This window comes from Miscanthus floridulus, chromosome 6 (assembly GCF_019320115.1).
Source record: "Miscanthus floridulus cultivar M001 chromosome 6, ASM1932011v1, whole genome shotgun sequence".
NCBI lineage: Eukaryota > Viridiplantae > Streptophyta > Magnoliopsida > Poales > Poaceae > Miscanthus > Miscanthus floridulus.
Window position 1 is genome coordinate 85,079,992 of NC_089585.1, and position 72,089 is coordinate 85,152,080.

General features: G+C 49.0%; 4 protein-coding genes and 1 pseudogene across 4 annotated transcripts; 3 read left to right on the top strand and 2 right to left on the bottom strand.

The window, feature by feature from the left end:
- Window positions 1-15,849: 15,849 nt before the first annotated feature.
- On the bottom strand, window positions 15,850-17,957 carry LOC136460769 (zinc finger CCCH domain-containing protein 53-like; annotated as a pseudogene).
- Window positions 17,958-18,318: 361 nt separating this feature from the next.
- LOC136458516 (hydroquinone glucosyltransferase-like) lies at window positions 18,319-20,353 on the bottom strand. Its single transcript, XM_066458458.1, has 3 exons — window positions 18,801-20,353; window positions 18,541-18,695; window positions 18,319-18,435 (listed from the first exon to the last, which is right to left on the bottom strand). Exon 1 carries the CDS (start codon window positions 20,279-20,281, stop codon window positions 18,824-18,826), a length of 1,458 nt encoding a protein of 485 aa, XP_066314555.1. The 5' UTR covers window positions 20,282-20,353; the 3' UTR covers window positions 18,319-18,435; window positions 18,541-18,695; window positions 18,801-18,823.
- An 8,410-nt stretch (window positions 20,354-28,763) lies between these two features.
- Window positions 28,764-30,606, top strand: LOC136458517 (hydroquinone glucosyltransferase-like). The gene has a single exon (XM_066458459.1). It carries the CDS (start codon window positions 28,922-28,924, stop codon window positions 30,419-30,421), a length of 1,500 nt encoding a protein of 499 aa, XP_066314556.1. The 5' UTR covers window positions 28,764-28,921; the 3' UTR covers window positions 30,422-30,606.
- An 11,591-nt stretch (window positions 30,607-42,197) lies between these two features.
- On the top strand, window positions 42,198-42,611 carry LOC136460770 (uncharacterized). Its single transcript, XM_066460347.1, has 2 exons — window positions 42,198-42,299; window positions 42,381-42,611. Exons 1-2 carry the CDS (start codon window positions 42,198-42,200, stop codon window positions 42,609-42,611), a joined length of 333 nt encoding a protein of 110 aa, XP_066316444.1.
- Window positions 42,612-48,910: 6,299 nt separating this feature from the next.
- Window positions 48,911-49,300, top strand: LOC136460771 (uncharacterized). The gene has a single exon (XM_066460348.1). The coding sequence runs from the start codon at window positions 48,911-48,913 to the stop codon at window positions 49,298-49,300; it is 390 nt and encodes a 129-aa protein (XP_066316445.1).
- Window positions 49,301-72,089: the final 22,789 nt, after the last annotated feature.

The following is a 72,089-nucleotide window of genomic DNA, read 5'->3' on the forward strand; positions in this document are numbered from 1 at the left end:
CCCTCAAACTCCAGCAGCGTCACTCCCTCTGGCACACCTATTGCATGAATGCGCAAGATAAATATCATGGATGCACATGAACGAAGTCAGGGATGCTCGGGGAATGCACATGCTCACTGCAGTCCGCATATTCCAACTTAAGCTCTATTCAAATCACTTTAACTTACCAAGTTTATGCAACCTAATGTATAATTGCTCATCTTTAGTTAAGGACCTAGCACCTGCACCTAAGCATGTTCTCAAGTTAGGCTAGCCCCTAAACAATCAACAAGAACATTGCAACAAAGCATACACACAAGCATCTATATTTTAGCAAAATAGGAACTATATAGCGGTACAGTAAACTGGTAATAACTAGAGATTTAGAGATCCAAATGACATGCAACAAGACAATTTGGAAAGCTTATGAAATTGTATACAATTCATTTTCAGACCTCAAAGCATGATTCCAACCTTTACCAGGTCGACTTCTTTAATCAACAGAAATCTGTCTTCACAAGACAGAGAGCAGGCAAAGTTGTGACCCAACTTTAAACGACTATAACTCCTAAACTACTAGGCCAAATGCCACCAAATTTTGACAGGAGCCTAGATACATAAGTTATCTACAACTTTTATATTCACCACATTCACATCAAACCAAACTATCATAGGAAACTTTGTAAAGTCCCCAGAACTGTCCAGAAAGACATAATGCAAGCAAAATAATTATTAACTTATGTTGCAAACACATAATTGGACAAAACTAACTTTGCTCACCCAATACACATATCACAAGAACACCAGAAAGTAAGGTGTTCATCACCAAATCATTTCTTTTAATACCTTTCTTAATTTATTTAATTAATTAGGGGAAATGGTAAACATATATGAAAACTACATCATTAAATCTACAAAAATTACAGTAGGTACTACATGCTCTAAGTAGACCACTATAAAAATTTCACACCATTGGAGCAAGTATAACAGCCTACACAAAAATGATAAGGCATAATGCTTAAAATGACATAATTAGGAAACCTTAGTGAAAAGTGTCGAGAAATAGATTTCATATTTTTCCTAGCATTCTTAAGGTACTAGATACTCCCCACAAAATTTCATGGTTATAGGATGCTAGGATAATTTACAAAAATTCACACAAGTATCAATCAATGATAAAAGGAAAATCTATAACTCAAAAATCATGCATGCAATGACTCTCAAATTTTTATCAGAGCTTCTACTAAGCAAGAATAGCTTACCCACAAAATTTCATAATTTTTGGAGCACAGAAACTTAAGATATAATTTAAACAAGTTTGCATGCATTTAAAAACACATTTCAAATTCCTATTTAATTCATCCAAAATTTCCACTTCAAGTGTTCATGTCATATTTTTCATAAATACTAGACTTCACTGTGATTCTACCAAAATTAGAATCACTCCATTTGGATCTACCAATTTGGAGATACAAAATTCACAAAATAGCATTCAAATCTACAAATTTGAACTATCCTACAGCTAAACGGTCACTGACGCGTGAGACGCGCATGTCAGCCGACACCACTTGTCATCGACACTAGAACAGGGGAGGCGGCTTGCGACGGCGTGGCAGTGGCCTAGCTCATCGACGGTGAGGATTCCAGCTGACACCGAGGGCACCTACATGATCTATGTGACGAGCCACGTCGGATGATGCTACCGGCAAGACCTAGAGCTAACCGAAGGTAGCTCGTTGCCGGCTAAGGCGGCACGGCGGAGCTCCGGTGCGGGGTACTGATGATGGCGAGCCCCCAATGCCCCTTCTGAGCTCGGTACTGAGCTTCATGGGGTCACCACAGAGCTAACCAAGCAGAGAAAGGAGGATGAGAGGGTCCCGGTGGTGGTTGGCCGTGGTGAGCTCCGCTCCGGTGAGGTACGGCCATGGAGACAGCATCGGAAAAACTGGCCAATGGCCCTCACCTACGGTTCGGCTGGCTCGGCTAGAAGGGCGACGAGGTAGAGGAGGACATGATAGAGCTATGGGCTAGCTGGAGGTCATGTTTTTGTGGTGGCGAGTGAGCTAGGCGACTGGCGGAGCTCGCTCGGCAATGGCGGAGTGGTGGTGCGCTGCTGCTGTGAGCGGGGAAGGCGAAGGAAAATGAGAAATGGAATGGCGAGCATGTCGGGCAGATGGGCGTGGGTTCAAGCAGTGGCCTAGCAGCGCCAGGATAGCCGTGGCGCATGGCCTACGCAATCAGGCAGCCAGCGACAGGGTGGCCTCCACGCGACGTTCGTTTTCTGAAATCGGTCAGGCACTGTACCTGCGTTTCAGCGTTGCCGGTCGAGCCTGACAGCAAAGATTGATAGAGCTTGATCTCCTAAACCATGAAGAATCAGTGGAAATAATATACATGAAAGTTGTAGAGCTATGATAGGGCTACAACAATATTTTAGAAATCATCAGCTAATTCTTAACGGATCATGAGTTATATCAAGCCAAAGTCAGCTCAATCAAACTGGAATTGCAATTCAGACTTAGGAAAATTTTCTAAGTGTTGAATCAACCCTCAACACTGACTTGTGGGCCCTTTTTGAGCATGTTGTGCACATTTTCATGACTTAGCTTCTAAACAAAGTTTGTTCCTGATAAAATTTGCTACAACTTTGCTTTAGATTGCTTAGACATGCAAACACTCTAAGTTGTACTTTTTAAATAGTCAAACAAAAGAGTTTAGGGGTCAAAACAAGTCAAACCACTATTTGAAATCATAATTAGACAACATGGTCAATATGAACAATGTTCCAAATGAAATTCTAAGTATAACTAAGTTACTTAAGAGGATTATTAGCCACACCACACATTGGTCACACAAAAATCAAGCATTGCATGTACTAAAACAAGGAAAAACCAAAGAAATGTTACCTTTGTTTCATAGGTGATGTTTCACATGTTTCATGATTTTGTTGCATAGTCTAACTAACCATGTTTCACTAAAGTGAGTTGCACATGTTGCACTTGGGTGTTGCACACTATTTATTTCATAAAAACAACACACATGAAATATAACAATATGTTGCAATGTTTCGAAAACATGTTTCAAGCAATATAGGCTCATGAATGGATGAATGATGCTCATGTTCATGAAATGCAAGTGCAAATGTGGAAGCCAAACACCTGGGGTGTTACATTCCACGCCAAAGCTCGGCCCGAGCAGACAGCACGCAACTTATGGGCTGGCCCAAGAGTCTAAAACAAAAGGCCGAAAGGGCGATCTAGTTACCAACCGGGAGGTCTAGACAAAGAGGAACATCGCCCGCTCATTGACTACTTTGGCCCACATCTCTGGCCGGAGCGCTCACTTTAGACTCCTGCCGCCTCCAGGACGGCCTCTTCGATCGAAAGGCCTGGCCCGAGCACTACTTCTGACTCCAACCCCGTGTCTTCGACCGGGGGTTCATAGAAACCCTGCTCACCGCTCTTCTCCGACCGGCGCACTCAGAGCCGACTAGAGCCATTCGACCGGGGATGCCTTGCTTTGTAGGGACCAGGAGATGTGCAGAGAAAAGCAAGGCAAGGCTCACAAGTCAAAACCACCATACTAGGGACCATACCCTGCACTAGAATAGTACTTCGTAACTGCCCTGACATGAACAGTATTGTAGGTGCCGACATTTCCCTCTATAGTGTTGTGGGTGCCATTGACTCTGATACAGTAAGGCCCCCCACATGCCCCTGGGCATCGATAGTGTTGTGGGCGCCGGAATTACCGTACCGAGTAAACATGGTGAAAACCCCTCACATGCCTCTGGGCATCAATAGTATAGCAGATGCCGATATCTGCCATACCCGAACAAGACGATGTAACCGCCCACATACATCTGACTTTCTACAGTGACATCAACAGTATTGTGGGCGCCTACTATTATCCTACACCCGTTGGCGTGGGCAACAAGGCTTAGAAGCATTCGTACTCTCTCCCTCTCACTTTTAAGGCCATCATCTTCATCTATAAATGGGGATGTTCTATCTCCCAATAGATGAAGTTAACCCAAGTTGATTCAAGATCAGTCCCATCAGATTCATTAGATTGATCAAGTTCACTAGATCACAACCATAGAACCGCCAGGTTCAGATCTCAAGCACATATTTGAACACTTAGCTCATAGCGGAGCTCCTGTCGCTCTTGGCCCTTTTGACTGGACCTCTCGTACACCCCATCTTTCTCCTTCTCGTTTGTAACCCCACTGCAGACTTTGAGCACCTAGGCTCAGGAATAAAGTCACTAACTGACTCAAACTAGACGTAGGGCATGTTGCCTAAACTAGTATAAACCCTGTGTCATTGAGTGCTAGGCCACCTCCGATCACAACATACAGCAAAACTATAAATATTCACTAGTTGGTCACTTTCTGTACCGACAGTTGGCGCCGTCCATGGGGAAGACGTTGTACGTTCAACACTTTTTGGTCATCGGATGGCCCACTTTTTTGCCACCCTCGCCGTGGCGGGCTCGGGCGATACGATTCGCTTTGGCTCGCTAGAGTTTCCCACACTCTCACCTATTGAGATGTGGGTTCCACCCGTCTTTGAGCCATCCCAAGCCTTCCTCTTTGGAAGCCTAGACTTCATCGCCGACCGGCTCGGATGTACTACACCTCCGCGAGAAGGCTCACATCCCGACACCCATCGGAGGGGCGCCCTCCATCGACTTCGAGATGCACGACTTCAACAACTGCGGCATCTACGCTTCATTCCGAGCAAACTCTCTGCTCAAACCCACTGTAAGTAATACGCATACTATTATTTACTCTTTATTTACTATCTCCCACCGATCATCTGGAGGGACCATATCGCCCATGCCACAAACACCATATGATTGGTTCCCCTATGGCCTCGCATCCTATGCGGATGCATATGCTCGAGGGCTCTGAAGGATGCTGACGCCATCCCCCCTTGCATCTAAATTTGTGGGAATGGCAGGCTACGCTCCTACCGCTTTCCACGAACCCTGGGGAGACTAGGGCAAGAGCGACAGTTCAAACATCAGCGACGTGGCACCCCACCACCGTCCGTCCCAGGAGTGCGCTATGGCGGATGCTCTAGGACAGCCACCAGTGGTTGTGGAGTCTGTGTAGACTCACACCCCTCTAGACCTGCATGTGGGGCCCTCGTGTCTGTGCAAGTGGACGCCGAGGAATTATGACAACGAAGGCAGAACCAGCCACCACCTACGCTAGCGTAGTTGGTACAGCACATTGCGCCCCTTGCGCATCGCCCGGCCGGTGGCGCCCGGGGTCATGCTTGTTAGGTCCAACACAACATCATGAATGAGGGGAATAAGCTCCCACAATTCACTTGGGCTGGCCAGAACATCGCTGCTACAGCAATACTTCTACGCGGCGTTCCCAAGCCTGTCAACCCCTAGGAGCGGGTAGTCTATCGAAATCTCTGGGTTCTAGTAGAAGTCACCGCCGTTCAACAGGCGGAAAGCTCCACGTCTCAACTCTGACATGCGCCCTCTCTCTCCACTGGGGGAACAAGGACACGCCAGATGGATCGCTCCATTTGCTTGCTGCTACAGCCGTCAGGCTCGGCTCGAGGAGCAGCAGTCGTGCCACCATCCGACCTAGTGCCTGCTCCACACCGACTGTCGGTACACGAGTGGCCTGATCTGCACCAGGATGCTCATAGCAGCATCAGCAACTGACATCAGGCCTGACGTGATCATGATGTCCACCATGCGGCGGCAGGCGACATGGATCCTGACCGAACCATTGAGGGGAGCGGTGAAACGTGCCCCAGGCATGGTTGCCAACCAGACGATCGGAGTCCTAGCCCTGAGGGCCTAGGACCAAGGGCCTTCAGCCGGCATATCCGGAAAGCACCGTTCCCACAGTGTTTCTGACCACCCACCAATATCACCAAATACACCAAGGAGACAAACCCAGGCATTTGGCTCGAAGGCTTTTGGCTCGCCTGCCGGGCTAGAGGAGTGGATGATGACTATGTCATCATTCAGTATCTTCCCATTTGCATGGGGGAACATGTTTGGGCATGGCTTGAATTCCTCCTACACGACAGCATCCGCAACTGGGCGGACCTCAAGAGGAACTTCGTCGAAAATTTTTAGGGGACATATGTCCATCCTGGAAACTCCTAGGACCTCAAGAGCTACCAGCAGGAGCCCAGCGAGTCCCTGCAAGATTACATCCGTAGGTTCTCCCAATGATGCAACTCCCTCCCTGATGTCATTGACGCTGACATCATCAGCGCATTCCTCTCTGGGACAAACTACTGAGTCCCTAATACACAAGCTTGGCTGCCTAAAACTCCGTACCACCCTGTGACCTGCTCAACGTCGCCACTAACCATGCCTCTAGCGAGGAGGCAGGTCAGAGCAGTCTTTAGCGAAGGTCAGGCCAAAGGTAGGGCCAAGCACGTGGACTAAGACAAGGGCCCCTCCACACATAGGGGCAAGAAGAACAAAAAGGATTGACGCCGATCGGACAACACCGCGATGGTCACCGCGGCTGATCGCATAGGCATGTAGCCCCAATAGGGGACTGCCTGACCACTTCAACAAACTCATGGATAGTCCATGCACCAACCATGCCTACCCCATCAAACACCTCTACAAGGACTGTGAGCTCCTCAAATGTTTCCTCCGACAGGCCAGCGGGCCAAAGGAGGGAGACGACAAAGAGGCAGCAGCCAAGAAAGGAGGCGCAGCAGGTAAGGATGGAGATGGCTTCCCCGAACCTAAGGAGTGCATCATGATCTTCGGTGGGTCTGATGCCATCTAGACGAAATGCCAACACAAGGTGCACTACAGGGAGGCATGCGCCATCGAGACGGCCGTCCCCTCCTTCCTTAGCTGGTTGGAATCTCTGATCACCTTTGATCAGAGGGACCATCCCTCACATGTCACAAGACTAGGATGCTACCTGCTCGTTGTCGACCCTATCATCTGCAAGAAGCACCTCACTAAGGTGCTGATGGACGGAGGCAGTGGCCTCAACATACTTTACATCGATACCCTCGACGCCATGTGCATTCCTCGGTCAGAACTTTGCCTAGCGAGTTATCCCTTCCACGGGGTGATCCTAGGAGCATTAGCGTACCCACTTGGGCAGATCGATCTGCCCATCACGTTTGGCAAATGAGCCAACTTCTGCTCAGAGGTCCTCACCTTCGAGGTGGTAAACTTTCTAGGGTCCTACCACGCTATCTTGGGGCGACCATGCTATGCCAAATTCATGGTGATCCCCAACTACACCTACCTCAAACTGAAGATGTTAGGACCAAATGTCATCATCAATGTAAGTAGTGCCTTCTCGCACGCCTTCACGTGTGACCACGAGCATTTCGAGCTCGCCACCGTGGCCGTCAACTCGTCTGAGCTCCCACGGCTCGGGGAGTCATCAACCCAAGTAGTCCTGGACTACAACAAACCAACCTCCTCGATGGCCTTCTATTCACTCGAGGAAACCAAGGCAGTGGGTATCGACCCCACTGACCCAACCAAGACGATGCGGATCGGGACCCAACTCCCGGCCAAATAGGAATGCGAGCTCGTTGACTTCCTGCACGCCAATCGCGATGTCTTCGCATGGTAGCCTTCTGACATGCCAGGCATACCATGGGAAGTTGTCGAGCACGCACTGCACCTCATCCTAGGCTCGAAGCCCACCAAGCAGTGCCTACATCACTTCAACAACGAGAGACACAGGGCAATAGGCGAAGAGATCGCCAAACTCCTCGTGATCCGATTCATCAGAGAGGTATTCCACTCCGATTGGTTTGCCAATCTCGTTCTTGTTAAAAAGAAGACCGAGAAGTAGAGAATGTGTGTTGATTACAATGGCCTCAATAAAGCGTGTCCAAAGGATCACTTTCCTTTGCCTCGCATAGACCAAATAGTTGACTCCACCTCGGGTTGTGAGATCCTCTCCTTTTGGATGCCTACTCAGGCTATCACCAGATCACAATGAAAGAATCCGATCAGCTCGCAACCTCATTCATCACCCTGTATGGTTCGTACTGCTATGTGACCATGCCTTTCGGCCTGAAGAACACTGGTGCCACCTACCAAAGGTGCATGTAGCAATGCTTCATCGACCAAATCGACCCGCTCGATAAGCCTAATCAAGCCTGAATGGCCGAAACCAACAATCGCTGTCTATGTTGATGACATAGTGGTCAAAACAGCTCAAGCTTGCGACCTGATCGCAAACTTGGCCACGACATTCATGAACCTCTGAAGGTTCAACATCAAACTGAATCCCAAAAAATGTGTTTTCGGGGTTCCGAAGGGGAAGCTACTTGGATACATCATGTCCGAGCGTGGCAACGAGGCCAACCCCAAAAAGATCATGGCCATATCCAACATGGGCCCCATATGCAACACCAAGGGTGTACAAAGGCTCACCAGCTGTCTGGCTGCCCTGAGCCGCTTCATCTCCTGGCTCGATGAATGGGGGATGCCACTCTACAAGCTCCTCAAAAGGACGGATGCCTTTGTCTAGACTGAGGTAGCCTAGCAGGCTCTCGAAAGCCTAAAAGCATCTCTAGCATTGGCCCCAATCCTTGTCACTCCCGAACAGGGAGAACCCCTCCTCCTTTACATCAGTGGCAAGCAACCATGTGGTGAGCGCCGCCCTAGTCATCGAAAGGGAGGAGTCGGGACACCAGCTCAAGGTACAGTGACCCATGTACTTCATCAGAGAGCTCCTACACTACTTCACTGACCATGAAGTTGCGGTTGTCACTTCGTACCCGCTCAGAGACATCATCCATAACCATGATGCTGTAGGGCGAATCTCCAAGTGGGCACTCGAACTCATGGGTCACGACATCAGGTATACCCCTTGTACCGCTATTAAGTCTCAGGCTCTTATGGATTTTGTCACAAAATGGACAGAGGTCCAGCTACCGACCCTGGACGTCACCCACGGGTACTAGACAATGTACTTCGATGGGTCCATAATGGTGCTCGACTTGGGGGCTGGAGTGGTTCTAATCTCCCTAGATGGGAGTAGACTCTGCTATGCCACAAGCCTCCATTTTTTGGCCTCAAACAACGCTACGGAATACGAGGCCCTCATCAACGGATTGCGCATCGCCATCGAGCTTGGCGCTACATGACTCTACGTTCACGACAACTCGGAGTTGGTCATTGATCAAGTCATGAAGGAATCCTCCTGCAAAAGCCCCCTCATGGCAGCATACTGCTAGGAGGTGCGTAAGCTCAAGGACAAATTCCAGGGGATTGAGCTGCACCATGTCCCCCGAAAGGACAACGAGGCCACCAATTTTCTTGCAAAATTGGCCACTAGGAGAGACTTGTCCCCAAGTGGGATCTTCATCAAAGCCCTCCATGAGCCATATGCCCATGTCCTGGAAGGTCCGATCTAGACTCACCCCAATGCCAGGCCAGCACCCGGGGGCTCCGATCCCAGTGCCAAGCCAGTGCTCAGGGGGCTCCAATCCCAGTACTTCCATGACGGCGTCACCCACCGACGTCGTTGTATTAGCATTCGATCAAACCGATTGGCGAGCGCCGCTACTCGCCTACCTCCTTGAGGAGGTTCTCCCACCCAAAAGGACCAAAGCCCGATGAATCGCTCGACTGTGCCAAAACCTTCATCGTGCTCTATGACGAGCTCTACAAATAGAGTCCATCAGGAGTGCTCATGAAGTGCGTCCCCACCGACCAGGGGAAGCAGCTCCTCCTCGAGGTCCACGCTGGGATTTGCGGACATCACGCGTCCCCAAGGTTGCTGGTCGAAAAAGCCTTTCGTCAAGGTTTTTATTGGCCCACCGCGCTATGAGATGCAGAGGAGGTCGTCCACAGATGTGAAGGATGCCAGTTCTATGCTCGGCAAACACATTTGCCGACACAGGAGCTCCAAACCATCCCCATCACCTGGCCATTCATGGTCTGGGGCCTCGACATGGTGGGACCCCTCAAAAAGGGCCCAAGCAGGTTTCACTCACCTACTCATAGCAATCGACAAGTTCACCAAGTGGATAGAGGCCAAGCCCATCACCAACATCTACTCGGAAGAGGCGGTCAAATTCTTCCTCGACATTATCTACCGGATTCGACGTTCCTAACTGTATCACCACTAACCACAAAACCAACTTCACCAGAAAGAAGTTCCTAGACTTCAGTGATGGATACGGCATCAGGATCGACTGAGCCTCGGTCGGACATCCACGAACCAATGGTCAGGTCAAGAGCGCCAATGTCATGGTCCTCCAAAGACTCAAGTCACTCATCTTTGACAGACTCAACAAATACGTCGGATGATGGGTGGTAGAGGTCCCAGCAATCCTCTAGAGCCTGAGAACAACCCTGAACCGATCCATAGGGTTCACACCTTTCTTCCTGGCTTACGGAGCTGAGACAGTGTTGCCCTCCGACCTCAACCACGGTGCCCCAAGAGTGAAGGCTTTCGACCATGACCAAGCCATAGAGGCTCAGCAAGACGCAGTCAACCTGCTTGAGGAAGCCCACGAGACGATCGTCATCCGCTCCGCTCGCTATCAGCAAACTCTCCGTAGGTACCACGAAAGAAAGATCAGGGGGAGAATCCTCGAAGTCGGCGACCTCGTACTCCAGAGGACCCAATCAACAAAGGAAAAATACAAACTCTCTCCACCATGGGAAGGACCCTATATGGTGACCAAAGTAATCTAACCGAGCACCTACCGACTGGAGGACGACAACGGCAATGCTCTCACCAACACTTGAAACATTGAACAGCTACGTCGTTTTTCCCTAAAATTTGGTATTACCGCTTTTTAGTCAACACTTACTCCTGTAAAGCACCCTGACCTGAACAGTTTTAGCCTAGGTCGCTCGGGGGCTACATAAGGGTATAATACCGAATATTACCTCTGTTTTTATTGTCACGTGGTAAACAAATTTGTCCCCAAATGGAAGCGCATTCCTTTTCCTTTGACTGTCCTACATAACTTTGTTCTCACTCCTAACAAAATGCACCCCACCACGACCTACGGTTACGAGCAGCCGAGCCCGGCGGGCCATGCCTAGGTTCTTAAAAAAGCTGCAGCCTACAGAACTAACAGGTAGGTGCGAAAAAGAAAGGACAAGAACAATAGCTACACCAGGATAAAAACAAGGAACAGATAGTGATTCTATCACAAAGAACAAGACTGATGTGTTCATTGATACAAAAACTGTTCACACAGGGGCTCACCCACTGAACTCAACTATTACATTTTTTGCTAAAAACTACTTCCACTCCAAATACTACTACGGCCATCGCCCGGTTCTGTTCCCTCGACTTCGGCGAGCGCAACGGGTACCTCAAAGATGCCACACCCATAGATGCTCAGCAGAAGAGCATGGGGCACCGGACCTTCTCATGAAGTTGAGGTAGCTCCTAGGCAGGGATGCCGCCACCAAAGTATGGCCACCATGGCTGGAAGAAATCTCATCAAACTTTATGAACTGGCAACCTGAGCAGCTGTAGGTGTGGAACCCTCCACCAGCATGAACCTAGGCAACTTCCCCTCTGCATGCGGCTCCTTACTAAAGAAGGCCTCACAAACGAATCCAGCATGCCACCCCCTTTAGCAGAAGCCGCCCCTTCTCAAGCAACGATGGCCAGCACTGCCCCGGGCAGCCTTCAGCTCGACATCATGCTCTGGATTCACAAAAAGGATCTATAAGTCCTCCCCCTCGCTTACTATCCCTCTCACTTAGGAACCATGGTGGTATACAGGCACTCTCGGTGAGGAGGAAGAAGGAGGAGAGACAATAGTTGAAGAACAAGCAAAGGACTACGATGGAGAGCCCTCTCCCTCCCCCTATTTAAGGAAGAAATGCGGTAGCCGAATAGGGGCAAAAGATCAGAGCAAAAAAACTCTCTCCCTTTTCCCATTCAATGCGGATGGGAAATGATGGGACACACCCTGACCGATGGGACACACGCTGGCCAACAGAACGACGTCGGGTCAGACGGAACAGCCGCCTAGTGAGACGAAACATGGCCTAGGTATGGCCCGCCACTATCGCATGACCGGGCGCGAAAACTGAAAATGTCACCACACGTGGGCAGCTCTCTGCACCCCCAGGTAGGACTTGGAAAAACCCAAGGTGGGATCTCCGCCGGGAGAGACCATTGGGCTTCCTAAGTCGATCAAATGGCTCAGAAAAACACACCGAGAGACTGGTAGGAAGCAAAGGGACACCCCATATAGGCCAGGCCGACTCCATCATGAACGACAAGCATAGGTCTCGGTCGGACATTTCCAACTGGAGCTCTCCAAACCCCAGTCACTCGAGTCATCAAGGTAAAAACTACCAACCCCCTCTATTTCTTTATAAATCATCTCATACATCCATACGTGCATTCATTCCATATGCCCGTGCCCCCCAAACGATTTAGGCCCTGAACCGCCCAGGGGCTCGGGAACCAAGCATCGCACGTGCAGCAAAATGCATCACAACGCTCCATGTTGCGTCACGAAGTGGCGGTTGCCTCATTTGACATGAGCAACCAATAGAGCCAGGGGAGAAAAATGCAGATGAGCCCCGTGCGACCCTTGCCTAGTTTGGCAGATAGGGTCATCTCAACCTTCTCGTTCGATCCTGAACCTCTCACCAAGCCCATAGAATCTCCATTGAGGGGAGGTCGTTAGGCCACCTGGGTCGGTCTCTGGAATGACCTAGGCATCTACCGGGTTATAGGTAAAGGAGCAATGGAATGTCACAAGAGGGCTATGCTAACCTCGTCATGAACGACGGACCCGGATTCCGCTTGATCAAACCCATTAGCGAACTCACCGAGCATGTCACTAGAGCCCGAGCGATCAGGACAAGCGACAAAACTCAGCCCCTCGGGTTGTGAGGAACTGAGGATGGGGTAACGCACACAACTCACACCAACCCCTACTAAGGCCCAGCAAGGCTCGGGGGCTCAAGACACAAAAAGCCCGAGTCTATGACCCCAAACTCGCCCCCTTCGACTACGCTCCAAACGCCCGGGTCTACGACCCTGATCTTGCCCCATCCGGCTATGCTCCGACTGTGCTCCAAACGCCCGGGTCTGTGACCCCGATCTTGCCCCATCCAGCTATGCTCTAACTGCGCTCCAAATGCCTAGGTCTGTGACCCCAATCTCGCCCCATCCGGCTACACTTTGATTGCGCTCCAAAAACAAACCTAGGGTCTGCGACCCCGATCTTGCCCCATCAGGATCTACGAGCTCTGGCTTACCCGATCCCAAACTAACTAAACTAACTGCCTCACCCGATCCCATAAGCGCACATCGACGCCAAGATCCATAGACTCCATCTCACCCAAATCTCTAAAACGAATAAAACCACGCCTGCAGTAACGACGCCCTGGTTGACAAACACCATCTCAACTAAAAACAGGCACACATGCCCGCTACCAAACACCCCCAGATGGTTCTACCCGAACCGCCTAGGGGCTCGAGGGCTACACCCGCGGGTGCGCTCGCTGCGCACCCACCGACGAAATAAAAAAACCTCCCCCGCTGATGACACAGAAAACCCCTAGACGGTTCTACCCAAACCACCCGGGGCTCGGGGGCTACACCCACGGGTGCGCTCGTGTGCACCCGCCGATGAAATAAAAAAACCTCCCCCACTGACGACACGGAAAACCCCTAGACGGTTCTACCCAAACCGCCCAGGGGGCTCGAGGGCTACACCCGCGGGTGCTGCTCGCATGCACCCGCCGTCAAAATAAAAATCTCCTGGACGATTCTACCCGAATAGCCCGAGGGCTCAGGGGCTCGGGGGCTCCTGTCGGGTTCATAAACCTGGGGTCCCTCGGGGACCGGCTTCCACACCAAAACTTGGCCCAAGCAGACAGTACGTAACTCATGGGCCGACCCAAGAGTCTAAAACAAAAGGCCAAAAGGGCAATCCAGTCACCAATCGGAAGGTCTGGCCAAAGAGGAACAACGCCCGCTCGTTGACTACTTCGGCCCACCTCTTCGACCGGAGCGCTCACTTTGGACTCTAGCCGCCTTCGGACGGCCTCTCCGATCGGATGGCCTAGCCCAAGCACTACTTCTGACTCCGACCCCGCGTCTCCGACTGGTGCACTCAGAGTCGACTGGAGCCATCCGACCGGAGACGCCCGCTCTGTAGGGACCAGGAGACGTGTGGAGAAAAGCAAGGCAAGGCTCACATGTTAAAACCACTGTACCAGGGAACCATACCCTGCACGGAACAGTACTTCGTAACTGCCCTGACACGAATAGTATTGTAGGCGTCGACATTTCCCTCTACAGTGTTGTGGGCGCCATTGACTCCCATACGATAAGGCCCCCCCACATGCCCCTAGGCATCTACAGTGTTGTGGGCGTTGGAATTACCGTACGAAGTAAACATGGTAAAAACCCTCACATGTCTCTAGGCATCAACAGTATAGCAGATACCGATATCTGCCATACTCAAACAAGACGACATAATCTCCCACATATATCTGACATTCTACAGTGACATCAACAGTATTGTGGGTGCCTACCATTATCCTGCATCCGTCGGCGTGGGCAACAAGGCTTAGAAGCATTCGTACTCTCTCCCACTCACTTGTAAGGCCAACCTCTTCATCTATAAAAGAGGATGTGCTCTCTCCCAATAGACGAAGTTAACCCAAGTTGATTCAAGCTCAGACCCTTTAGATTCATTAGATCGATCAAGTTTACTAGCTCACAACCACAGAACCGACAGGTTCGGATCTCAAGCACATGCTTGAACACTTAGCTCATAGCGGAGCTCCTGTCACTCTTGGCCCTTCCGACCGGAGCCGATCAGACCTCTCGTACACCCTATCTTTTTCCTTCTCATTTGTAACCCCACTGCAGACTTCGAGCACCTGAGCTCAGGAATAAAGTCACTAACTGATTCAAACTGGACGTAGGGTACGTTGCCTGAACCAGTATAAACCCTGTGTCATTGAGTGCTACACCACCTCCTGATCACAACGTACGGCAAAACTATAAATATTTACTAGTTGGTCACTTTCTGTACCGACAAAGCTGTCCCTTTTACAAATACAAAGAGGGGAAGTAATTAAATGTGTAGGCAAATTTGGCAAGGTTCTCAGAAATGCAAAGAGGTTCCTTTTGTCTTAATTCTCTTTCCTTCTGTGTTAATTCTCTTTCCTTTTGCTCGTTGCCATGTATGCTGGTGCATGCAAACATGCAATGTGTATATGGATAGCACGGTAATTTTCTACTTCTATTTTACCGTGATTCCTCTATCACATGAGAGGCAATATTCAATCAAGGAGAATGACACACTTTCTATTTTAGCCATATCAAAGAGATGTCATGGGATCGCAGGCGTGGGTAGACGGACGGACCAAAACAAATGTCGTACCAAAAAATGTCAACACTTTGTTCTTTTTAGTCGTAGGATATTGTTATCTTATCGTGCGATCCGTGTATTTTTAGTACAAAATGTTAGCTATCACGTATCAACGCACGGACATGCTGCCTACTGCATAAACAAAGTGCAACATGCAGCGCGTGAGGTAGGCTCTTTCCGGTGGAAATACGTTCTAAGGGCTAAGGCTTAGCTCGTTATACGAACCATCACTCGTTGCACCCTGGGTGACGGTTCTACGATCCTCTTCTGGGATGGCAATTGGTCGGGGTTAATTGGTTAGATAGTTACCCAGCCTGCAACTCTTCGCAAGGGATGCAAGGATCTCGGTTAAAAATATTCTTCTGGCAGAAGACCTTGATTCCCTTTTCACGTTACCCTTGACACAGCAAGCTCTTGATGAGCTACTAGACCTACAGGACTATCTCCAGACTCTATATCATGATGTGGCCAACAATGGCAGATGGAGCCTAATCTGGGGAGCTAGCACCTACTCCTCAAGTAAGAAGTACAAGCTGGCTTTCCAGTACAGGCTCATCCAATCTATAGCTGGATGTGGAAAGCGAATTGCACCAATAGGATCAAATTTTTCGCTTGGTTGATTATGGTGGATAGGTTGAACACCAGATCCATGCTCAAAAGAAGAAATCTATTGGCAGACGAAGATGTTCATTGTGCCATGTGTGTAACGGGAGAGGAAGAGGGCATTGATCACCATTGTTGCACAACTCACAAGGTCTGCACGCCAGAGTTGCACTAGCCAGAAGTCAACATAGTCAGGTCTTTCTATATGCATGTTGTTCTCATTGCCGCGTGGGAGATCTGGAAGATGAGGAACCAGAGAATCTTCGAAAATGAGAATTTTAGCATCAATAGCTGGTTTGTCAATTTTAAGTCTGCAATGCCTTCTTTGTCTGTTCGTTTCAAGAAAGATGCTAGGTCTTCCTTACGTGTTTGGTTACATGCTTTTAGTGAACTTGTACCTATAACAATTTCAAGTATCTCTATATTTTCTAAAGAGTAAAATGCACCGGAGGTACATTAATTTTTGTTAGGGTGTCATATAGGTCCATCAAGTTTGAAACTGTATTTTTAGAGCCATAATTTTTTAAAATGGTTCACTGCATGTCCGTACCCATTTATTTAAGTACATTTGCAGAAAACCCTACGGAGTCCGAAGGTGACGAACTCGAACATGCGCTTCTGCCGGTACAGGATGCGCACGTCGTGGACGGGGCCGTATATGCTGCAGTAGTTCGCCGGAGCCGGTCAGAAGAGACCGCGCATGGTTCCCGGGGGACCGGAGCAACGCGCTGGTAGTAGAACATAGGAACAGTTAGTTACCTGAAGTAGTTGGAGACGTCCTCCTCGCGGAAGGTGCTGTCCGCCGGGAAGGTGAGGTAAATCTGGCGCGAGCCCAGGTTCATCATGCTCGCCAAGTCGGCGCGGTCCAGCCGCGGCCGCCCCATGAACTTGTGCGCGTCGTCGCCGCCCAGCATCAACGCCGCGGCGGCCGCTGCAGCTGCCACCCTGTAGGAATCGAGGAGATCGTGAGCACGAGCGAGAAGGAGGAGTGTCTACTGTCTGCGAGCTAGCTCCTCGAACATGCATGGCAGACCTCTGGTTCTCGTTCTGCTGCTGCTGCAAGAGCAAGCTAAGGCACTTGGTAGCCGTGGACGGGGAGCCGGTCGGGGAGTAGGGGAAGGCGGCGGTGGTGGCAAGGCGCGAGGACTTGGAGCGCAGCAGGATGTCCTGGCACTGCTGCTCCAAGGTGGCGGTGTCCATCTTAGCACCGGCGAGAGCGGTGGCGTCGTCGGGGAGGCCACCGTGCACGAACCGGCAAGCGCTACCGTTCTTGCAGTACCCGCGGGCGTAGTACAGGAAGGGCTTCCAGTCGAGTCCGTCGGCCCCGCCGAGGCAGAGCTCGCTGACCGACGAGCTCCGGCGGTGCCCTGGGCCGCCGCTGTTGGCCCAGCTGAGGCCGCCGTACGGGAAGAACCCGGCGGCATCGCCAGACCCGGGGCTCCGGCACTCGCCGGCGGCGTCTAACAAGGGCAGCTGGTGGCCGCCGCCAGTGTCGTTGAGGAACGCGAGCTGCTCCTGCAGCTGGAGCTCGTCGAGGAGCGGGTCCCCGGCAGCGAAGAAGGGCGACGGCGGGGCGTTCCCGCCTGCGGCCGGGCTCATGAGGTCCTCCCCGACGGCGGCCAACGCCTCCTCCACCGCCGTGCCATTGCTGACAACGTTGTTGCTCCGGGAGAACACGGGCGGCGGTGCCCACGACGAGGGCGACGACACCGAGAGCGGCGACGGCGCGGTGCCGGTGTCACCATCGTCACTGCGGCCGAAGTTCTGGTGCGAGAGGAGGAACGGCGAGTGCGCGGCGGAGGTGGGCGTGCCCGGGCCGGAGGCCGAGGTCCTTACGCGCCTTGGGCATGACGGTGTGGAGCAGTGCCTCGGGGCCGAAGGCGAGGCGTATCATCTCCTTCTCGCCGTGGTCCCGGATGAGGAGGAAGCCCATGATCTTGGCGGCGTGGTCCGGGTTCAGCGCCTGGATCCGCGAGAACACCACCTTGGTGGCCTCGTAGGCGTCCATGGATGGCCAGCTCTACTCTACCACCCGCAAGCAAGCACGCACGCACCGGCACCACCAGAGAGCTTCCTTTTTCCTTTTCTTGGACCTCTGTTCTCGCAACTGCGGTGTGCTAGTACAAGAAGAGTGAGCAAGCTGTGCTCTGCTCAAGCTCGAGGCTGGCTGCTAGCTTCACTTCACTAGAGTAGGAGCTCACTTGGAGCGGCGCTAGGCCACTGGGGCAGTGAGCGGCTGCTCCATTTCCCAAAGCCAACTTCCGGAGGTCGTAGTTCCTGTGTCCCTTGGAGATGGTCTCCCCTGCTTCTTCCCCTGGCCTCGGCGGCGTGCGCATGCACGACAACGTCCGCAGACCTGTCCGCGCACGCCTTCCTTGCTCTCGCCACCCTCGGCGGCGGCCCGCAGGATGTCCAGGTCCAGCGATCCTCCTGCTCACGCTGGACCTCCTCCCTTGGTCAAGGCTCACCTTGGGCGGCGGGCAGGGGGTTTCTGCAAATGTATGTTGAATTTAAGGTTAAATAAATGGGTATAGACCTGCAGTGAATTATTTTAAAAGTTCATGGACCCAAAAATATAGTTTCAAAGTTGATATACCTATATGACACCCAACGAAAGTTAATGGACCTTCTCCGATGTATTTTACTCTTTTTTAAATGAAAGTAACTGTGGGGATCTCCCCCAACTAGATGACTCTGTAGGTGAATCGCACGGTTTCAGTCCCAGCGCTCCTCTTTCAACACCGCACACCGCTGTGAATTACAGAATTAGCCAATTAGATTCCCCTAATCGTGGTTATTTTATTGTCATCGTTTCATTTATGGTTACTTACTACGTATATACAGCTTAAAACTTACAAGGGACGAGCAACACTACTCTTTCAGATTGCAGTCGCTCCGTTTGCTGTGCCACCGTGAGCGCCCTGCTTCCACTTGTTCACGATCGCCGCGAGCGCTCTGCGCGACGGACCCTCCAGCGCCAACGCTTCAGCGGCCGCCATCCGCATGTCCGTCGCTTTCTTCCTCGCGGCCTTCCCCTTCTCCCCCACCATCAGCTCCCTCGCGACTGCCGCCACCTCCTCGCGCGACACCACCTCGCCCCTTGGACTCGCTGGGCGCAGCGCCAGCCCGGCCTTCTCCAGCAGCACCGCGTTCATCCTCTGCTCCGCAAACAGCGGCCACGCCACCATCGGCACGCCCGCGTCCATGGCCTCCAGGGTCGAGTTCCAGCCGCAGTGCGACAGGAAGCCTCCAACGGAGCGGTGGTGCAGGACCTCCACCTGCGGCGCCCACATCGGCACGCAGAGCCCGACGCCCTTGGTCCTCTCGCTGAACCCCTCCGAAAGGAACCTCAGCGGGTCGTCGTCGCCGCCGCCATGGCTCGCCGCGCCGAAGTAGCTCGCGCTGCTGTCCTTGTCGCTGGGGAAGTTCACCACCCACAGGAACCTCTGCCCGCACGCCTCCAGCCCCGCGGCGAGCTCGGCGGTTTGCTCTACAGACAGCGCGCCGCCGCTGCCGAAGCAGACGTACAGGACCGAGCCGTCCGGCTGGTCGTCTAGCCACCGCAGGCAGCCGTGCACTTTTGCCGCGTCCTCGGAGCACGCTCGGAGAAACGGGCCGACAGGGTAGACAGGAGGATACACGCCTTCGTCGGACAACTCCTGGAACGCGGTTATGGTGTCGTGCTCCATCCCGTCGAAGGTGTTGACGACGAAGCCGTCGGCGAGGACTAGGTGCCGCGTCATCTCGACCAGCAGGGCGTACGCGGGGTTGGAGCGGTCCTTTACGGTGTCGAGGAGGTCATCGCCTCGCAGCGGCACGCAGCCAGGCAGCCGAACGGGCTCCGGGAGGTCACGGTACGCGCAGGTGGTAGCGCTGTCGAGCTCCGGCAGGCGGAGCATGAAGGCGAGCGTCGCGAGGCCGGACAGGAAGGCGATGTAGGGCGGCACGCCTTGCTCGGCGGCCAGCGGGAGCGCCTGCGCGCAGAACATGTCGGCCAGGAACGCCACGACGTCGTGGGCGCTGACGAGCTCGGCGAGGAGCGCGCGGAGGTGCGGCAGGACCCGGGTGACGACGGTGAGCATGCGGGTCTCGATGCGGGCGTCTGCGGGGAGGTCATCTAGTGGCACGGCGGGGAGCGCGGCCGTGGTGACGCATGCCGGGAGGGAGGCGAGCACCGAGGCGTTCCTGGGCGAGGAGATGCCGGAGGAGTATGTGATGATCGTGGTGGTGAAGCCGTGGTCCTCGGCGAGGCGCCTCGCGAGCTCGGCCATAGGGAGGACGTGCCCAATCCCGGGGCTTGTCAGCATGACGACGTGCGGCGCTTTGGTCGCGGACATCCTCCTCCTAGCTAGAGTCCTCCTGTAGAAATACAACCTAATGGTTTCTGATGATTTTGCATGGGTGCCTGGCGCGGGGTACCAAGCAATATTTTATAGTGGCAACGCAAGTTTGTTTGCCCTCCAATAGTGCCCAGGGAATTTGGTTCCATAGAACCTGTTCCATGCGCTTTTCCGTCCAGTTGTGCCACAGGAACCAAAAATCTTATCTCTTATTGGTCCACACAGCTAGTAAATCGTATCGATCTGACCTTAGGCTCTATATTGGGGACAGTTCTACAAGCTCCGGCTCTTTTTAAATTCGTTTTCGTGCAATTACCAGTCATGTACGATTGTGGTTCGTTGGTGTGGGTAATGCGTTTTCGCTTTCGCATTTCAGATGTTTCGTTTTTCAAATGTAAAAGTAGAAAACGGTTTAGACATTTTTCGACCATTTTCTACTTTTAATTTGAAATATTCCGAATTAAAAATTCGGTTTAAACCGAATTTGGCTAACTGCACAGGTCATACAGCCCAATTACAGGTTGTTCACCACGCAACTGCGTTCTTTCTACTGGTGGCCAGCTGCCCTCTCTTATAGACGACCCCAGCCTCATCTCTCTTTACCTCACGAGATGGTGCTAAATGTCAGGAAACCAGCAGCATCTACATGAAAGCCCACCTGGGCCATAGCCCATCAAGCTCATCGGTTTAACCCCCACCTGCAAAGTCAATCATTTGATAGTTTTTGCATCAGCCGAATAAATCTTTGTTACTCAAAAGAAAAATCTGAATAAATCTTTAAAATAAAATACTACATCTATTCTAAAAAGATTAATAAAATTATTCTGATTCAGTTCGAGTTCATGTTTCTATAATATGCACTTGTTAATTATTATATGCACTTGAACTTGATCATGTATGCACTTAGTCATGCACTTGGTCTACGGGTCGGTATTCCGTATTGAGTTTTCGTATATCGACCGTGTTCGACATAAATCCGCTCGAATTGGTTCGTTTTCGAAATTCTCGATAATTCGTAAGTTCGCGTTCGTTTTCGTGTCCGATTTTACCGTTTTCGCTTTCGTTTTCGTATTTTAAATGTAAAAGTAGAAAACAATTTATGAGTTTTTCGACCGTTTCCGACCGTTTTCATCCTTAGTAATGAGCCTGCGCTCAGGGGCGGATTCAGGGGATGGACTCCCCCTCCCCCTGGGCCAGAAATACAAGGAGCAGGTCAGCCCAACTCATCGTTAATTCAGCCCAAAAGCCCTATCGAAGCCTGCTTCTGTTATGTAGCCCTCCCCCTCCCCCTCCCCCACGAGGCCAATTCTGGATCCGCCCCTGAGCGCGCTTATCTATCAAGCACGGGAACCCCAAGCCTTTCAAGCTGACCGTAAGCTCTAGCGTTTTGTTCAAGACAACAAATCTGTTAGCATGCATTGATCGTGTCTTAATAATTTTAGAAAACCATATATACAAATTAATAGTTTTGGGACCTATGTGACACCATCAAAACAAGTTTAATGACTGTTGTATTCTTAATTTTCTAGTGAGGTCACTACTGCGGTTATAACTCCCCAAGTTTTTTCTTTGTTATACGAGAAAGCAAAGAAATAAGAGCGAAAATAGCATGCTAACAGATTGGCATTCTTCAGAAGTTCCTAGTACGGACTTCGCTGACTTTAATAAGAGTTCCTACTAAACATGACTTCAGCAGTTAGGGTCATAGATGACGACATCCAAGCACCTGAATGGGGGCAATACAAATTGTTCAAGCATCATCACAATGAGGCAACGATGATCCAATCGATTACTGTCATCTAACTCTTCAACTCCAACAATAAGGTCGTGACAAGTGGAGTGTCACGAACTGCAGTTTTTTTTACCTTAAGGGCACATGCCCTCACATTGTGGATCATAAGATTCGCACGGAGATTCGTGCCCTACAGGATAGAGACAATATTCGCATTGAGATTCATGCTCAGCAGGAGAGAGACAATACTCGCACTGAGATTCATGCCCAGCAGAAGAGAGACGATGGGCACGAATCTTAGTGCGAATCTTGTGGTCCACAACAGCAGAGCATGTGTCCTTAGGGGCAAAATTTACTTTACCGAGTGCCACTGCAATTTAGCAGCCAGCGATGACAGAGACGTGTGGGCGTGTGGGCCTGGGGGTGTGCCAACCCAAACTGAAAAGTCATGCAGCTAAAGTCTAAATGATCACAAAAACACCACTAAGATTGAAGTGATGAAAACCCCTAATTAAACCTGGTAATGGTTTGGTCCCAAGCCGGTATTTTTTGGTTTGGTTTCTTATTTGGGCCTGCATGGTTAGTGGGAATTAGCTGGAGAGTCTAATGGGCTGGTTCGGTTTGGGTAGTAGCTACAATGGGCTGGTTGGGTTTGGAATCGGTTTCTATTTTTGGACTTGGGAACGGTTTGGGACCGTGGTTGGGCTAACGGTGTGAGACCGAAAAGATAGGAACTGTTGTAAGCAGGAGATACGTATACTAGTATTCCTATTGTATTACTGGATTTGTTTTTATATAGGAAAGGGACATAAAGCGTAGCATGACGTCATGCCGACAAGATAGGAACGAAGCAGAGCACGCGCGGCGGCGCTCAGCCGGCTGCTCACTCCAAGCGCCCGTAGCAGTGTATGTTGTGCGCTCGGCTCGGCCACGCCCGAGGTCTTTGAGGTCGCCGGAGCTGCCGGCAGTGGCACATGGCGGACGAAGGAGAGGCTCCGATTCGAAGCTACGGAACGTGATTGAGGTGTCGGGAAGGAGCGTGGAGGTGCGTGTGTGCTCACCGTGGCTCACCTTGGTCGGGGAAGCAGCGGAGGCGGTCGCTCACCTGGACATGCTTAGCGTGGCTGCTGCAGCCTGCAGGCATAGGCGGTAGGCAGCAGGTTCAGCCTGCGCGCAGGCTTGGGTTTGATCAAATGCATTCGAACGGTGTGAAACCAAAGTTTATTTTTGGACTGATTTAGATTCAAGAGATCTCTAGATTCAAATAGTACAGGGGACTGGGTTGGCGTGGTTGGTAGAACCCAGTTGGTGGGCTGGATAGGTTTTCAGGTTGAGCTCGTAACGAACGGACAGGGGTGGGTTCAGATTGGTTTTCACACCATTACCAGTTCACCCCTAACCCCGTCAGGTTTGTAGCCAGAGCACTGCTTCGTAGCATCCTATCTCAGTTCAGCACCGGCCTGGCACCGGCTGTCCTCGAGACTCGAGAGGAAGGACGAAGGATCTGAACTCCTGGAGTCGTCACCTTCGAATCAGGTGCGACATCACCGTCGTCAAGCAGACTCGCGCAGAGAGTCCGGAATATCTGATGGTGACGTCACTAGACCAGCAGCGCCACCTCGGTGCAAGGTTGTAGGAGGGGACGTGACGTTCGGTGTTAGGTACGTGCTGGCCGCCGCCCGGTCATCCATGTTTATGGCACAGCCCGACAGCCGTTATATTTAGAGTGATCAGAGACAAGACTGCTGGCCGATTGTTGCTCGCGTACCAATCCGTGGCATAGATGCAAAGGTGTTGAAGGCCTTTCTCCAATTCAGCTACACCGACAAGTTTGCCTAAACTGGACGATAGCTCAGAGTTTGCTCATCGTGGCAGAAACATAGATATAAAATGTAGATGCTTAAGCTGATCTGCTATGAAATGATGTTGAGTCTCATCGACACGAGTACAGTGGCACACACACACACACACACACACACACACACACACACACACACACACACACACACACACACTCAAATGCCAGGGCAATCTCAAGGCAACCATAGCGAGTGATGGCGTACATTATTATCTGAAAACCAGGTACCCTCTCTTACGGAGAATTTGAGGGTAATGCTACAACCAAGATGGTACTACGAGTTAAAGCAATCCAAATAGCTACTAACAAACAAATAACAATAGATTCAACACCTAAGATTGTTACCTAAGGGTGTTGAATCTATTGTTATCTGGTCGTCGCCTTGTGCATTGGCACCTCGCCAGCTTGCGCAAGACGATTTGTAAAACTCTATTTTCCCCTTAATGAAACACGTGCTAAGCACATTCTAAAAAAAACCATGTGTAACTCATTTAAATATTTTCATTTAATGACACATGTCAATAGATATATTCTCATTACCATAAACCATGTATGTGTGTTGTTCTTTCCCATCGTTAAACTTGCAATCCAAATTACTTATATCGGAAGGGCTAGCGTCCGGATGTCCGACCGCAGGACTCGTCCTGACACTGCTCCCGTACCTACGCCTGCATCGCATCCCTCGCCCCCCACACCCCGCATCCCATCCCACGGCAGCGCCTGCGTCCAAACGCAGCACCCTCGATGACCCCCACCCCAACCCCAACGCCGAGGTGAAATGGAGGGGAGGGAAGGGAGGGGAGGGAGAGAAGAGGGCGAAGCACGCCGCACGAGATAGTAGCCGAAGCCCTGCGGCAAGCCGCTGTCCGCCAGCCACCGGCGCCATTGCAACGTGTGCAACACCCAATCCACTTTTGAAATATTCAGATGAAACACTTAAAACATGAGTCTGAAACACTTGCAAAAAGACCTAAAAACACATGAAAAGTCATTGTCAAACATATGCAACATTAAGATAAAACACTTGCAACATAAGTGTGAAACATATGTAACATCCAAACAAACACACTTGCAACATACGTATGAAAAAACAGAGGAAACATTTAGAACATATACTTGCAACATACGTGTATAGCCATTTGCAACATGTGCAACATCCCAATCTACTTTTGCATCATTCAGAACCACATGCAATATCCAGATGAAACATCTAAAACACTTGAAATATACGCTTGCAACATGCGCTTTCAACGCAGTGTCACCTTGCACCTTGGAGAAATGGAAGCTCGTCGGTGTAGGAGCTCGATGCCGGCGCGAAGGTCGGTGGCGGTGCATGGAGCTCGATGGTACGGTAGCGGCGTGACCAACTCGCCAGCGTGGCGGCGTCACACGAAGCTCCTCCATCAGCTAGGGGAACGGTGACGTCAGCAGCACCTCGACGTGGCGTGGGACGGGGCATGGCGTGCAGGGGCAGGGACGGGGCACGGCACGACGCAACGCGGGATGGAGGCGTCGCGTGGAGGCGATGCAGCTTGGGGCGGGCGGATGGCGCGGCCGTGACAAGCGAAGCGAGCGAGGAGTTAGGGATTTCTCGGCTGACCATGTGAACCTGCAGATTTCCGACCCGCCAATCAAATCAACGGTGGATGCCATGCATCTGAGGGTTAAAAAAAACCCATAGTCCCAAGGGACGATCGGCCCCGCCCATACTTCCAACGCCGCGAGAAAACAAGGCAGATCCGAGACTGCATCATCCGGATGTGAAACCAGATCAACAACGATTCTCAGATGATACTATAGGCACCGTCCAGCAGCGATCTCTCCAGGATTTCGCCACACGATCGCAGGATCTCCCTTCGTATTTTCCGCTTTAGGGCAACCCCCGAAGAGAAGTCTGTCCTGTTCTGTATGCCATAATGCTGCTTCGACGTTGATTTAGCCGAAAAGGTGGCTGTGTTGTGCCGTGTAGTAGCAGAAATTGTATTTTATCCTGCACGTGAACAATATTAAATCAATAACACACTTTCTTCTTGTCAGTTGTCACCTATGCAGCTTACATGAAACGCCTTCAACATTAATAAGCTCTGCCCCTCAGGCTTTCACGTGCTTAATTTAATAATAATCGACAGCGAGAGACATTATTAAGTGGTCTTATTTATTTATCTTATCTTTCCAATAAAGCAAGAGATAAATTATTTCTTACACAGAATATAGAGGCGAGAGACCAAGCTGAGATATGTGTCTAGATTTCATCCATGCGTTCTCATCCTTGGCTCTTTGATTTGAGTTTTTTATCACCCAAATTTTGAGATATGCCAGGAGTGGCTTGCAAACTTGCATCATGAAGTAATCCAAGTTTCAATTTCGTGCAAGTTTGTTCTCCTCCCTCTAAATCTGAAATTTTATTTTTTATGCTTATATTTTCGAAGCTATTTTTGATAATTTTTTTATCTTCGGATTTAGCTGTGATTTGGGGCAAAAATCAGTGATAGGACATGTGTGAATAGGGCCAGAATGATCCTAGATTAAATTACTTATTTGAGCACCACAAATTTCAAGTTTCCCAAAATTTCCCTATTTTTTCTAGGTTATTTGGATCTTATGAAATTGAAGTTAAAGACTCGGTCTTTTTAGTTTTTTCGGTTGGAGTAGACTCCACATGATCTAATGAAGCCACTATTCAAATCTGTGTCGATCTGAGATTATTTGGTTCAGAAATGCTAATATTACACCGGTGCGCTTTTTGTTAGATCGGCACCTGATTTTCTTTTCGCCGGATCCGTGGTGGGGACATGGTGGAGCCATCCGATTCGGTGACCCCCTTGCCCACGGCACCTTCCTCCCTCCCCTCCGGCGGCGGCGACAGCAGCGGGTTCCGGCGGATTTGTGCCGACCGGAGACGACGGCGATGGCGGTTCCAGCGAGCCTCTCCCTCAAATTTTGTCAATGTCCTTCCATAGAAAAAAAATTATTTTTTGTGATTTGTAACTTATGATATGTAATCTGTGATTTGTAATTTGCGCAAAGGAAGAAGATGAACAGCCAGTTGGTGGCAGAAGTGCTAGGGCTGGAGATAGGAGATGAACAGTGCCACCAAAAAATCGGGTGTTGGTTGGGGGCAAAACACCCGGACGTGGGGTAGACAGACTCTGGTTTGTTTTTGATGATTTTTAATTGAGCTTGGTCTTTTGTTCTGGTCCGGGAACAGCCGTGCTAGCTTCGGTGGTTGACTGAACTCTCTAAGACTGGCTGAAAAACACTGTTTTGGCTAAATTATTGTGAGAGAAAAGCACTGTTCTAGCTAAAAAAAAAAGTCGAATAAACTGAATATAGGGATCAGCCAAACAGGGCCATTAAAAGGCTGCCACAGCGTAACAGCAACAATTCAGTCTACTCCAAGACATTGCCCTTAATTTCTAGTGCAGCTAGCTTTGGCGCCTGTGTTCTGTCAGTTCAGTCTCCGGTTTTGCTCGAATCAATTTTCATTCGCTGCCACAGCTTTCGGCTTCCTGTTTTCTCTATGTTTTAGTGAACAGCAGGTCATCCTGGCCTTAAACATTTTGGACAGGAGAGCTCCTGCATGTCTGTAGCAGCATGGTAACAGTTGCTTTTGCACTTGGTGCCTGACAGGTTGGAGCGAGACGTCATTTGCAACAGTGAAGTAATAATTTCCTTTTTACTTGTAGACTTAATTATTTCAGCTTATTTATTGTGTCTTGTGTCGTTTGCTTGTGTTGGCTAATGACTATTAGTAGTATATCAGAATACTAGCTCCAGGGATGGGCTGGCTCTGTTTTCAGATCGGCAAGTGCGGTACTGTAGGCAAGAGCTGAGCACTTCTCACATTGGGTGTCCCTTTCATGCTACAGGAAATGGCAATAATTAGAATTCTATTTAGTTGCTTTAATCTCAACAGCTTGTTTATTTATTTAGAGCTCTTGTTTACTGGTTAATTAGTAACTTAATTAATTCATGCATTGCCGCTTCGTGTTCGATGCTTTGAGAAATATCCAATCGTTCCTAGTATAGAATATCACAATTGATTTCTAAGCAATTTTTTAAGCGGCTCTCGTCCTCTCCTGTGATCGCTGTTTCGGTTCTTCAAGATAATTACTCCCTCCACTCCAAGTTATAAGCTCTATTCATTTGAGCTTGTTTGGCTTGTTTTCAGTCAACAAATAGTATTTTTTTTCACACTAAATCAGCCAACAGTATTTTCAGTTAACAGTACTTTTAGCCGTGGCTTATAAGCCAAACACGACCAAGCGAACATACTGAGTTATTTTGACTTTTCTAGATACATAACTTTTGCTATTTCGAACGAAGAGAGTACAATAGAAAGTATATTATTCTCTCTATTTAACGGCTACTTGGCTGACAATTACTACCCCTTTGTTCTAAATTGTAAGAAAAAAAAACTCGACTCGCGGTGGCTAGATAGCCGCTGGGATTTTCGATTTAAGGTAGAGATCTCTCACACAGGTCGTGAAAACCCCAAACCCCGTACCTTGCCCGTACACAGGGGCCCGTAACCCTGTGAGTGGTCCAGTGCCTACAAACCTGTGCTTTGGGACGCGGGGCAGACGGTTTTTTTTCCCACCTCCGGCGCTATAAATTCGCCCCCGTGGAGGATCGAACTCAGGCCGCGAGGGTGTCAACCGGAGTGCTTAATCAACCGGTCTAGCATCCTTTAGAACAATTCACAATTTGGAAAGGAGAGAGTACTTCATTTGTTTTAAAAAAATGGACAACATATATACGTCGTGCAGTGGTCAGGGTTTGAGTGAACATGTCCTCCTACCTCATTGTGGGCTGTTAGGCTCCCAGGAGCAGTTGGCATCAGTCGTACCAATCACTACAACACACGTAGTGATTGCCTCGCAGTCTCGGCGTCTCGCAGAGCATCCATCCTCGCACTCTACTTATACACATCCACTGCTGCGACCCTATGCATTGCGTGTGCACTTGTGCAGTGTAGCAGGCTACCTGAGCTGCAGCAACCCAAACTGTGGTAACACTTCACCCGTTAGACCTGTCGAGCGCTTCCATGGGGAAGGAGGCCGCGACGACGACCAAAAAAAGAGCTGCTCACGTCGTGCTTCTCGCGAGCCCCGGCACGGGCCACCTCCTGCCCGTGGCCGAGCTCGCGCGCCGCATCGTCGCTCACGGCGGCGGTGCCGAGTCCACGGCCACGCTCGTCACGTACACCAACTTCTCGTCGGCCGACCTCTACTCCACGCTGGCCTCCCTCCCGCCGTCCGTCTCCACCGCCGTGCTCCCCGAGGTGCCGCTGGGTGACCTCCCCGCGGACGCCCGCGTGGAGACCCGCATCTTCACCGTCGTCAAGCGCGCACTCCCACAGCTCCGGGACCTACTCCGCTCCCTGCTCGAGTCGCCGTCCGGCGTGGCCGCGTTCGTCGCGGACCTCCTCAGCCCATGGGCGCTCCAGGTCGCCGTGGAGCTGGGCGTCCCGCGCTACCTGTTCTGCACGACCAACCTCATGGCTCTGTCCTGCATGCTCCACGTCCCCGAACTCGACAGGACCACCACCTGCGAGTTCCGCGACCTCCCGGAGCCCGTCCACCTGCCGGGGTGCGTGCCGCTGCGCGGCGCCGACCTCCTGGACCCCATCAAAAACCGCAGCGACCCTGCGTACCGCCTCATGGTCGAGCTTGGGGAGAATCAGCGTCTAGCCCAGGGCTTCATCGTCAACACCTTCGACGCCATGGAGCACGAGACTCTGGTGGCGTTCAAGGAGCTTTCCGACAAGGGCGTGTACCCTCCGGCGTACGCGGTGGGCCCCTTCGTCCGGCCGTGTTCCGGTTCCGGCGGAGAGGCCGACAAGCACGGCTGCGTACGGTGGCTGGACGAGCAGCCGGACGCGTCCGTCTTGTACGTGTGCCTTGGCAGCGGCGGCACTCTGTCCAACAAGCAGACGACCGAGCTGGCCGCCGGTCTCGAGGCGAGCGGGCAGAGGTTTCTGATGGTGGTGCGGTTCCCAAGCGACAAGGACTGCAGCGCGAGCTACTTTGGGACGGCGGAACACGGCGACGACCCGCTGAGGTACCTGCCGGAGGGGTTCGTCGAGAGGACCAGAGGCGTCGGGTTCTGTGTGCCGCTGTGGGCGCCGCAGGTGGAGATCCTGAACCATCGCGCCGTCGGCGGGTTCCTGTCCCACTGCGGGTGGAACTCGACGCTTGAGGCCGTGACCGCGGGCGTGCCGACGCTCGCGTGGCCGCTGTATGCCGAGCAGAGGATGAACGACGTGATGCTGTCGGAGCGTGTGGGGCTGGCGCTGCGGCCGAGCAAGGGCAGCATCAGGGACGACGGGATAGTGCCGCGGGAGGAGGTAGCGGCCGTGGCAAGGGAGCTGATTGCGGGGCACAAGGGCGCCGCGGCGCGGGAGAAGGCGCGTGAGCTCCAGAAGACCGCCGCGAAGGCCTGGGCGCCGGACGGGCCGTCGCGCAGGGCGTTCAAGGCCGTCGTCGCTAAGTGGAAAGAACATGAGCTGCCATTAGCTTGCTCAGCTGAGGCTGCTGAACGCTGATTGCGAACATGCACGGTTTGCGCTTATCAGCTTGTTGTATGTGTGTCTGTGTCATACGGTGGCGACGTGTCGGGATATTATTAGTTTGTACGCTTATCAGCTTGTTGTATGTGTTTGCCATTATTTGCGCTTATCATGCTTCGGCTCTATGGCCGTATATTACTAGACCTGGGTGTCTTTGGTACGATTCCTGCTGCTCCGGATCCTCTGACATAAACACTGTGTATATACTGTTGCTTGAATCTGTTTTTCTTTCCCTTCTCCGTATCTCTCACTGACACGCATGGAGCTGTAGGAGCAAAAAAAATTTTAGCTTCACTGACTCCTACCTGGGCTGAGAGGGTGAGAGGAGAGAGAGAGTTTTGGATTCCATAAACAGTACGCTAGAGTTTTGGATTCCATAAACAGTACGCTACAGTGTTTTTGCAGCAGAGCCGGAGCCGCCGGATTCGTGCCAAACGGGCCGAATTTTTTTATGTTTAGCCTTTTTTTTTTTAAAAAAATTCATAAATATAAAATCTGGACCTTTAGCTCGGCACCATCGCTTACACGTTGCTGGCGCTGAGATCTTAGGCTCGAAACAGATGTGGCGGTGACATGACAGGCAGCTCGGCGCCATAGATCTTGACGTCGAGCTCGGCGCCAGAGTTACTGGCGCCGAGCTGCTGTTTTAACCCCAGCCCCAACCTTCTTGCCCGAGCATTCTTTCTCTTCTTTCTCCCCCCTCTCGGGTTTTTTCTCTCCCCAATTCGCTCTACCTCACGAATCGGCATATTGGACCTTGTAAACTTTGATTTGATCCGTAGATCTTCGAGAGCAAGGTATCCTCACTCTCCTCCTAGTTTTTTTTTGTATCGATTCGGTATATATTAGTCGAATTTTTTAACCTAAGAATCAGTCATTACTTAGGGTTTCATTCTATCTCTCAATATTTTGTATTATACAACTGTAGGATGATGACAAGGAGTGGAAAAGCTAGCAAACCTAGGTAACCGCAGCACGTGTAGTTATGTTATGGGTTGATTGTTGTGCATCAAATGGGAAACCCTAGGTTTAGGGTTTAATGTTAATTGCTTTCGGTTCTTAGAACGAAATTGGTTGTATTGTAGTTATGGTTCTCATTGACATTAATTTATGATGTTTTGATTTTTGTTTGTTAAATTACATCCGTTTTGTTAGATGCAAGAAATGTATCGGCAGGAGTTTTGGTAAAAATGGGGTCGTCCTCGAGAATTATACCCCGACGCGTCTAGCAAAGATGCCTCCATCCCTCCTGTCCTCCCTGTCCCTAACTGTGACTGTGGTTTCCCTGGCCCACATGTTTTAATTGAAACATCCAGACATAGCGGCGTGTTGCTTCTACACATGCAGTCGTTTTAATGTAAGAAATTATTTCCACTATCTTTTTTCTTCATTTGTAGTAAGTATGCTACTAATATTTTATTGGAATCTTGTTGTGTATGACCATGAGAGGTGCCTTTTCTTTTAGTGGATCGACTGGTGCAGACAAGTTTGACCCTAGCTACCTCCTTTTCGACGATTGGTTTAGAGGGAGACATCCACGTGAGCACTTCAAGCGGTGAGTTTCCACCCCCTAACCCTCCACCAATGACAGCTAAGGAGAAGCACCTAGCCGCAGTTATACGACTCGAGGAACCTCCTCTGTGCGATTGCGGAGATCGAGCTGTGATAAACCCTAAGAATACGTTGAAGTTTATGTGTCCAAACAAGCATGAAGTAAGTGCAAAGTGTACGTGTTGAAATGTTGAGCTATATGTGTTCATGTACTAATGTCACCTTATTTAGGTGTTTTCAATGGCGAAATGTCGTTTCAAGGAGTGGTTGTATGGTCCTAAGAACCAATGGCCGGAAAAACCGTGAAAGGTTAAGGAAAAGAAGAAAGAAAGGATAATTTATAAAGCACCTCCTGTCATGTGCGAATGTGGTGTTAAATCCAACTATGGCCTAGTCTCTTCGGAGCTTAATTAGAATAGGCCATTATTACGGCCATATGGTTTACTATGATGAGGTTGGTTATTTTTATGGTAAACATGAAATCATATTTTATTTCTTTTGCTAAGACATATATGATATAATTTTTCGTTTGAACAGAGCACTAGGAAATGCAGGTAGGAATGTTATGATGGTCAAACTAAGTTCTTGGATGAACTGAAGGGGAGGCAAGTAATTGCAGGGAAGAGGGGATATGGACCTGACTACGTCAACCTATTCGTTAAACATCACAAAGAAAAGATGCATGAGTTTGCTAGACAGCGCGGTATTTGTAACTCGATCGATGTTGGGCTTGACAAATAGGGATTGGAGAGATGGATGACGTTAGAGGAGGAGAGGGCAAGGAAGGAGGCAAGGGAGGAGACAAGAGTACAAATGCAGGTCTTGAATGAGCATGTTGTTGCATTATGTGCCAGTAAGTGCTTGAAAGCCTTTTTTTCGTTGCCTGATTTTAAATGTAATATAATTGCGTTGCTACCTGATTGCATTTTATACATGAAGGGATTGGATGCAGCGAGGAACATGCCATAGAGGTGGCTCATGCAAGGTATGAGGAAAAGAAGTGAGATGGGCACAAATCGTGAGCTGGTCGCACCATTCAATCACCGATTGTGTTATCTGATGAGAGGGACGAGGATGAGGACGACACTGGCAGACTGAGTGAGCTCATCGCTCTAGCAGAGGCGGGCTTGCAGGCTAAGAAGGCTGAGGATGACACTGGCTAGACTGAGCGAGCTCATCGCTCTAGCAGAGGTGGGCTTGTAGGCTGAGGAGGCTAAAGACAACACTGGCAGACTAAGCGAGCTCATCGCTCTAGCAGAGGCGGGCTTGCAGGCGGAGGAGGATGACGACGTGTTCTTCACTCAGGCCGTTGAGGCCACAGATGAAGCAGAGGCCGCTTACTATAGGTGATAGGAAGGTCAGAGCAATGCAGGTGAGCCTAGCCACAACAACTAGGTTGTGGTTGAGGACTGGTATTCGGATGATGAGTTGCTTACTCAGTATGTTTTCATCCTGAGGATTTGAAAGTGCATTTGCCCCCTATGTCTAGTGTCGGCAACTACTTCTAGTATTATTATGTTGTTTAATGTGGCATAGTATTGGACTTTTCATTATATGATTGTTTTTATTATTTGTGGTCATAATATTCAGCTTAATATTATGGACTTATTGAAATGTGATCACGTGCTGTAAATAAAACCTAACAAAGTAGGGCATTATATAATTCAACACACAAAACACATGAAATAGCATGTGAGAACATGTACCGAACTAGGGTATAAAGTTTCTTCGACTAAACCTAACATGCCTTAGGTAATTAAACCAAACAACAAACACATAGATGTGGCATGTGAAATAAGATAAAGTCGTCCTACTAGTGTGGTCACATAGCAAATTGTGTTGCACCTTCTCCATAGTAGCCTTCCATTGTTGTTGGTGGTGGTGGCGGGGGTGACAGGGGAGGCCTCTTGTTCTTATGGTTAGGGCAGGTGCAATATGTATCATTGCAGAGTGCCTCCTGTGAATTGGCACCATTGTTATCGTCCTGTCTGTCGTCCTTGTAATCACTGCTAACTTCCCTTTCTAGATCGAAGATACGGCTCTGCAGGTAGTAGATGTACTCTGCATGCAGATAAATAGGTTGAGGATCGACCGACCTAGTGAATCCATAGTTTTCTTCGGCCAAGGAAGACTACAATAAGTATGTCATGTAAGTTATATAGAAGAGGAACATATTGAAGAAATAAATAGTAATAGCAATTACCCATGCTCGTGGGTATTTGAAGAAACGACGACCTCCATCTATTCCCTCGGTGAACATATGCACTAGGCAGTCCTCACCATGCATGCATTTTGGCCACTCTTCTTTCCATTCATCGTATCCTCTCAGTGGTGCCTCTTTGGTGAAATCGCTTTTGCTCTCAACTAGGAACCTCTTATAAAGAGCTTCCTCAAAGAAATCAGGACCAAGAGAACCCTCCCACACAATGGTAGTTCCCTTTCCCTTTCCTCTACCTCTGGACGAGCCTCCAGACATTGGTACTACAATGGAAGAAAATACTGAGGAGTGCTCTTCTTCCTTGTGTGTGTGTGAATGAGAGGGAGTGATGGGTTATTTATAGGTTGAGAGGAGGAATGGAGGCCTCTCAATGTGCCATGTCAGCGATCCATGTGCCTCTTCACCTCAGCCCTTGGATCAAACAGTCATCAGATGGATGGTGGAGATGGAGTGGAGTTGTGCTTCCTTGCATGCTAGTACTATGTCAGTGAAGTGATAAATCGCTGCTGTCTTTGTAACTGAAAAGTCTATTTTAATTGTCTAAAAAGCCTAGATTCGTTCACTGTTACTTAAAAAGCCTAGATTCATCTGCAAAGCGTCTGTACGATACGATTAGGACTATATACGTTCTAATAAATCTGCATTTAATATATGTACTACATTTATACCTTTTTAGCAGTGTAGTATGATTAATGATTCACAGGAAAAAATCAGTAAGAGTTTCCCTTATTTCAGGAGCATCCATAGTTACAAACAGAGACATCATTATATAATCTAGACATTTAATGCATCTAAAGAGCACAATGCAACCACAATGAACATCATAATCAACATAACATGTCCTGCACTAGTTCAAATAGTCCATAATATCCATACAGTCCCAAATAGTTATGGGAAAGTAAATACAAAATCCATAATAGTGCATACTAACATCTACCATAACCCTCATAGCCTCCTAGTCTTATCCTTATCCTTGTGACCGAGAGCGCTCGTACCTGGAGTGTAAGGGTCAGGTGGACGACGTTGCCTAGTGCCTAGAGGTTGTGTAGGCTAAGTCGAGGGAGCGTCATGGAGCTGAGAGGGGCAAAGCTCCTCATGCCTCTGGTCCACGTTGTCCTTAGTCGTTGTCCTTGTGCTCATCCCTGTCCCCTGTAGCTACTTGGCTAGAGGAACCTAAGCCTCCTCTGCCTACAGAAGGAATGTACATGTCTTGCATTGTGTCTATCCTACAACCACAACTGAGCAGCCGCACGACGTAGCCAACGTGGCAGCCTCTATTGTACAAAATTATGTTAACTGAAAGAATCTAACGTATTAATAATATGTTTGAAAGAATATTTTGAATCTTACGTCTAGGAAGCTACGCATGTCATCGTCCCTGACTCTCGATCGAAAGCGCTCAATGTCTTCAATGGAGCATTTGAGTGTATTGCCCTACAACAAAGTTCTCAGTAATAATACTTCTAGACAGATAGCAATAGGTTTTGTTTTCTTTTGTACAAGAATCTAACGTATTATAAGGATGATACGACTTGAAGGTGGCACTAACTAAAATAGATAACTCTAACGCCTAATGTATTGGTATGCAACTTAACGTAAAAAAATAAGGCAATTGACTTACCACTTTGTCCAAGATCGGTCCTGCCTCCACCTGCCTTCCCGCACGAGTAGATTGGTCGTACACCGTGTCTTTATCATCGGAGGACTTGATGTCAGCGTAGTCATCTTCTGTCCACTGTACCCTCAGCCTACAACGTGTCGCATGTTGGTACCAAGCTTGGTACCGCCTAAACTCATGGTTCGTGTGTGGATCGTTGTTCTCATCCACGTTGTTGTGCATATCCTCCCATTGGTCAATGTAGAACTGGTGGTGCTTCTCCTAGTAAAAATCTTTCTATTCTTCTGACGATCCAACCTGCATGTGTGTCATCATTACTTGAATCCATATACATGTCACCATATTAATAGAAATGGACCATCACAAGACATTTGAAATAGCAAAACACTTACTTGTGTAAGTCAACGCTAGTCGAGAACGAAGCCGTTGGCCAAAGCTGTCTCACTCCAAATTAGGCGTGCAACTCTATCTGGTAGGTGAAACTCGACAGCATAGAAGCAGATTAGAGGGCACCTCATCCTATAGAAGTCGTCGTCAAACCCACAAATGTTGCTCAACTAAAAAGGAAGTGCCCTCTCTCCATCGTACAACTCCCACTCCACCTGCAACATGTCCAAACAAGATGTTAGATGGTATACTAATCCATTTCAAACCAGCATGGGAAATAAAATTTACTTACACTAGATGTCCATGAGCGTGTCTAGCTTCGTTCGTGAACTCAATGTATGCCCGCTCTAACCTCATGTGCGGAACCCTGACCTAGTCCCAAAGGTACGCCCACATCGGCTGCCGAACATGGAGGCTGACCTTGGAACCACTCACTGACAAGCCAGAACCTCTAGATGACCAACTAGAAGATGAGCCCATATCCATAGCTAGAGCAGGTACACGCATCCACCAAGTGATGCTGTGGACGAAGTCCGATGACACCCCTCGCACAGCTGCCGGTATAGAAAACCCAAGATTACAGAGCCCCTAGTTGTAGTGACCCGCCTAGTCCCAGTCACTGAGGTAGTGGACACACATCTAGGATGAAGTGTCACCCGTGCCAGTCGGGGAAGAGAACGCAGATAAACAGGTTTAGGATCCACACCCTGTAGTAGTACCCAACTGTTTCCTCATCTGCCTCCTCAGGGCACTATGCGAACTATTGCTAGAGCCAGGAGATGAGAACTCCAGAAGTGCGAGCCCCTTGCTCGCCAAGCTCATGCCCAAGGAAGGCATCCACTCGTGCTCTCTAGCCTTTTGACCTGCACTGCCCTGGTGACTGGGTTGCCAGTGAATCCTCAGGCCTATCATCTTCTGACAGTCCTAGAGCATGACTGTCATCTTCCCAAAAGGTAGGTGGAAGCTGTGAGTCTCCGGTCCGTCACCTATATTTTAGACAAAGCAAGATTACATGTTAAAAAGGCAAGCACATGAATAAATGGCCATGAATGGAGGCAATGATTGAATATAATACCTATCAACCTAGCGCAGTTATGGGCGCTGAGTTGAACTTGGGCAACCCACGATGAACCTAAAAAGAGATGACATCTAGGCTAGCTCTTTGCAGGAAAGGAGTGTACCTGTCATCATATTGCATGTCCAAGAACCCATTGTGGGTTCTAGGACGAAGGAGCGGAAGGTCCTGCATGGAATAAAATATAGTCTCCTATTAATTCATGAACACATGTACGCTCACCAAAATTTGAACAAAACATATAGATTATTACCTACCCTGCTGCTATGAGATGTCCTCAGTGGGTCGCTTCGTATGTCGGGTCGAGTAGGTGGAATTATGCCATCCTACAAAAAAAGTCAATGAATTAGAAATTCAATATACATTGAAACATGAACTTAGAAATGTACAAGTAATTGAAACAATCACATGCATAAATTGAGACATGCATAATTAATTAAATGAATACGACAAATATGAAATAATAAAATCAACCAATAGTTGCACCTCACTAATCTGCTAATGGAAACTTCGTGAATTGTGGCCAAGTCTACCACACTTGCCGCACTCGTACTGCTCGAGGTCAGTAACAAATGGGGTTCCTCTCCCATGCCTCGTTCTTTCGGGTATCTGATCCATAACCATCCTGTGCCTCGTCCTCTTCCTTGATCCATGCTTGTTCCAATGGTAAGCTAGGATCCGCAATGTACTTCGGCCCATCATATGGAGGCCACTCTCCAGGGTCCCAGAAAGGGACTGAAGCAGGGGGCTCCATATGTGCACAAGCGTGTCGACACTAAACTCGTGAGGTATCCTAGCTCTCGATATTATAGTTGCGATGCCTAGCTACTGCCACCAAATAGTTTACCACAAGTGCATTTGAAATCTTAGGAGGACAACCACATGCATCCTCGACTCTCGGACCTCACCGTCAGATGTTGTATCACCCCTATACTCGACCTGATAAGTCCCTGTGGCGTGGTCAAAGCATGTAACCTCATGTGTGCGAGCCCTTTCATTTGCCTTCTCTAGGTGTGCCTTTGGTTTTGGAGCCCATATCTCTCCATCACTCCACAACTTTAATGCATGGGCGTGTCTATCATTGAACCAGGCAACAAGCTTATAGAAGGTAAATTGAACTAATTGCATTTGTCGGGTTCATAAACCTAGGGTCCCTTGGGGACCGGCTTCCACGCTAGGGCTCGGCCCAGGAAAACGGCCTTTCTTTCTTCTGGACCGGCCCGAAAGTCTAAAACTAATAGACCAGAGCACTCGCTTCAGGCCCAGGCCGCCTTCGGCCCATCTCTCCGACCAGAGAGCTAGCTCAGGCTCAGGCCAGCTCCGAATGGCCTCTCCGATCAGAGCACTAGCGTCAGGCCCCGACTGCCTCCGCACGGCCTCCGCTCGGAAAGCCTGACCCGAGGACCGCCTCCGACTCCGACCCTGTGACTCTGACCCCACGACTAGGGCTCATAGGAAACCTGCTCAATGCTCTTCTCCGACCGGCGCACTAAGGATTGATTGGGGATGATCCGACCGGGGATGCCTGCTTGGAAAGAACTAGAAGGCGTGCAGAGAAAGGCAAGGCATGGATCACAAGTCAACACCACTGTACCAAGGACCATACCCTGCACGAAGCAGTGCTCTGCAACCACCCTGACACAAAGTATTGTAGGGGCCGCTAGAAACTCCCATATGGTAAGCCCCCTCCGCGTGTCTCTGGACATCGATTGCGGTATGGGCTCTAGGATTTGCCATACCGGATGAACATAGCACAGCTCCTCACATGCCACTAGGCATCCAGAAGTATTCTGCCGGTATCGGTGTCATCCTTCCTGAAGAAGATAGCTCGACCTTCCGTACACATCTGACATCCTATAGCGACATCAATAGTATTGAGAGGCTTCAACCATTATCCAGTTTTCATCACCGTAGACAGCAAGGTTTAGAAATATCTGTACTCTCTCCCTCTCACCTGTAAAGCCATCTCCTTCATCTATAAAAGGGGATGCACTCCCTCCAACCAGGGGAGATCGACTTCTTCAAGCTCAGACTCACTAGATCGACATCAACACTCCCAACCGCAAGACCACCCAGTTCTGACTATGACCCTTTCGGTCGGAGCCGATCGAACCTCTTGTACACCCCCTCCTTTCTCCTTCTCGTTTGTACCCCCACTATAGACTTCGAGCACCTAGGCTCAGGAATAAAGTTGTCGATCGACCCCGACTGGACGTAGGGCACATTGCCTGAACTAGTATAAATCCTGTGTCATTGAGTGCTAGGCCACCTCCGATCACAATGTACAACAAAACTACAAATATTTACTAGTTGGTCACTTTCTGCACCAACAGTTGGCGCCATCCGTGGGGAGGACGCTGTACGTTCAACACCTTTTGGTCATCGGATGGCCCATTTTTCCGCCACTCCCGCCGTGGCAGGCTCCGATGATATGATTCATTTCGGCTCGTTGGAGTTCCCCACAGTCTCGCCTGCTGGGATGTGGGTTCCACCCATCTTCGAGCCATTCCAGGCCTTCTGCTTCGGGAGCCTGGACTTCATCACCGACTAGCTCAGCATACTCCACCTCTGTGAGGAGGCTTGTGACCCGGCACCTATCGGAGGAACGTCCTCCATCGACTCCGGGACGCGTGACTTCAATGGCGCGGCATCTGTGCTCCTTTCTAAGCAAACTCTCTACTCAAACCCTACTGTAAGTAATACGCATACTGTTATTCACTCTTTATTTACTATCTCCCACCGATCATTCGGAGGAAATGTACCGCTCACACCACAAACACCGTACGATCGGTTCCCCTATGCCTTGCGTCCTCCGCGGAGGCATACGCTCGGGGGCTCCAAAGGATGCTGGCACTATCCCCCCTCACGTCCGAGTTTGTGGGATTGGTAGGCTATGTTCCTGCTGTTTCCCATGAACTCCTGGATGGCGAGGGCGAGAGCGACGGTTCCAGCATTGGCGATGTGGCGCCCGATCACCTTCCATCCTGGGAGTGCGCTATGGTGGATGCTCCAGGATAGCCACCGGTGGTTCTGGCATCTGAGCAAACTCACACCCCTCCGGACCCACGTGCAGGGGCCCTCGCGTCTGCACAAGCACACGCTGAGGAATTATGACACCGATGGTAGAACCGGCCGTCGCCCGTGCCTGCGCCGTCGGTACAGCCCATTGCATCCCATGCGCATGGCCCGGCGGGCAGCGCCCGGGGTCGCGCCCGTCAGGTCCAACATGACATCATGAATGACTGGAACGATCTCCCTCAATTTGCCCGAGCTAGCCAGAACATCGTCGCTGCGGCAGTGCTTCTACGCGACGTTCATGAGCCCGCCAACCCCCAGGAGCGGGCAGTCTACCGGAACCTTCGGGTTCTAGTAGAAGCCGCCGTCGTCCAATAGGCAGAAAGCTTCGTGTCACAACTCTGACCCGCGCCCTCTCTCCCCACCGGGGAACGAGGACACGCTAGACGGATCGCTCCATTCGCTCGCCGCCACAACCGTCAGGCCCGGCTCGTGGTGCAACAGTCATGCCATGGTCGGACCTGGCGCCTGCTTCACACCAATCGCCCGTACACGAGCAGCCCGATATGCACCAGGACGCTCGTAGCATCGTCAACAACCGGCATTGGGCCCGACACAATAACAATGTCCACCATACGGCAGCAGGCGACACGCACCCTGGCCAAACCATCGAGGGAAGCGGTGAAACGCGCCCTAGGCGCGATCACCGGCCGGACGACTAGAGCCCTAGCCCTAAGGGCTCGGGGCCACGGGCCTTCAGCCGACGCATCTAGAGAGCACCGTTCCCACAGCAGTTCCGGCCGCCCACCAACATCACCAAATACACCGGGGAGACCAACCCAGGCATTTGGCTCGAAGATTTCTGGCTCGCCTATCGGGTCAGGAGGAGTGGATGATGACTATTTCATCATTCAATACCTTCCCATTTGAGTGGGGGAGCATGTTCGGGCATGGCTCGAATTCCTTCTGCATGACAGCATCCATGACTGGACGGACCTCAAGAGGGTCTTCGTCAGGAATTTCCTGGGGACCTACGTCCGCCCGGGAAACTCCTAGGACCTCAAGAGCTGTTAGTAGGAGCCCAACGAGTCCCTGCAGGATTACATCCGAAGGTTCTCCCAATGATGCAACTCCCTCCCCGATGTCATCAACGCAGACGTCCTCAGCGCGTTCCTCTTTAGGACGAACTGCGAGTCCCTGATCCACAAGCTTGGCTGCTTGAAACCCCATACCACCCGTGACCTACTTGACATCGCCACCAACCATGCCTCTAGTGAGGAGGCGGTTGGAGCGGTCTTTAGCGGAGGCCGAGACAAGCTCAAAGCCAAGTGCACGGACCAGGACGAAGGCCCCTCCATGCAGAAGGACAAGAAAAACAAAAAAGATCGATGCCGATCGGATAGCTCTACGCTGGTCGCCATGGCCGATCGTACAGCCAAGCAGCCCCAACAGGGACTGCCTGACCATTTTAACAAACTCATGGACGGTCCATGCACCAACCACGCCTACTCCGTTAAGCACCTCTACAAGGAATGCGAGCTCCTCAAACACTTCCTCTGATGGGCCAACGGGCCGAAGGAGGGAGACGGCAAGGAGGCGGTAGCCAAGAAAGGGGGAGTGGCAGGCAAGGATGAAGATGGCTTCCCCGAGCCCGAGGAGTGCATCATGATCTTCAGTGGATCTGACATAGTCTGGTCCAAGCACTAGCACAAGGTCTGCTATAGAGAAGCATGCACTGCCAAGACGGACCGTTCCCTCCTTCCTTAGCTGGTTGGAATCCCCGATTACCTTTGATCAGAGGGACCCTCCCTCCTATGTCACAAGACTAGGACGCTACTCGCTCGTTGTTGACCCTATCGTCCACAAGAAGCGCCTCACCAAGGTGCTGATGGACGGAGGCAGTGGCCTCAACATCCTATACGTCAACACCCTTGATGCCATGCACATCCCCCTTTCGGAGCTCTGCCTAGCGGGCTCCCCCTTCCATGGGGTAATCCTAGGAGCGTAGGCATACCCGCTTGGACAGATCGATCTACCCGTCACGTTTGGTAGTCAGTCCAACTTCTGCTAGGAGGTCCTCACCTTCGAGGTGGTAGACTTTCCAGAGTCCTACTATGCCATCTTGGGGCGGCCATGCTACGCAAGATTCATGGCAATCCCCAACTACACCTACCTCAAGCTGAAGATGCTGGGACCAAACGGCGTCATCACCATAAGTAGCGCTTTCTCGCATGCCTTCGCGTGCGACCGCGAGAACTACGAGCTTGCAACTGCGGTCGTCAACTCATCCGAGCTCTTGTGACTCGAGGAATCATCAACCCCAGTAGTCCCAGACTGCAACAAACCAACAAACCCTCCGTAGGTACCATGAAAGGAAGATAAGGGGAAGGGCCCTATACGGTGATCGAAGTAATCCAACCGGGCACCTACCGACTGAAGGACAACAATGACGACGCTCTCTCCAAGCACCTTGGAACAACTATGTCAGCTTTTTCTTTCCCTAAGTTCAATCTTACCATTATTTACTTAACGTACGCTCCTGTAATAGCACCCCGACTCGAACACTTTTTTGGCTTGGGACGCTCGGGGGCTCCACTAGGGGGCACTACTACCTCTCTATTTTGTTTACTGTTGTATGGAGAAACTCCTTCCTACCTGAACAAAAGGGTAGTTCGTTCCTTTGTTTTACCTTACGTAACTTTGTTTAGAACATTCCGACTGATCGCACCCCGCCTTTTCCTACGGTTACGACTGGCTGAGCCTCGTGGGCCACACCCCAAGCTCGCAAGGTTATGACCTATGGAACAAACGGGCAGGTATGAGATAGAAAGAAATTTAAAACAAAATTATGCTAAGGGAAAACTAAGGAACAATAGGGAACAAGCTTCCCCGAATGGAGTGACTCCATCACAGAAAACAAAATACCATTGCAGTCATTAAAACACACATGAACGTTTACACGAGGGCTCCCCCACAAACTTAAACTTTTTACGTTCACTAAACTGCTTATATCTTACGAGCTATGAAACTAACCCAGCGGCGTCTGCTATCGGTGCGACTGACGAGAGCACAGGCTGCTCACCCCCCGACGGCATGACGTTTGGCTCAACACGAAATCTCCGCCAAGAGACCAACCGGCCTCCTAAGTCGATCGATTCACTTAGGATAAGCACCTAAGATATAGGTAGGAAGCGAAGGGGCGCCCCATGTGGGCCATGCTGACTCCGTCTCGAATGATGAGCACGGGTCCTGGTCGGACATTTCCGACTGAAGATCTCCAAACCCCATCTCTTAGGTCATCAAGGTAAGCATGTGTTCATTAAATACAAAACTGTTCACACGAGAGCTAACCCACGATTGACAAGCATAGGTCTCGGATGGGCATTTTCGACTGGAGCTCTTTGAACCCCGTCGCTCCAGTCTTCAAGGTAAAACACCATCAAAGCTCCTCTATTTCATTACAAATCATTCATACATCCATACGCGCATTCATCTCATACGCCTGAACCCCTCGGACGGTTAGGGCATGAACCGCCTGGGGGCTTGGGAACTAAGCATCACACGTGTAGCGAAATGCACCAAAACACTCCGTGTTGCGCCACGAAGAGGTGGCTTGCCTCATTCGACATGAGCAACCAAATAGAGCCAGGGGAGAAAACCGTAGATGAGCACCGTGTGGCCTTCACCTGGTCTGGCAAACTAGGTCATCTCAACCTTCTCGTTCGATCCTAAACCTCTCACCAAGCCCACAGAATCTCCATCGAAGGAGAGGCCATCAGGCCACCTAGGTCAGTCTATGGAACGACCTAGGCATCTGTCAGGCTGCAGGTAAAGGAGTAGCGGAATGCCACAAGAGGGCTATGCTGACCCCATCACGAATGACGGACCCAGATTCCACTCGATCACACCCGTTAGCGAGCTCACTGAGCTAGTCGTTCGAGCCCAAGCGATCGAGACCGGCAACGAAACTCAGCCCCTCCGGCTGTGAGGAACCAGATGGGGTAGCACAAAAATGACACACAGCCCCCACGAAGGCCCGATAGGGCTCAGGGGTTTAAACGCCATGGGACCGCGACTCCGAATTCACATCGACGGGATAGGCGACATCCGGCTATGGCTTGGGACCGTGACTCCTTAACTCATGTCGACGGGATAGGCGACATCTGGCTATGGCTTGGGACCGTGACTCCTTAACTAGCGTCGATAGGATCAGCGACATCTGGCTATGGCTCCTGGGACCAGCGACTCCTAAACTCGCGTAACGGCTTCAAACGACTTCACTAACTAAAACTAACTCTCTCGATCCACGGCGAGCACCGACGCCTAGGTCTACTCGCAACTCCACCTTACCCGATCACACGGCGCGCATCGACGCCAAAGATTGAACTTTGTTGCATCCGAAACTAAGTTATTTCTGTTCACGACTGCGCACCGACTGCCAGGGCTTGTTTCAAAAACTAAAAACTTCCTCGTCCGATTCTCGGCGCGCACCGATGCCGGGATCATTAAGTTCTAGTCTCAATCCAATCCCCGCGCTTAAAAACACCTCGGTTGCACAACGATGCCATGGTTAAACAAAATTCCGTATTAAACTAAAAAACATGCATAAATGCCTGCTGAGACAACACCCCCAACTGGTTCAGCCTGAACCACCTAGGGCTCGGGGGCTACACCTACAGGTGCGCTCGCGTGCACCCGCCGGCAAGACAAAAATCCCCTAGACGATTCTGTCTGAATCACCCAGGGGCTCGGGGGCTCCTGTTGGGTTCATAAACCCGGGGTCCCTCAGGGACCGGCATCCATGCCAGGGCTCAGCCTAGGAAAATGGCCTTTTTTTCTTCTGGACTGGCCCAAAAGTCTAAAACCAACAGACCGGAGCACTCGCTTCAGGCCCAGGCTGCCTTCAGCCTATCTCTCCGACTGGAGCGCTAGCTCAGGCTCAGGCTGGCTTTGAACGACCTCTCCGATCGGAGCGCTAGCGTCAGGCCCCAGCTGCCTCCGCACGACCTCCGCTTGGAAAGCCTGACCCGAGGACCACCTCTGACTCCGACCTCATGACTCCGATCCTACGACTGGGGCTCAGTGGGAAGCCTGCTCACCGCTCTTCTCCGACCGGCGCACTAAGGGCCGACTGGGGACCATCCAACCGGGGATGCCCGCTCAGAAAGAACTAGAAGGCGTGCAGAGAAAGGCAAGGCATGGCTCACAAGTCAACACCACTGTACCAGGGACCATACCCTGCACGAAGTAGTGCTCTGCAGCCACCCTAACACAAAGTATTGTAGGGGCCGCTAGAAACTCCCATATGGTAAGCCCCCTCCGCGTGTCTCTAGACACCGATTGCAGTATGGGCTCCAGGATTTGCCATATCGGGTGAACATAGCATAGCTCCTCACATGCCACTAGGCATCCAGAAGTATTCTGTAGGTACTGGCGTCATCCTTCCTGAAGAAGATAGCTCGACCTTCCATACACATCTGACATCCTACAGCAACATCGACAGTATTGGGAGGCTTCAACCATTATCTAGTTTTCATCACCGTAGACAACAAGGTTTAGAAATATCTGTACTCTCCCCCTCTCACCTATAAAGCCATCTCCTTCATCTATAAATGGGGATGCGCTCCCTCCAACCAGGGAAGATCGACTTCTTCAAGCTCAGACTCACTAGATCGACATCAACACTCCCAACTGCAAGACCACCTAGTTTCGACCGTGACCCCTCCGGTCGGAGCCGACCGAACCTCTTGTACACCACCTCCTTTCTCCTTCTCGTTTGTACCCCCACTACAGACTTTGAGCACCTGGGCTCAGGAATAAAGTCGTCGACCGACCCCGACTAGACGTAGGGCATGTTGCCTGAACCAGTATAAATCCTATGTCATTGAGTGCTAGGCCACCTCCGATCACAACGTACAACAAAACTACAAATATTTACTAGTTGGTCACTTTCTGCACCGAAGCATTCATGGGCATACCACGTATCTCCAATAGCAACTTATTGAATGACTCCGCTGTGTTGTTGCACTGAAACTCGTACCTCCATCCACCGGCATCATGAGCTCTCGTCCATTTCTCCAAATCCCTCATCAAACCTGTGAGCCATTATCTACCTTCTGCATTTTATGCGGTTCTAACCTGCTCCAACTTTTTTTGAAAGTACTTGTCCTCAAGCTATCGAGCAGCCTCCTAGAACAGATCAAAGTTATCCTTCACACCATCCTTTCGGAGTAGATTCTTAGCAAGGTGCCGAGTACACCAACGATGGTGCAAAGGGTGCATACCCCTCTATCTGCTCTCGCTTGGCATTAAGTATGCCCTAGTGCCTATCAGATATGATGCCAACCTCCCTGCCAGACCCAACCATGTGTATTCGGACTAGCCTCAAAAACCATCCCCTACTATCATTGTTCTCCTTCTCAACCAAAGCAAATGCCAAAGGAACCAACTTATTGTTCGCGTCACAGGATATGGCTATAAGAAGTGTGCCCTGGTATTTGCCAATCAAGAACATACTATCAATGGAGAAGACAGGATGACATTGCCTAAAGGCCTCGACACACTGAGGGAAGCACCAGAAAGCATGGAAGAATATCTGCCTCCCATCCTTCCATGCATTTGGTTTTGGGATGTACTCATAATGCATGCCTAGATTCACCACTTTGATTGCATTGAAAAGTACTGGCAGCTGCTCGTACCCATCCTCCCAGTCTCCATATATCATCTTCCATGCTCGTTGCTTAGCCCTCCAAGCTTTACCATAAGTTATCACATAACCTCCATACAACGCCTCAACGGTACTGATAATTGTTCTAACCTTCATGTTCGGTTCTCCCTGCAATATTCCCATCAACCGTTTGGCAATGAGGGAAGATGTTAACTGCCGACTGCCTCAGTGTCAGCTCATGGTCAGCACAATTGTGTGGCCCGACAACTTTTGTGATCTTCCACTTTCTGGTGACCTTTTGCTTCCTTGCACAAACCCTCCATGGGCAACGTTCCTTGTCACACACAACTATATAACGGCGCTCCGCATATGATGCAAGACCTTGTAAGGTCTCTTTCGTATCACTGCAAACTGCCTACAACCACCTCTTCAATGCAGGGAGGTCATTGAACACCCTCCCATTCTCAATTACCATGTTAGGGCCGGCCTCAGGAGCTTCTAGGAGCTCATCATCATGTTCTTCTACACACGCCTGATCGGAATGAGCAAGATCGCTGAACTCACGAACTCTTGGATCACGGTGGCCGGGAAAGATACACCTCAGCATCTCAACATCACTCTTTGTCAGCTCTCCAACACGGTGATCATCATCAGAATCAAGAGCCCATGCCATCTCATATGGCTCTAAATCATGCATAATTTCAACACTATTGGAGCCACGGAATCCATCTCCAAAGTGCACTTGCGCAGCGATAGGGGCATATCCACATTCTTAGAAATGTCTCCTACAACATAAGTAGAGAAATGAGGAAATAATAAAAGAAATGGATGTAAGAAAGGGGGTATGCTCCCAATAACCTATGCGGTTAAGACACTTACTCTGATGATTCTATGTCAAAGGGATCTCATGAGGAGGATCTGCCACAACAATATAAGTCTGACAAGCATCTCCAACTACCATATTGGGGGCAGATTGAGCATCGGGAACTATAGGTGTAACCTCCACATCCATATCAGGTTCTAGGACGGGAGGGTCGATGTGTGCCTGCTGACCCATTGGTGGGGAAAACCCATGAGGGATGGGATCAACTAACACCCGACGCACAACCATGTTCAAACATTGTAGCTGGCTCTTCATAGCCGATCTCACATAGTTCTCCCACTGATCCGCACAACCTAATTGAGATCATTCGCCTGAGGATGTTGAGAGGAGAACCTAGGTGCAGTACACCCTCAACTGCAATGCCATCATCTCCAAGGCAATGCAGCTCTTCCCGAGCCCTTGCAACCATCTCACTAAATGAAGGCCTATCATTGAATAGCACAGGCACGCTTTGCATGTCAACAAACTCAACATATCCATAGCGATCGTATTCAACGATGCCTCCATGATATATGGTCACTAGGTTGTCCATCTAGTTCAAACACATAACGAAACACATGTCCTTTAGTCCAAATTAGACGATAGATAGTACCTAACAAGTACTTTCTAACTATAAACTAAGTAAATAAGATAATAACTACATACATAGATATATTGTACTAACTAAATAGCTAGATCCTATTTAGTTAACTAAATATGTAACTACCTATCTAAGTAGCTATCTAACTATATCTATGTACCTATGTGTCTATATTTCTATCTATCTCACTAGATCACTAACTAAATCAACTACCTGAGTCATCACATTAGCTAGTAAATAATAAATGCCAAAACTACTATACTACAATCAAAGCTCACTAAGCACGCACATTATAAATTCATAATTTTTACCCATCCGACGATGGAGTCGCGGACGTCGATGGAGTCGCAGCGGACGCCGGGCGTGGGTCAAGCCGACGAGCCAGGCCGGCGGTGGCACGGTTGGGCGCTGTAGGTGCCGGGGCCGGCGGGGGCACGGCCGAGGACTGCGGTGGCGAGCGGCGGGCGCGGGATGCCCAGCGCTCCGCGTGGCGAGGTTGGCTTGGCGGGCACGGGCGGCACGACGGGCCTGGCCGAGGCCGGCGGTGGCGGGTGGCACGGTCATGGTCACGGCACCGGCGCGGCGGGGCGCGGCCAAGGCGGCCACGGGCATGGGCGGCACGTCGGACGAGGCGAGGGCACGGCGCGGGTGCAGGGACAGGCGAGGGGACAGGAGCACGAGCGTAGGGCCGTGGGGCGGGCTCAGGCGTGGGACGCGGCGTGGCACGGGAGGCTGGGTGTGGGGACCGGCGAGGAGACCGGCGCGGCGCGGCGTAGGCGGCCGGGCGACGGCGAGGCCGCACGGGATCGAGCGGCCAGGGACGGGAGAGGGCGTGGGCGGCGGCGGCGGTGCGCCGCTTGAGCGAGGGAGGTGCGAGAGAGAGAGAGAGAGAGGGAGAGGAAGAGAGAAATGATTATAGCCCATACATAAGAAAGGCTCGGCGCCAGGGTTACTGGCGCCGAGCTACCTGCCATGTCACCGCCACGTTTGCTTTGAGCCTAAGATATCGGCGGCAGGGACGCTGGCTTCGAGACATGTAAGCTCGGCGCCAGTAACGATGGCGCCGAGCTAAGAGTCTAGATTTTGAAATCTTTCCTAAAAAATATATTTATGAATTTTTCTTAAAAAAACTAAGAAAATAAAAAATTCGCCAAACGGGCCCTAAATCGCGACCCACACATTCATTTACACGGTCCGAGAGACCATCCGTCCAAATGCGAGACAGACCTGCTGGCTGGTGCGCAGATGAGTTACAGATTGTGGGGACATGAACAATACTAATAAGACAAATAAAATGCTCACGCAGGAGCTCACGGATAAGTTTGAACAGATTGCCACAAATGCTAAGGTCCCTAGAGTTGGTTCTAATAGCCTACGGTAACATATAGCTGGATGGAGTACGTCTCTATCTGAATACGAGAAATGACATATTGCTCCGCATGTTCGAGTGCTTTTAAACACGCCACAGCTTCGTGATAGCTAGCAACACAACGTAGAAAAACAATTTTTAACAACGGTTTGAATTTGTTTTTTTAGAAGCGGTCAGTGATGGAGCCGTCCTTATAATAACAGTGCTTGGGTACGCAGACACCAGCCGCCCCTACAAATAGAACAGCAGGGGCGGCTGGTGATACGAACCGCCCCTACAAATAGGGTCTAATTTGTAGGGGCGGCTCAATCACTAGCCGCCCCTGGAGTTGATATTTGTAGAGGCGGCTGGTGATTGAGTTGCCCCTACAATGCCCCCATATATATAGCTCTGATTTGTAGGGGCGGCTCAATCACCAGCCGCCCCTACAAATGACCCACATATAATACAGCTGCAGCACCTTCTTTCTCATCGGGTTCCTCACTCCAACCCGTGAAAGAAAGATAGGGAGGCCTTGAGCATCTCCCAAAAATTGCTCTACTAAGGGGAAAAGGTTTTGGTCTCAAATTCCTTTGGTGGAGAGGATGTAGAAGGTAAGAAAATGCTATTTCATACTTTTTGAAGTTTTAATGGTTGGTTAGTGAGTAATTAGAGTTTTGTTTTTCTCTCTCTTCTATGATGTTTGAGCTACTTATGAAGCAAATTAGACCCAAGTTTTAAATGTACTAGGATAAATTAGGGAGGGGAACAAGATCATACTCTTATTTGGTCCATGTTTCTTGATTTTAGTGAACAATTAGTTACTTTTATGGATATTTTATATGCATGTGGATCTAGATCTAGGGTTTGGTTTTTTTATTAATTTCGTTTTTGTAAATTTATGTTTGATGAAATTGGACTAGAGTTTGTATGAAAGATATTGGGTAAAGTATAATTGTTACTAATTGTTGTCTTTGAAATTGTTTGTTATAATTAATAAATATGTATTTTAATTATTTATGGATAAATGGGCCACTAATTAATTTTCCTCTACCATGGTGTGTTTGTATGCTTCATGTAATTATATTAGATTTATATTCATATATATCTGAAGTATATACAATTATTCTCAAGTAATTATTAATTTGATTCATTTTTATATATATCTGAATAAGTAGTCATTTAATGTTTGTTTTGTTGTTGTTGTAAAGGATGGAGTACATGAACTCTTGGATGTATGGTTCGTTAAGGTTCAAGGCAGGTTTCTGTGAAGAGGTGGATAAATTTATTGAAGCCACAAAGAAGCATGCAACGACATTGAAAGAGAATAAGGATATAATTATTTGCCCATATAAAGATTGCAATAACTGTATGGCATGGACAGATCTGACTATCATCAGATCACATTTGATTATGCGAGGATTTGTTGAGGACTACACAGTGTAGATTTATCATGGTGAAACAGTTATTGTTAACGACGAGGATGAGGAGGAATACGACGACGAAACCATAGAATCCATGTCCCAATATTCAGCAGAGCTTGATGCACGAATGGATTTTGAGTTTGACAATGAACAAGGTGGTGATGCTAGTGGTTGGGATGGTAACGACGAAGGTGGTGCTAATAATGATGGTAGAGCACGTGTCGGGGATGAAGACGATTTGGAGGACATGATTCGAGCCCTTGGATCAGAGATTTTACTAAATAGCCCGAAAGATCTAGAAAATTTGGAAAGGGTGACAAAAGCATCGAAGGAGACTGTGTATGGTGTTGAAAAGGGCTGTCCGGCACATTAGGACATTGCTATGTTTTGTGCTTGAGCTGCTCATCCTAAAGGCTAAGTACGGCTGGTTAGACTGTAGTTTCAATGATCTATTGCATCTCCTGTCATGGGTGCTGCCACAACCAAACTCAGTTCTCGCCAACACATACCAAGCAAAGAAGGTCATAAGTCCATTGACAATGGGGGTTAAAAAAATCCATGCATGCCCCAACCACTGTATACTTTTTTGTGACGAAACATTCAAGTCACTGGATAAATGTCCCCGGTGTAGGGCCAGTTGGTACAAGAACAATGACTTTTACGGTGGGAACGAACCCTTCACCTAGCAAAAAGCAGAATAAGAAGAGTACAAAAAAGGTGGTATAAGAATCTCAACCCCCAGAGGACACTCCATTAGGCAATGATGCAAAGCAGAGAAGAATTCCTGCCTTGGTAATGTGGTACCTGCCAGTGATCGACCGCTTGAGACGTATCTTCCTAAACCCTAAAGAAGCCACACTCATAACATGGTGGGATGATAAGCACAAGGTGGATGATGATAAGATTGCACACCCGGCTGATTGTAGTCAGTGGCAAATATTTGATGAGAAGCACAAAGAATTCAGCGATGATCCAAGGAATGTATGATTTGGCTTGAGCACCAATGGAATGAATCCCTTCAATGAGAGGATGAGCGACCACAGCACATGGCCAGTGATCTTGACCATGTACAATATCCCAACATGGTTGTGTCAGAAGAGAAAGTACCTTCTCCTCACTATTCTTATTTCTGGCCCTAAACAACCAGGCATTGATATAGACGTATTCCTTGAGCCTTTGCTGCAAGAAATGGAGAGGCTATGGAGGCATGGAGAGCAGATGTACGATGCGTTCCGAAAGGAGGATTTTATATGTAGAGCAATAATATTTATTACTACCAATGATTATCCCGCTGATGTTTGCTTTGTCTGGACAGATCAAAGGAAAGACAGGATGCTTGGTTTGCTTGGATGGTACTACATGGGTGTACCTAGATGCATCCAAGAAGATAGTTTACCTAAGGAACCGACGCTTCTTAAAGACAAATCATAAGTACCATAGTAAATTGTTCTTTAGATTTTATGACAACGCCCCAGGAGATTGAACCCCCTCCGGAGAGATGTCATAACAGAGAACACGTGTACAAAATGGTGAAAAACATACGCGTCGTCTATGGAAAGAAGAATCCGGATGGGACGAATAGAGATAGAAGCACACCTCCTGTCGAAGGCGTACCTTTTAAGAAACAATCGATCTTCTTTCAGTATCTGCCTTATTGGCTAGACTTGGAGGTCCCCCATGCCATTGATGCTATGCACATGCAGAAGAATGTCTTTGAGAGTCTCATTGCTACCTTGATGGACACAGGCAAGTCAAAGGATGGTCTGAAAGCACGGAAAGACATGGTGCAGCTAAATGTGATGCCATAGCTTCACCCGGTACCTGAGGCTAATGGAAAATACACTCTACCCGCGGCGTGCTTCAACCTAACACTAGAGAGAAGAGAGCTATATGCATTTTCCTAAGGGGGATCAAAGTCCCGATTGGGTTTTCAGCAAATGTGAAGAAGCTAGTGTCGATGAAGGACTTGTTAATAACACACTGCAAGGCTCACGATTGCCATGTGATGCTAACAGTGTTTCTACCTATTGCAATCAGGGCTACAAAGCCAGAGTTCTTGAAAATGGCCATCACCCGCATGTGCTACTTCTTTTTGAAGATATCATAGAAGACGATTGGCAAGCAAGAGCTGAGTGACCTACATGAATTTGTGGTAGGAGACACAAAACTAACTAGAGATGTGTTTACCTCCTGCTTTTTTTAATATAATACCACATCTCATGATTCACATGGTTCATCAGATACAGGCGCTGGGCCCTTGCTACTTGCATGAAATGTGGTCCTACAAGCGGTTCGTGTCGGTTCTAAGTCGATACGTGCATAATTGAGTATACCCAGAGGGATCTATGATAGAGGGTTACAGTACTAAAGAAGTCGTTGAGTGCTGTCAAGAGTAGCTAAAAGTACAGAAATGGATTGATAAACCCGATTCTCGTCACAAAGGTAGGCTGGCTGGGAAGGGCACTAGTGGTAGAAAAGTGTTCATCGACCATGATTACAATGAGGTGAGTCGGGCGCATTACAGTGTCTTGTAGAGTACACAACTGATGCAACCGTACATTGATGAACACTTGTCTATCAGTATGGCGGAGAGAAATAGCTGTTCAGATGATTGGGTCATGAAACAACACAAGCAACGACTAACTACATGGTTAAAGGACCAAAACATACCGCCTAGAGAAACCATAGACTCTATTACCATAAGTAGGTTGGCGGAGGGGCCATTGAGACAAGTGACATCTTGGAATACTTATGACATCAATGGGTATACGTACTATACCCACGCAAAGGATAGTAAATATGTGAACCAAAACAGCGATGTTCAAATAGAGGCTCTTGATGGATTGGGGCGAAAGATCCAATACTTTGGCATCATTGAAGAGATATGGGAAATTGACTATGGAAGGGATATAACGATGGCCCTGTTTCGATGCCGCTGGATCAAATAACACCAACTGAACGAGATCAGATTGAGAGTCCTGGACCTCGAGAATCTAGGCTACCAAGATGACCCTTGGGTGCTCGCTTCACTGTGTCGCACAAGTTTTCTATATGTTTGACCCACAAAGTAAGCCTCCCCCCGAAGAAGAAGACAAAGCACATGGTTGCCTCTGGGAAACAATACATTATTGGAGTTGATGGACGTAGACAATGTTGAAGCTTACAATAACTACGATGAGATGCTGCTATTCACAGACTTTCCTAAGAAGATCAGTGTTGTGGAAAGGAACCTCCCCAAAGACATAATGCCATGGGAACGGAAAGGTGTCAAGGGGAAAGTCGTTACAATGGGCTAGCTAGTTGTTGAACATGGAGTGTTTGTGTAAGTGTGTGTTTGTAAGACTTTATTCATGCATGCGTGTGAGACTATATATTTATGTACGTGTGTAAGACTACATATTTTTGTACGTGTGTAAGACTACATATTTTTGCATGCGTGTTTGTAAGATGATTTTTTTCCTAAAATTTTCTAAAATCTTGCCCTATCAAGTTAGTGTGTTGATTTGGGCATTCTTTTCATTTGACATAGTTTGAGCACTTTAAATTTTCAAATTTAAAAAAATAACAAGTTCGAACGAGATTTTCAACCATTAAATGATTTCAGCTGAAAAAGTGATAAATACCAAAGTTGTATAACTCATCAAGTTCTACAACTTTTATTTTGATCATTTCTTCATCTGATAAAGTGATAGTAAACATTGTTCACAAATCAACATATTTCTCGTATAGTTCATGAAACTGAGTCATACGTGAATTTATGAACTAATGTTTACTAATACTTTGTCACATGAAGAAGTGACCAAAATAAAAGTTGTAGGTAGTGATGAGTTCAACAACTTTTATGTTTATGACTTTTATTGTTGAAATCATTTAAGGTTTCAAAATCTTGTTTGAAGTTGCCATTTATTGAAATTCAAAATTTCAACTGTTCAAATTTGGTCAAATGAAAATATGATCAAAATAAAAGTTGTACATATTGATGAGTTCTACAACTTTGGTATTCATGAGTTTTTCATCTGAAATCATTTACTCTTTCAAAATATTATTTAAAGTTGAAATTGTTTGAATTTCAAAATTTGAATCGTTCAGACAAAGTCACATGACAATATGACCAAAATAAAAGTTGTACATGTTGATGAGTTATACAACTTTTATGTTTACAACATTTTCATTTTATTTCATTTAATGTCATAAAATTGTAGTCAAAGTTTTAAAATTCAAATTTTTAATTTTTGTTTTTTTGTTTTCTATATTGTTTTGACTACAATTGTTTATATATATATTTCTTCATATATAGAATAATACAAAATATTATATTTGTGCATATGCATAATGTTTTTATATTACTTTGTGTTTTTATGATATAAAAATATAGAATTTATAATTTAACAAAATAGAAAATATTTGTAGGGGCGGTTGGATTAGGAACCGCCCCTACAAATGAATTTTTAGGGGCGGTTGGATCAGGAACCGCCCCTACAAATGCATTTGTAGGGGCGGCTGGATCAGGAACCGCCCCTACAAATAGTCCCAAGTATAAATACAAGGGCGCACGGGAGTCAACCTGTTGGGCGCTGTTTTCTTCCTCCGACGCCGTTAGGCTGCCCCGCCGCCGCCGCCTCTCGGCCGGACCTGTCCCGACGCTGGCTTGCGCCCCCTCCCCACACCCACACGCCCCATCTCCGCACCAGCGCGCCCCCTCCCCACACCCGCATCCCCTCCCCGCACCCGCGTGCCTACTCCTCCCCGCCCTAGGGTTTCCTGATCAGGCCGACGGCGCTAGTTTCTGACCTTGAGGTGCCGCGGCGCACCCGCGCGCCCCATCTCTGCACCCGCACGCCCCTCCCCGCACCTGCAGCGCCTGCTCCCCGCCCTAGGGTTTGCAACGGCGGGTGGCCTCCGCGCTCCTCCACCAGCGGGCGGCCTCCGCGCACCTCCACCGGCGGGCGGCCTCCAAGCTAGGGTTTCTGAGCTTGAGTTGCCGCGGCGCTCCCGGCCGGCGGTGCACCCGCGCGCCCCATCTCCGCACCCGTGCGCCCCCTCCAACAGCTAGGTGAACCCCGCCCCACTTCGCCACCTCTTCACCGGCGACGATCACCCACCAGGTATGCCCGCTCCCTTCTCTCCCCTTCCTTCTTCACTATTTGGCTTGCCTGATCACGAATCATTGCTATGATCTACACCGGTTTATGTATTCATGCTGATTTAGTTGACACTAATCTATTGTCTTAGATCCCTTTTTCGGCATTGAGTCATATATAGTTGTGGTAAGGGACAAATGTGCTTACTCTGTGTTGTTTGGGGTTACACAGTCTAGCGGCAGCGACATGTGTTGTTTGGGTCACTCCCAGCTATAGGTGCACCTTGGTTGTTCCGATGGCAAGCGATGTTTGGGGCAGTCTTGATTGAATTTCTAGCACTTCCTCACTCAGGTGTCTCTGTGCATACTCTGGAATTGGCTGTTGAGCGCTGCTACTCGTTGAGCCAATTGACCTAAGTTGTCAAATTCTTGTCCTAGCAGCTTTTCCTTCCATAATGGCAGCATTCCTTGGATAGCTAGAGCAGCTAGCTGATCATCGGCCAAACTCAATGAGAAGCACAAATTCCTAGTCTCTCGGAATCTCTAAAGAAACTCAGTGCTCGATTCATTAGTCCTCTGTCTCATGGTCGTTAGATTGGTGATCTTCTTTTCTTCAGTCCCAGTGTAAAAATATGTATGAAACTTCTTCTCTAGGTCAGCCCAATTAGCAATGGAGTTGACTGGTAGTGACGAGAACCAAGTGAAGGCTAGCCCTAATAGGGATAAGGAGAAGAAACAAACCCGATGCGCATCCTCAACTGATGCTTCACCCAATTGTGTAAGATACCGACTGACATATTCTATTGTGCTTGTACTATCTTGACCAGTGAACTTGGCAAACTCTGGGAGCCTATAATTTGTAGGAAGAGCGACCAAATCATACCATTCTGGATATGGACGTTTGTATGAAAAGGTTAGCCCCTTCGGTTTCAAACCGAACTAATTCTTCATCATCTCGGTCACCTTCAGCAGCAACTCATCAGCTTGCAGATTTAGATTTCTTAGTACTTGCTGACCCATCTGTGGATTGAAATCTTGCGTGCCTTGATATCCTGGATTTGGCATCATGTGGAGGGTGTTCTAATCTGTGCCATAGTGATAGCCTTGTGGAATCTCAATATGTTGGGTCCTTTGCTGGCTTGCTGCTTGAAGTCTCTAATTATAGACATAAGGATCTACATCTCTACGGATCTTTTGAATTGATGGTGCTATTTTTTGAGCCAACGATGGTATGTGGCCTGATGTGCCAAAATTGATCATCAGGTTTTGACTTTGCCCCGTTGGCTGTTGTACATGCTGTATTGACGGTCTAGGATTGTACTGTACCTGATTCGTAGCAGTGCCTAGAGTTTGTTCAGATGAACCTTGAAGTGTCTAGACATCACCATTACCAGCTGGTACTACTTTTTGATGGCTGGTACCGACTTGATTAGTCCCTTGAGTCAACGGATCTTGGATGTTGTAACAAGTCGATCCAACTTGACCAACTAGAATCCCATGAATCGCCTCTTTCATGGTGTTGTGAAATACGTCAATGAAAGCTTCATTGTGGCTTGATATGGCATCACGAACAGATTTGTCTATGGCTTCTATAAAGAAACGCCTATCTTCAGCTTCAACTGTATCTGTCTGCCCATGTAGTAGAACTCTTGGTATTGGAAATTTCTAAATAATTGTGCTATCATGTGTTTTGGTGTAGGACAGCAAACACTTCTTCTGTAGCCTTGCCAATGGTATCCTTATCCTCATCAAGTAGGTCTTCATAGTGTACCATAAGGATGTCGTTGTTGTGAGCCACCATGATGATTATGGGGTCCCACTGGGCATGCCAGAAATGTGTGTGCTCATAGAATTTTTGCCTCTATACTGAGGACACACACAACAAGCCAGAAGGGTCCACTCAATGGAGCAGATCCACCTGGCTTCAACGCAAGGATGGTTGATCCTGCGTAACCCTCCCGAGAGGTGCTAGTCAATTTGACCCTGCAATTGACAAGGAGAGAAAGCTTATTAGTAATTAAGGGCGGAACATGCTGGTGTTGCCAGATAGTTCCAAATGTGTAGCTCTGAGAGCCAATATGAGAGGAAATCGACTACATAGCCGATTCCAGCATATTCACAAGAATGAATCGATTGAAGCTCATGGGGTTGTATACGAAGGATCGGTTATCATTCAGGATAGATGTTATTTAAGCGAATATTAATCAATGGCAATAAGATATCAATGATGATTGGTTTATACTGAGCCAATGATTACTAGTAATCGAACTCCTTTTATTTAAAGAAACAATTCAACACCTCTTAACCATTTAATAAAGATAAATCTAATGAACATGTTAGATCTCATCTATCGCCATGACCAGTGGGGCATGAGGCAGAATCATGCAGGCCGTAGAAATAGCAATAGACTTGATGACCCTAACTCATTACTAATATCAGTGGGGCATGAGGCAGAATCATGCACGCCGTAATACAATAACAAGATCATGGGGCTAACGCATCTTTCAACTTATCTCTACTTCAATGATCTCATAATGTGAACTGTTCGTGGAAGCATTCGATATCAGTTAAACAGTCGATTCAGGCATAGCGCATAGTTAAAGTCATGCCTTCTCGGGAACGGGTCTACTAACTAACGATCCCCACTCCACAGTGCCAACAGTAGGGTGAGAGGCAGAATCCCACAGGCCGTGATGATGGGCCATGGAATGGTTTTCATTAACTAATAGATCTACTCAAGATCGGGCATGCCTTAACCGCACACTATGCACGATTAAGATTGACGCAAAACAGCCAATAAACACATAACTCATCGCTTAAGATGTAGATTAGATCAGTTTTAGATTAGCAAATGATGAGTTAAATAAGATATAAGGCCGATCCAGATCAATGTCAATCGGGCAGAGTGATATTGCTGTAATTAGATAAATAACGAAAGCAATAAGCAATATCGGTAACTTAATGAATCTACCAAAGACTACCATACTAAGGTAGAGCCGATAACTTGACCTTGATCTAATTCAAGCAGTGGGGTGTGAGGCAGAATCACACAGGCCATACTTGAATTAGACAAGAATCGATAACTAGCCTATACCAGAGTCGTAGTGGAGGTCGACCTGGATCGATGCAGCCATACGAATAGAGGTATAAACCATGATGGTACTTATAGACAAATAGTGGAGGTCGACCGGATCGATGCAGTCATACTCGCTGAAGAACTCACCGAGATCTACTCTACTCCTACTCCTAAGGGGTGGCCGGAGCCAAAAAAAGTAATTGACTTTGTATTTGATTGGTTGATTCTTTTACAATAGCCGGGTTTGGGATTTATACCTAGAGTTTAAACATGAACCTTACTCGAGTACGACTCAATACAACCTTTGGTATAATGAAAATATTCCTAATTTAAGATAACTTGGACTCTAATCTTTCCCTTTTTGTAGAGTCTAGTATGTCTCATCCCAGCGCCGATCGTAGCCTCTGTCATCATCTGCTAGCACTATCTGAAGAAAGCCGACTCTAGTGCATCCGAATTGACTAGTTCTGATCTCCACGCAGCTAATTCCTTGATGATGACATGATTTTCGAGAGCTTCTGAACCCCTGTAACTCTTCTTCCAAATTCTAGTGTAAATAGGACCAAAGCCCAAGCCCTAACTTTCTGTGACCTCTGGTCTTTGGCTGACACATCCTCAACGCCATCTTTCCACCGCGGTACTGACCACCGACCAACATCCTGAAATACTCCCAAAACAATTCAATGTTGTGCGGACCTAAAAGGGATCTTTGTGGGAAACTTCCAGGGCATATACACGTGTCCTGGGAACCCCTGGGATCTCAAAAACTATCGACAGAAGTCCTGGGGAAACTCTTTGTGGGTACATCCGGCGCTTCTCCTAGTAGTACAATGAGCTGCCCATTGTCGCCGACGTCGATGTCATAGGAGCTTTCCTATCTAGGATCACCTATGAGTCCCTAGGTTCATAAGCTAGGATATAAGGGCCCATGAACCACCAAGGAGCTTCTCGACATTGCCACCAGCCATGCCTCGAGTGAGGAGGCGGTCAGTGCGATTTTTGACTGTCTCAAAGGCAAGGTGAAATGGGACTGAGGACGCCGGCGAAGGCGCCTCCAACCATCCCAACAAGAAGAAGAGCAAGCAGCGACATGAGGGCTCGCTTGTGGCCACCACCAACAACAATGGGGGTCAGAAGCCCGCCATGTGTACCCCAAACCACTTTGAGAAGTTGCTCGAAGGGCCATGCCCAAACCATGCTTTCCCCATTGAGCACCTATAGAAGGACTGCGTCCTCTTGAAGTGGTTCTTGTTTGGAAGCTCCAATAAGGGGGAGCATAGGAAGGAGCCTAGCTAGATGAAGCATGCGATGTTGTCCTCCTCTGCTCGGCCAAGTATCAACAAGCGTTGTGTTGGTACCATAGCCGTTGAGTGTGGGGTTGGGCCTTCAACATTAGGGATCTAGTGCTCCTCCTCGTCTAGAGCAACAAGAACCACCCCAAGCTCTCTTCACCAGTGGGAGGGACCATTCATCATGGTGGGGGTGCTCTGACCAGGCACATACAAGCTCAAGGCCATCGACGGTGAAGTCTTCATCAATGCATGGAACATCGAACAACTATATCGCTTTTACCCTTAATATATGCACACTTTCTCTTATCAATTTCGCTATCAACTCCCTGATCTTTAGTGACACCTGACCCCTAGCACCGGTAGGGGGTCGGGCCTCACTCAGGGTCCGATAAGAGCATATTTATCTAGGAGACATTCTCTACTGCTCGACCCTTTCTCATGTTAAGACCTAGAAGCGAGGGTCACAGAAACAAACGTTGAGTAAAACTGGTCGGACTGCTAGAAACCTACACCCCAGCGGCTACGACGTTTTTGCTCAACAAGATGATCAGAGTTTTTTCCACACCCTGAGCTTTTTAGGCTTAACTATGGAAAGAGTCAGGTACATGTTTAAGAGTATATCTACCTGGCAAACATTCTCTGTGCTAAGCCCTCTCTCACATTAAGATCTAGAAGCAAGGTTTGCGGAAATGAACTATGAGTAAAACTGGTCGGACTGCAAGAAACCTACGCCCTAGTGGCTATGATGTTTTTGCTCACCAGCATGATCAGAGTTTTTTACCCGTAGCACAAGCTTTATAGCCTTAATGATGAAAAGGGTCAGAACGCATTAACCTTTTAATACAAAATTGGGAGAAGGGATAAAAATCTATTTGGCCTATAACGAAATCTAAGAGCTTGTTCACTCATTACGAGTTTGCCACCTTGGCTTATCTGCCTAACTAATTTTTTTTGGGGGGGGTGATCTCATCCTCTATCTCCATAGGAAAGTCCTATGCCAGTGGGTCACCCAAGATGATCAATTGACTCGGGCCACTGCTGAGAGATGGGTAAGGAGCAGTAGATTGCCCCATGCGGGTTATGTCGACTCCATCATAAATGACTGGACCTGGATTCCACTCGAATGTACCCGGTAAAGAGCACCCTGAACCCATCACTCGAGCCATCAAGGAAAGTCCTGTGCCAGCGGGTCACCCAAGTCAATCAGATGGCTTGGGCCATTGCCGAGAGATAGGTCACTGTTAATTTACGCACATTTTCTCTTATTAGTTTCGCTATCACGATCTCTAAGTGACGTCTGACCCCTAGCAACGATAAGGGGTTCAGGCCTCATTTAGGGGCTAGAAAGGGAGTGTCTATTCGTTAGACATTCTCTATGCCTGACCCTTTTGTATCTCTAAGTGATGCCCGACCTCAGCAACGGCAAGGGGTCGAGCCTCACTCGGGGGCTGGTAAGAGAGTGTCTATTCGGTAGACATTCTCTGTGCTTGGCCCTTTTGTATCTTTAAGTGACACCCAACCCTAGCAATGGCAAGGGGCCAGGCCTCACTCAGGGCCTGGCAAGAGTGTCTATTCTATAGACATTCTCTATGCCTGACCCTTTATCATGTTAAAACCTAGAGGCAAGGTTTGTGGAAACAAATGCTGAGTAAAACTAGTCAGGCCGCAAGAAACCTATGCCCCAGCTGCTATGACATTTTTGCTCAGTAGCGTGATTAGAGTTTGTTGCCTGCACTCTGAGCTTTACCCTCCACCTTCCTAGGAGAGGCCAGCAGGTCACGCAAGTCGATCAGACGACTCTGGCCACTACTGAGAGATGGGTAGACAGCAGCAGGATGCCCCACATGGATTAGGCCGACTCCATCATGAATGATGGACCTAGATTTCACTCAAACATATCTGGTAAGAGCTCCCTGAACCCATCACTCGAGCCATTGAGGTAGCTTTACCAACCCCGTTCTACCTTCCTAGTGCATGATCATTCATTCATCCATTTTCATGCATGCATTCATACATTCATCCATACATTCATCCCATACATCCAAGCATTGCATATGCAATTATTGCATCACAACGCTTCATGTCACATCACAAAGCGGTAGTCATCTCATTCGACATGAGCGGCAATCGATCAGGGTTCAAAGGCTAGCCCACGAAGGGCTCGAGGCCTGCCTCAGTGTCAAACTAGAACCAGGGGAGAAAACTATAGATGAGCCCTAGTGGCCTTCGCCCAACATGCTCAGAAGCGGATAGAGTCATCTCAACCTTGTCATTCAATCCTAACCTCAAGCCATGCCCACAGAATCTCCATTCGATGGGAGGCCAACAGGCCACCTGAGTCGGTCTCTAGAATGACTCAAGCATCTACCGAGAGGCGGGTTAAGGAGGAGTGAAATGCCATATGAGGGCTATGCCGACCCTATCACGAACAACTAGACCCAGATTCCACTTGGACATACCCATTAGCGAGCTCACCGAGCGTGACACTCGAGCCATCGAGGCAAGTGTTGTTAGCTCAACCCCTCCTGATTGCTGAAACCATGGATAGGGTGACGCATAAAACACGGCTGACCCCTACCGAGCCCAACAGGGCTCGTAGGCTAGAGCCACCTGACCCCAACTCGAGAATCCAACCGACCGAGGTTCAAAGTCCTACCCGCAAAGGGCTCGAGGCCACCTCACTGTCAAACAGAGCTAGGGGAGAAAACACATATGAGCCCTAGTGGCCTTTGCCGGACTGCTCAGAAGCGAACATGGTCATCTTGACCATTCTTATTCGATCCTAACCTCAAGCCAAGCCCACAGAATCTCTATCGAGGGGAGGCTAGTGGGCCACCAAAGTCGGTATCTAGAATGACTCGGGCATCTATCGGGAGGAATGTTAAGGAGCAGTGGAATGCCACATGAGAGCTATGCCAACCCCATCATGAATGATAGACCCGGATTCCACTCGGACATGCCCATTAGCGAGCTCACCGAGCATGTCACTTGAGCCATTGAGGCAAGTGATGTTAGCTCAACCCCTCTGGATGCAGAAACTGCAGACAAGGGTGATGATCACAAAGACGAGCCAACCCTCGACTAGAGCTCCGCTACGTGTGGGGGCTTGAGGAAAGTTGGACTCGCAAGGAGTCCTGAATGTGTAGTCGTAGAACGATGGCTCAGATCCTAGGGAGGGGATACATATGAAAAACTAAGGATAATATTTCTAAAATAAGAGATGCTTTCTCCTACTAGTTTCGCTATCGTCTCCCTTGATCTTCAGTGACACCTGACCCCTGGCAATGGCAAGGGGTTGGGCCTCACTCGGGGGCTAGAAAGAGAGTGTCTATTCGGTAGACATTCTCTATGCCTAACCCTTTTCTATCTCTAAGTGATGCCCTGACGCCAGCAATGGCAAGGGGTCGAGTCTCACTCGGGGGCTAGTAAGAGAGTGTCTATTTGCTAGACATTATCTATGCCTGACCCTTTATCATGTTAAACCTAGAGGCAAGGTTTGCAGAAACAAACAACTATGTAAGGCTGGTCGAACTGTAAGAAACCTACGCCCTAGTGGCCACGGCACTCTTGCTCACCAATGTGATCAGAGTTTCCTGCCCACACCTTGAAGTCTATGGTCTTAACAATAGGAAGGATTGGAATGCATTAACACCTTTTTACACATAAAAAGGGAGAAAGATCAAATTTGTTCAACTGAAACAAATGAACATATTTGATCAAACAAAATAAAATGACAAGCTTCTTTAAAACACAAGGGTCAGAACTTGTCCGCTTATTACAAAAATGATCGCCCGACCTATTGAACTAACTAGTCGTTCTGGGGGATAACTATGCCTTCTATCCTATCCGCCAGGTCCTATGAAAGGGGAGCCACCGACGTTTCTATCTCCTCCAGCTCATGGACTTCATAACTAGGCGTGTAGCTATGGCTCATCACCTCTAGATCAATGTTGTCTCCATATTGAGAATGAGTAATCGCAAAGGACTGATTGACCCTAGCGCAAAGGGCATTCCTCTTGAGCTGGCGCACCTGAGCCATGATCTCGATGGCACAAGCCAGTAAGCGAGCTGGTCTCCTCTGATCGCACCACCTCAAGGTCATCGTAGACCACTCCGAGGGTGGCACTCAAGATACTGAGCTCGTCACTCTCTGCCTGAAGATTTATCCTCACCTCGGCGAGATCCACAGGTAGCCCAATAGAAACACTCTCGACCTCTAGCTTCTAGGTCATTGTGCTTTCGAGCTTGGCCTAGAGAGAGCCGACCATCAGCTATGCATCATCATGCTCTTCACAGGCCTGGTCATGCTCTCAGAAAGCCTGGGAGTGCTCCTCATGAGCCACTGCCATGTTTTGAGCAGAGCCTCTCTATGGTTTGGATCTACTCATCCTACTCCTTGCATAGTCAAGCTGACCGCCATGGCATCCAAGCTCGCCCTTTTCTCTAGGGCCGCAAGTTTCTCCTTGGCCCCCAGCTTTAGATCCCTTTCCTTCTCAACCTTGCCTAGAAGGTTAAGGATCCACAGGCAGGTCTCACCGTCCTTTTGGAGCAACTCATCCTACTCCTTCCTAACCCTGGGGGCTTCTTCATCACCCTTCCATGACCTCACCGACTAGGCCTCGAATGCCTTCTCGGCCTCGTCATCATCCTGATGGGCCTCAGCCACCCATGAACAAAGATTGGCCGCCTCCTTGGGAGGGGAGTCAGCTTGACCACCCTCTGCTGGGTGGCAATGAGCTGAGCTATCACCTCCCCATGTAGCCATGCCTTCCTCAAAGAGGCAGTCCTAGGCTTCCTTCTATTGATGAAGGAACCGCTGATTTCCCCTGGCTGTGAGCTATAAGGGACTACAGGGAGACAATGGTCAAGATATGAAAAGTATATAAAGGAAGAAAAGGGCAAGAAGTAGGACCAAACAATACCTAGCTAGAGGGAACAACAATGTCATGCAATGCGCCTGTGGCAGTGGTCCAGTGCCTTAAGCATGGACACGATCCCTACGTTGAGGCTCTCCCGCTCCATGCTCTATGTGGCATCGTCAAGGGTGAATAGCGTCGATGTTGGATCCTACGGATTCATCCACTAGAGCTGGGGCTCACCCCGTGTAGGCGAGCCACTACCCACCAACGTCAGGGTCAGGGATGACTCCCCACTGGCTCCAAGTGCCGTCGACCCCTCATGCCATGACGTCCCCACCTGGGACACCCCCTCCAGCGATGGAAGGGGTCAGTGGTGTAGACATAGACCTCTCTCCCAGCACCACGACCCCTGGGGACTCCTCGGTGGCATCCCCCTCCATTCGACCCATGCCAAGCGCCATTGCTTGGGCCACCGATGGTTCAGGTCGCACCAATGCCTCAGATGATGCTACGGTTGTGCTTGGCTATGACCCATCTATCATGGCCGCTGCCACCTCCACTTGCATCAGTAGGGTCACGACTAGCTGCATTACGCCCTCCATGGTTGTCACCATGAGCGTGGTCGGTAGCCCTATCCTGCCCCACCGTCGGCAGTGGTATTGCAGCTGTCACTGCCTGCTCTATGACCTCCGAAGGTGCCCCTTAAACGTCCACGTCTACCAGTCCTGCTGAGGGCACATGTGCCATTGTGGGTGGTGCCCGACTGGCTAGCGACGCGGTCACACTGGCGCCGCTCCCACCTGAAATGGGTGCGACACCAGCCAACGACCGCCGCCCTGATTGGTGGGTGATGCTCTTCTTCAGCGCCAGTGCCAAAGGATTTTGGTGCCTACCAATGCTGCAAGGGATGAGACACATAAGTCATGATGAAATCTGACTAAAATAGGAAAAAACAAAGGAATTAATGACTCACCCCAGCACCATCATGCGACAGACGTGTTTGGGGGATGAACCCCCAACCCTTGCTCCATCTCATCAGAACAAGGCCGTCTTGAGCCCACCCCCTGCTCCTGGGTAGAGGGGCTCACCCTAGGTAGCTCCTAGGGCACATTAGTGGAATGCCTCGCTCCCCTTGGCTCTTGGGGCGCGATGGGGGAGCCGCCCGCCTCCGCTAGCACCTTAGGCATGATGATAGAGCCGCCCACCTCTGTTGGCTCCTAGGGTAGGCCAGCGGTACATCTCACCTCCTGCCAGCTCCCTAGATGTCCCCTCCCCTCCATAGAATAGGAAGGGTCCCAATGCCTATAAGGATGAATCGACGCCTATCAGCACATCCTCGTTCTCCAGGTTGTCCCACTCGATATCGTTGGCTACTGTTTCTTCTTCCTCCATCACCTCATCATCATCACCATCATCATCAGTCGTCATCATCATTAGTGTCCTCCCCTTTTTCCCACACCTATAGCTTCCACTACTTCTTCCTCTTCTTGTCCTCCTTCGCCTTCCTTCAGCCGTTCACCCTCAGCACGATTTGCCAGTCCTCATGACCGAATCCCTCAGTAGCGGCGTCGGGTGATCCATGAGGATGAGGTCCCTCAGGCTGGTCCTACCCCTCTTAAAGTTAGTCTCACGGGATCGGGAAATCAATTGAAGAGAAGGCAAGAGAAAGGAAAACTTATGAAGACAACGTAGCCTAGCTCCGATCCACATCGGAGGATGCTCCAGCACCGAGTAGATGAAGTCGAGGGCGGCACCTATGTAATCCCACAAAGGCTCCATCACCTCCTTGATACATTGCGTGATCTCAGAGTTGGGGAGCCTTCCCTCAGCGAGCGCCGTTCCATTGAATGATGCCTTAGGTGCCATCACGTATAACAGAAGTGCGCACGTCATCAATGATGCCACCCTCCTCCCATGGTAAGCCCCGATGATGCCTGACCCTTTCAGGCCGTTCTTCTTCAGGATGTGGATGGCGATGATGTGGTCTCGGATCTTCTTCTTGTCCTTCTCTGGGATGCCCCACTTCCTGCACTACTCTGGGGCCTCTTCAATCGGGCGGCCGATGAACTCCTACAGAGGGGTAGTGTGGAAGAACCACCTAATCTAATGCCTCCCAAGAGTACTTGTCTTCCATTAGACACTAAGTACTCAAGGGAGGACACCAAATTACGTAGTTCCATCAAGCGCACCCCAAGGGAGAACCCAAAAATCCACATTTTTTCCATCAGGATTACAAATGAGAGAATAAAGCTTACAACATTTTAGCCATTTCTTACATCAGTTTTCATGCAACATCCGAGTATAATATTTATTGTTTATAATAGCAGAATTTGATCATGTTATCAGAGTTATGAACAATTTAAGTTAACAGCGGAATATAAACATGTGATCAGAACTACAGCGGAAATAAATATCTATTCATGACATGATGAAGCATTAGTATATAAGCTATGACAACAAATTATAGAACTTCCATTTATAAAAACATTTGGTGAGATTTATAAATAAAAACTATGATCGTAGCATAAAGGAATCCTCTCTGAGCCCACCAGGAGGAATCCACACACAAGGGTCAGCTTTAGCATCCACCTATCACCTGCAACAGGGAATAAAACCCCTCAATTGTACTTAGCAAGACTTACCCGATAGGAGGAAAGAAAAAGACTCCTAGGATATGCAAGGCTATCTAGCTTGTGGGTTTATTGCATTTGTAGGAGCATTACTAAAAGTGCATCCTTATATTCGATTTTATTAGCAGTCAACATTGGTTCATTAACTAACCATTCTATGTAAGTACTTGTGCTACTTTCAAGTAGGTGGTAAGCAATCAGAATCATTTTTACCATCTTTCATCATCCAGTTCTTACTACGGTGCTAGATTATAGACAAGCTGTACTGGATTGCCCGACGATTTATGAATCAATGTGCCCAGCTAGGTACCTCGAAACACACACCCTGGTTGTACCCCAGGCACAAGCAGGACCAATCCACTACCCTCCTGTCACCGGGCCCTGGTCCCCGTCCAAACTAGGACTCCAAGCCCCTGCCCCTGAGTCCTAGACTCAGTGCGGTGCGAGGACCTCCACCCAAAAACCACCTTGATAGTCAGTCCAGAAAGAGCCAGAACCCATGATAAGAGAGTAACAAGTCTTCCCTGCGCCCATACCCAAGTATGTGCTCGGGATAATAAGTCTATGACCTACCTAGAACCCAATGCAATGGCCTAGTCCTTAACCGACACAGACAGGGAAAATAGAGTAACCAAGCTATGTCCTATTGGTCAGCAGGACACAACCTCTTACACCCACCAATACCCAAACCATATCCCTGCCCGGTTTTCATTTTTCCTTTCACCATTTATATATTCTAAGTGATGATAATACAATAATATATTTCCTATCTCTTGTGAGTGATAGGCAATCACTCGACTTCTACTAGGAGTCCTATAGCATAGCAATCTACATGATCCTATCATACTAGTGAGACTCATAGGATAAAGATATATATGCAAGTGGGTTTCATTCAACTCCTTAAAACTTAATGCACAAATATAATTTAAAGTGCAGAAAAGTAGGGATTATGCACTAGAGCTTGCCTGGGTAAGATTTAATCAGACAGTTAGCTTTCCATCATGGTGACACGATCTCCTAAAAGCACCATTTCTCCAGCAACTCCCAATGACTCCACGATCCATCAATGTCCCTATTATGATATGCAATGTGACACAATGCAAAGACGTAATTAATCAACTGCAACCGTGACTCGTAAAATACGATTTACGCCTTTCAAGTTAACGAGCTAGTTCTAATGACTAACGTACTAATTTACGTATCACATCATCGAGAAAGGTGTCAGTTCCCAACAAGTGTTTTAGTTATATAATTTCAAGGTGTTTCTTTACTCCATTCTATCGGTTAAATCTTTATTTAAAATAGGGCATCATTATCTATCTAGCAACTAATTATTATGGAGCTACAAAAATTATAGTGTGTAGCTAATAATATTAGTAATTTACTATAAAATTTTTAGAGTTAATACTATCACTGATTTATCATGGAAATTTCTACAAGTTCACCTTTTAATAATTTTAAACATTTAAAAATAATTAAAGCAACCCTAGAACATTTTAAAAATAGATGAACCAATTATCCTAATAGATAGATCAGGATTTTAGGAGCCTAACAAAATTGGTTTCACCATTTTTGGACACCTACACAATTTTATTTTGAATTTACAAATTTACCTTATAAGCTAAATTAGAAATTGCTCTAGAAATCGAAAAGGGCCAGCGTCCATGACCTCGGCCCAACGCGAAACATGTGCAAGCAGTCTAGTGGAGGCTGGTGGCCCACGTGGACGCACGGCCCAGGTGGGGTGGGGCGCGAGCGCGGCCATAGGCTGTGGCCCATGGCGCGGGCGCGAGCGGCCTAGACACGGCTGACAACAGACTGGCCCAGCGCGCGACAACAGCAGACCGGCCCAACGCGGCGTAGTAACGGGCGTGGGCAGCCCAGTGAGAGCAGGCCAGCCCATGATGGGGAGCCCAGCGAAGGTGGCATTGAATTGCTAAGAGGCCCCTGAGTTTCTCTAAAATTAACTAAGCCCCTATTTGCAAACCTATGAGTCTAGCAGTTATGAAAAATGAACATGGTAAAGAATCCTATTTGTGTTAGGGTCCTTCCTCTATCTCAAAGTAGAGCATCGTAGGGGAGGCGGTGGGGAACCGTCACCAGTGATCGATTCGACACAGGGGAGGTGGCCGACGACGACAGAGGTGGTGTGTAGGGGCAGCAAGGAAGCCTGCCACTCTTGTGGGCGCTGGCGGCATGGCCAAGGGTAGCCCGAGGCACCCTGACCACGCACATATGCAGGCGACCACCAGGTGGTGGTAGCGCAATCTAGCAAGGTCTGCTGGAGGACACACTGGGAGCAGCGATGGGAGGCCATGGTGCACCAGTTGGTGGCTACGGCCTCGCTGGAGGCATCCTAAGGTGGCCCGGCCACGAGTGCCGACGGCCGGCTAGGGTGCAACGGTAGCAGCAGCCACAGCGATGGTGCTCTAGGGTGTGGTGGCTGCGCAGCGGCGGTGCTGTGGGTTGCAGCCATGGAGACTCGGCGAGGAGGCATGCAGAGGCGAGGGGAAACGACAGAGTAGGTGGAGGTGCTAGCTCAGCAAAACAGCAGCGGTGGCTACTCACGAACTGGGTGCTCGCCAAGACGGGCCATGATGGCGGCATGACCATGACGGGGATGTGGCATAGGGCAGCACGGTTAGCGGCGGTGGCATGGAACACAGCTATGGACTAGCCGGCAGCTAGGTAGGGGCACGGTAGCCACGCAGGGAGGAAGAGGAGGGGCAGCACCGTGGGCATGGGCACGCGATGCGGGGAGGAAAAAAGAGGGGCAGCGCTACGCGCACGGGTGCGTGATGCGGGGAGGAAAAAGGAGGGGCGTCGGTGTAGAGCAAGAGCAGCATAGCAGCTCAGAGGTGACTCGGCCTGCTCGGCACTAGTCATGTCGGCGTAATGACACTGAGCTGGGCGAGAGCAGGGCCACATGCTCCCCTTAAAATTCGGACAAGACGCTAGAGAGGGAGGGAAAGAGTGAAGGACAGTTGCGCAGGCAAATAGCCGTAGCGCGATGGGACAGCGAAGGCAGCCAGCTCCTTCATGGTTAGGTGGGTCGTGCGATGGGCAGAGCACCTCGTTGGCCAAATGGCTGGCAGGCAGTGCACGTGGCATCCGTAGGCCGAGGCGTTTGATGGTGAGTAGTGATGCGCATGAATTTTAAAGAGACGTAAAAACCACGAATTAGCTCACTAAGACCCAACCAGACTGCACTACACTAGAGTTGACTACTACCATCTCCCCAACAAAGCAACCCATACACCCATAAGTTGTCCAGCGAGAAGGGAAGAGAGGCGCTAAGATAGACTAGTCGCACTAGAACGCCGGTTCACGGACAGAGCGCCACTAACCTGGTTAACATGTTCAACGCAAAATGGAAAAATTTTACAAGAGCCTCGTGACTTCCCAACCAACCACAACCTACACCGTGTTCAAGTACACATCTTGATGCAACCAGTCATGCAAAAACAAAGATATAGTGCTTAACCATTTTTGTTGGAAATCGAATGCCAAAATGGCATTGTCTACTATTGTTTCTGACTTAGAGAGAATAATAACTTAGCTAGAACTAACAACCTTTAGCGTTTTTGCCATAATTTGTAATATGCCTAAACCTAATTAATTTCAACCACTACGCATTTCATACACTAGTCCATACGTCATACTAACTCATAGAAACAAAACATCTAGGAACTAATTAACCCAATGTTCAATATAATTCGCCAAAATGACACTTTTAAACATAACTTAAATTTTAAAAATCTGAGAAAACTGTTTTGGTAAATCCTCTTAGGTCTAAATCTTGGTGCTAAGCAAGCTCATAACACTAGAGGTGTTACAGGCGGTGATGGCATTCTTGAGGTAGAACCACTGTGTGTACCACCCCTTGTTGGACGTCGAGAGCCGCAAGGATGGGTACTCGCCGACCCGATTGTTTCGAAGTT

Coding starts and splice junctions, on each gene's coding strand:
- LOC136458516 (XM_066458458.1), bottom strand. CDS start 20,281: ATGTCCGCGACCAAAGCGCCGCACGTCGTCATGCTGACAAGCCCCGGG.
- LOC136458517 (XM_066458459.1), top strand. CDS start 28,922: ATGGGGAAGGAGGCCGCGACGACGACCAAAAAAAGAGCTGCTCACGTC.
- LOC136460770 (XM_066460347.1), top strand. CDS start 42,198: ATGGACGGAGGCAGTGGCCTCAACATCCTATACGTCAACACCCTTGAT. Junction 42,300..42,380: donor CGGGCTCCCCCTTCCATGGG/GTAATCCTAGGA, acceptor AACTTCTGCTAG/GAGGTCCTCACCTTCGAGGT.
- LOC136460771 (XM_066460348.1), top strand. CDS start 48,911: ATGCCCAGCGCTCCGCGTGGCGAGGTTGGCTTGGCGGGCACGGGCGGC.